Below are 64,153 nucleotides of genomic sequence, written 5' to 3' on the forward strand. Positions count from 1 at the left end.
GACCAGAGTTAAATAAAGTCATGTTATGGAACAATAGACAACCACCCAACCTCCATTGCTATAATCCCTATCTAAAGTATTGGATTGCTGTGAGTTTTCCAGGCTGTTTGGCCATGTTCCAGAAGCATTCTCTCCTCACATTTTGCCTGCATCTATGGAAGGCATCCTCAGAGGTTGTGAGGATTCTTGGTAGACCTCACAACCTCTGAGGATGCCATAGATGCAGGTAAAACGTCAGGAGAGAATGCTTCTGATATGATAGCCATGTATAAATATAATATCCAGTCCAACCCCATTCTGCCAAGAAGCAGGAATATTGCATTCAAATCACCCCTGACAGATGGCCATCCAGCCTCTGTTTAAAAGCTTCCAAAGAAGGAGCCTCCACCACACTCCGGGGCAGAGAGTTCCACTGCTGAATGGCTCTCACAGTCAGGAAGTTCTTCCTCATGTTCAGATGGAATTTCCTTTCTTGTAGTTCGAAGCCATTGTTCCGCGTCCTAGTCTCCAGGGAAGCAGAAAACAAGCATGGCTTGTACATGGCTATCATATCTCCTCTCAGCCTTCTCTTCTTCAGGCTAAACATGCCCAGCTCCTTAAGCCGCTCCTCATAGGGCTTGTTCTCCAGACCCTTGATCATTTTAGTCTCCCTCCTCTGGACACATTCCAGCTTGACAATATCTCTCTTGAATTGTGGTGCCCAGAATTGGACACAATATTCCAGGTGTGGTCTAACCAAGACAGAATAGAGCATGGGGAGCATGACTTCCTTAGATCTAGACACTATGCTCCTCTTGATGCAGGCCAAAATCCCATTGGCTTTTTTTGCCGCCACATCACATAGTTGGCTCATGTTTAACTTGTTGTCCACGAGGACTCCCAAGATCTTTTTCACACATACTGCTCTTGAGCCAGGCATTGTCCCCCATTCTGTCTCTTTGCATTTCATTTTTTCTGCCAAAGTGGAGTATCTTGCATTTGTCCCTGTTGAACTTCATTGATCATAATTGAGATTCATAATGATCTCAAGCAAGCCTGGGCAATGGCAGCAAGACCAGTGATGTCCCATAAGGCCCCTTCCAACTCTAGGATTCTAAAACTGAGTACAGAGAAACGTTTATCTAGGCCAAGCACAGGCCACATTCAGTCCTTTTCCAGGTGTTTTGGAGTTGGAAGTCCAAAACACCTAGAGGGAGGGCACAAGTTGACCCATGCCTGCTCTGGAGACATTGGAGCCATGGATTTGCTTAATTTGACACATGATAATTTGACACGCTGCGTAGCAAATAAAATCTTTTAATTGAAGAAAAATCATAACTCAGTAAAATAATAATCAGTATAAAAATGACGACATGCATATTACAATTCAATCGTTGAGTTTTCAGCAATTTGTGTAACTCGGAGTACATTCATTCTTTTCAAACAAGGAGCCTCTAGAAACAGCAACACACAGTAAGTGCAAATCGCTCCATCGACACCACTCATGGGACTGCGCCATCATTTCGGCAACCAGCACGTGTGGGTTGCAAACAGATGAGCAGGACTTTTTGGAGCTTGCCTACTTTGCAGAAATGGGGAGTTGGGGAAGAATTCCACAGACATGATTCCTTTCTCAAGGGAAACTTGCTATTGTGAATGCACCATGGATACCTGGACCAAGGCTGTATGCGTTGCATCTTTTAAAAAACACGGTAGGTGTGTTGCCGATCATGCTGTGATCTCTGTGTCTACGCAAAGGAGAGCATGGGTGGGCCTGAGTGAGAATTTTCTATAATATACCTGCATGTTTAATAGAGAGAACATATGTATAGCCAGGCCTACACATTCGCTGAGGTGAAGGATACACAATCCCCACAAAAGTGGAAAAATGGCAATTAAAATATTCGTGTTTTTTTTAAACCAAGAGAACAGCGCTTTAGGATCCTCCAGTATCAACTTCTGCGGGAAGTCAACCATATTGTCATGCTGGCTGATTGAAAAGAGTCCTACAGAAGACTGCATTAATCAAATCTGCAAAAGTTACAGCCAAAGTAGATTTGGTACTGAGGGAAAGGGAATAATAGCTTATAGGCATGATTCGTACTAATTGTCTTCGGGGATCGTGTCCTGCACTGCTCACAACAAGCCCTGTACCTCACCTGACTGTTTCAGTCCATATATTGCTGCAGTTCATGCATTCAGAGATGATAACCTTCTTTTCCCAATGCATGGCTTTGAAATAGAACCAATGACAGTATGGAGTCACTTGTCATCAGGGATGAAAATACCACCTCTGTTGCTGTAGGTGAGGAAAAGGACACACACAGGCTGTTTTTCTTCTTAAGTCTTCCAAAACGTACCAGGTGCTTCTCAAGTCTTTGCTGTTTGCTGTACATGAAGGATTTGATGCCTTCGTTGTTTCAGCATGGCTATGTTGGGGAAGCTGACGAGAGCGTGGACTCGTTGGAAGACGCAGCCAGGAAGGGCTGCAGCTGGGTCCGCATCCTTTGGATGCACTTGGACTTCAGGGTCAAGATTTCGTCCAGCTTCGTCACAAAGTCCTCAAAGTCCTAGCGGGAAAATAAGTGATTAGAAAAGATTTCAGTGTCTCATAAGCCAATAATTATCTTTGACAAGGAAAAAAAAATCAAGGGCTCACAAAAATTGGTTCACATGTCATTTATGAAGTTTGTTTAGGGTGGGCATGGGCAAACTTTGGTGCTCCAGGTGTTTTGGACTTCAACTCATAGAATCAGAATCAAAGAGTTGGAAGAGACCTCCTGGGCCATCCAGTCCAACCCCATTCTGCCAAGAAGCAGGAATATTGCATTCAAATCACCCCCGACAGATGGCCATCCAGCTTCTCTTTAAAAGCTTCCAAAGAAGGAGCCTCCACCACACTCCGGGGCAGAGAGTTCCACTGCTGAACGGTTCTCACACGAAGTTCTTCCTAATGTTCAGATGGAAGCTCCTTTCTTGTAGTTTGAAGCCATTGTTCCATGTCTTAGTCTCCAAGGAAGCAGAAAACAAGCTTGCTCCCTCCTCCCTGTGGCTTCCTCTCACATATTTATACATGGCTATCATATCTCCTCTCAGCCTTCTCTTCTTAAGGCTAAACATGCCCAGCTCCTTAAGCTGCTCCTCATAGGGCTTGTTCTCCAGACCCTTGATCATCTTAGTCACCCTCCTCTGGACACATTCCAGCTTAGAGTCAATATCTCTCTTGAATTGTGGTGCCCAGAATTGGACACAATATTCCAGGTAAAGTGGTCTAACCAAAGCGGAATAGAGCATGGGGAGCATGACTTCCCTAGATCTAGACACTATGCTCCTCTTGATGCAGGCCAAAATCCCATTGGCTTTTTTTTTGCCGCTACATCACATTGTTGGCTCATGTTTAACTTGTTTAACATTCTGTATCTTTGCATTTCGTTTTTCCTGCCTAAGTGGAGTATTTTGCATTTGTCCCCGTTGAACTTCATTTTGCTAGTTTTGGCCCATCTCTCTAATCTGTCAATATCGTTTTGAATCCTGCTCCTGTCCTCTGGAGTACTGGCTATCCCTCCCAATTTGGTGTGGTCTGCAAACTTGATGATCATGCCTTAAGCGGCTGAGGGGGGAAAGGAAGGGGCCTGAGGCTGTTAGGAATTGTGGGAGTTGAAATCCAAAGCACCTGGAGCACCAAAGTTTGCCCACACCTACTCTAGAGTATTTGTCTGAAGCCAGGTATTTTCCGACCTGCGCTCTGTTTATTCCCTGCCAGACCTTATGTATGTCTACTCATTATTAAAGGAGCTCCCCTTTTCCAACCAAGATGCATTTGTGCTTGGTGTGCAGCTCCTGCTGTCTAAATAATGACACTGCGAGAGATGATGCGCGGAGAAAAACCTGGCTTCGGGGAGCGTTGAAGAGCCTGCATGCTCACTCACCAGTTCTGGCATCTTACGGATCAGACTCTCTTCCCGAAAGCACAGGTTTGCCATCTCGTCCAGCTGTTTCCGATGGATCTGGAGCACAGATTGCCTACGAGGCACAATTAAAAATAAGAATAGCTCTGCTAACGAGCGTCCTCTGCTCCACTCAGTACAAACACTTTTGGGCAACGACCGCGATCGGATATCAGATTATTCTTGTCATCTGACTAGCTTCCCAGGAGCCTTCGGTGACCCCAGAAATGGCACAATTTGGGGCATTAGTATAGGGTGCTTGACATCTGAAGATCCAAGTCACTGCATTTACCTTCCTGCAGCATTCTTGTACTCATTTCCCTTTACTGCGGATGAGAGGCCAAGGCTTATAGAAAGTTGTAGGTTTTTTTTGGGCTATATTGCCATGTTCTAGAGGCATTCTCTCCTGACGTTTCACCTGCATCTATGGCAAGCATCCTCAGAGGTAGTGAGGTCTGTTGGAACTAGGAAAATGGGTTTATATATCTGTGGAAAGACCAGGGTGGGACAAAGAACACCTAGCTCCAGCAGACAAGTGTCCTTTGTCCCATCCTTGTCTTTCCACAGATATATAAACCCATTTTCCTAGTTCCAACAGACCTCACTACCTCTGAGGATGCTTGCCATAGATGCAGGTGAAACGTCAGGAGAAAATCCCTCTAGAACATGGCCGTATAGCCCGAAAAAACGTACAACAACCCAGTGATTCTGGCCATGAAAGCCTTCGAAAATACTTACAGAAAAGTGTTTGTCAAAAGCAAGTTTTAAGCTTCCTGCTTTACACCAAGCAAAGTGTCAATCCTTAAGGATGCATGTTAAAGAGGCCACATTTGTTCCTCCCCAAGACCATGGGAGGCTGGAAACCCATCCCTTTTTCTAAACATTTTTCAATTTCTTTGGTCTAAAATCGCCTCCTTGGAAGTTTGGGGAACGATGTCACCACATTGGGTTCTCCCAAGCCTTTTTTGGGTCCAGGAAAAGCTACAGGAACTTGATTAATTTGGTGCAGGAAGACAAAAAGATGTGACAAAGTTGGATCCTTATCTCCTTGGACAGAACTACTTAGAGTAGTGGCTCTTAATGTGTGGGTCCCCAGGTGTTTTGGCCTACAACTCCCAGATATCCCAGCCAGTTTACCAGCCGTTAGGATTTCTGAGAGTTGAAAGCCAAAACATCTGGGGACCCATAGGTTGAGAACCACTGACTTAGAGTGATAGCCATAAACCAGCCATGGGCAAACCAGCAATTTCCACAATTGTGGAAGTTGAAGTCCACCTGGAGAGCTGAAGTTTGCCCATACCTGCCATAGACCATTACTGAACTACTGGCTGCCAGCACCTGGAGTGACTCTAAGCGAGGGAAATAACCTTTGTTGACATTGGACAGGGGGGAAATATTGTCAGTCTGGCACATCAATAGTTGAAGTTGGAACTCTTTTGGAGATCAAGGTTTGAATCTCTGCTCAGCCATGAAAACCCATTGAGTGGTTTTGGGTAAGCCATGCTCTCACTCGGCCCCAGAACATGGCAAAGGCAAGCCCTCTCTGAATTTTTTTTCCAAAAAAACCCCAGCCATAAGTAAGAAACAACTTGAAGGTACACAACAACAGTAACTTTAAGAATTTGTTGTTTTAATGTACTGCTTATAACTGGTTGGTTTTTAATGTTTTGTTTATTTACCAACGATATGTGTGTATTTGACATCCAATTTGTGGAGCCTCCTTTGGCGCATGGGTTAAACCCATGTGCCGGCAGGACTAAAGACCAACAGGTTGCAGGTTCGAATCTGGGAAGAGTCTGGATGAGCTCCCTCTGTCAGCTCCGGCTACCAATGAAGGGACATGAGAGAAGCCTCCCACAAGGATGGTAACATCAGAACATTCAGGTTTCCCCTGGACAACCTCCTTGCAGACAACTAATTCTCTCACACCAGAAGTAACTTGCAGTTTCTCAAGTCGCTCCTGACACAAACACACAAAAAATCTCATTGTTGCCTTTGTAAGGCTGCCCTAAGTCCCCTTTGGGGTCGAGAAGGGCAGGATCTAAGTACGGTAAATAAATAAATACACTTTAGGCAAAATGCTGGGATGCTGACAGCTGCAAAACTGGCCCTTGAAACTGTGGTGTGTCTCACAGCTTCGTGTCACAAATTTTTCATTCAAAAGTCAGGGCACTTTCACCTGTGGGACCATGCCACGTGTTTCCCACCAGCTGCCAACCCCTGGAGGAACCCAGCTCTGCCTTGTAAACTGGGTGAGGACCAGAGGGAAACCAAGAACACTTACCTTCCCAACGCTTCTTTACTCTGGAGCGCCATTTCCTCGCTGCTGAACGTCAGCGTGAATGCCTCTTCTGAACAGTCCGGGTCCCCTTTCCTGAATGCCAAACTGGTCGGCAGTGGGATGCTTTCCTTAGAGGGCTTTTTGCTTCCTGCATGATCAGAGATGGACAAGGAGATGAAAGGCTCTCCCACTACGTCAGGATGTCTGACCTGTGCGCCTGGCTTGGAGCCATCCTCTTCCCTCAAGAGGAAAGAGGTCAAGGAGCCAGTCCTAGCTGCTTCAGTGTCGGCGTCATATTGTGGACTGGTCACATAGTCACCGAACTGGAGGTTACTAAGACGCAGAGGGTCCTCCTCGCCCTTCCTCTCTGAGCCTGGAGAGAGAAGATCTGCCAGACCGGTGGCTCCAGAGGGATATCTATGGAAAACGGAGCTCTCAAGTTCACTTAAGGCTGATTCCACTCCGAAGGCAGGAGATATCTTTGGTGGATGAAGGTGAGACCTGGTCAATGGAGAAAGCCCTGGATCAGCTGCTCTCCAGTGATCTGTTTCCTGCCTGATGGATGGAGGGGATGTTTGGTTTCCAAAGAACTGCCTGGGGTCTTCATTCCATCGCTTCCGGGGCTGGGAGGGCTGCCTTTCCCGCTCAGCCTCCTGTTCCTCGCACTGCTTCTTCCTTTGCCCCTGTAAGGACTGGCCTTCTCCTGGAGTATCCGTGTTGAGGAGGGACACAGTCAAGGGAGTCGTCTCTCCAGCAAAGCCGCCTGAATGATTCAGAGTCTCATCAAGGTCTGTTCCTTTATGGGGATACTTTTTTCTTCCTGTTTCTGAAACGGGAGCATGTTTACCTTGGAGAGATTCTTCTTTTGGGCCATCAGCGATGAGGCTTTCAGATGCCAGCAGGTGGGCAAATGGACTTTGCGCTGCATTTTCTACAACAGAGAAGCACTTGCTGGAACAGTTTAGAGGTAGACTTGAACATCTGGGTTTCTCTGGGCTGAGCAGAGTTTCTTTGCTTATGCTGTTACATACAACACTGTCATCCTGTGAACAGTAAGGCTTTTCTGGCATATCATTCTTCAGAGAGGAAGCGGGTGCCGCAGATGCCTCTGTTTTCCACTCTGACTGACTCTTACAGTCTTCCTTGCGGATGGCAGCCTCTTCCATCCCTGTCCAAGCTTCCCTCCTTTGATCCTCAAGCTCAGGCTGTTTGGAGAAGAGTTCTTGCCCAGCCTGGACTTCCTGGCCCTCGGCCTCGTGCTCTCGCCGGTGGAGGAAGAACGAGCCCTGGCTGCATTCCTGTCTAGATTGCCCCTCGGCCTTCCTGGTGCTCGGACCGGGGGAGAAGGAGTCCTCACTGAAGTCGCTGTCGTCCAGGTCTTCCAGCTGCATTGTCTCATCGCAGTCCGGAGGGGAGAGAGGGGTCGGGAGGGGGTCCTCCTCTCTCACCCGTACCTCTTGGGGCTTGTACTGGGCTAAGAACCTCTCCAGCGGCTGGTAGCTCAGCTTCTGCTGCAGGATGGGAGGCTGCTGGAACTGCTGGTGATAAAGGCGGAGGTGCTGCTCCCGGTCTCTCTGGTGCGGAGGGGGCCCCGTCCAGGCGGCCTTGCACTGCTCTGCAAAGAGCCTCCCTCCTTCCTCTGTGGAGGCCATCGAGGGTCGGTCGGTGTCACCAAGGGAAAAGTCCGCTCTGGACACCAGCTGCTTCTGCACAGGCTGCACTTTCAGGCACTTGACCCCTGCGCTCCTGGCCGCAAAGTCCTTCCCAAATGGGTTCTTTTCAAAAGGGAGAGAGGGATCCTCGGGCGCCTTCTTAGCCAGTGCTCCAGACCTTGGGCTACCGCAGCTATGCCAGTCCTGAGTGCCCAAATGCGCTTTGCGGGACTGTCCTTTGGGGACAGAAGAGAAAGGGAGCTGCACCGGTGACGCCTTGATCTTGGACAAAGTGGGGTGTTGGAGCCCCAGCTTTACTTTCTTTGGCGAGTTCTTCTCGCCGCCTTGTGCGCAAGGAGAGCTCTGGATGCGTTTGGGAGACACGTTTGCTGTTGCCCGGCGCCTGTTCACAACCGGGGTGCAGCACTTCATGCCCCTCTTCAGCTCCTTCACCCTGTAGGCAAAGAAACATGGACGCTGACTTGTATTGTGTTTATTTTAAAGATGTCTAGACTACGATATATAGCACAGGCTTCTCAAGGTGGCTTAGAATCATAGAATCCTAGTGGGAAGAGACCTCCTGGGCCATCCAGTCCAACACAATATGAATGGCTTCCCAAATTAGTAAGCTCAACAAATATCCCACTTATAGAGAAAGTAGAAAATAACAGAATTCAGCGTATAATTGTATGAACTTGTTATACTGTTCAAATTCACAGTCATCACAAACAATATTGTATGGGTTGGGTTGTTGTAGGTTTTTTCGGGCTATATGGCCATGTTCTAGAGGCATTCCCTCCTGACGTTTCGCCTGCATCTATGGCAAGCATCCTCAGAGGTAGTGAGGTCTGTTGGAAGTAGGAAAATGAGTTTATATATCTGTGGAATGACCAGGGTGAGACAAATGACTCTTGTCTGCTGGAGCTAGGTGTGAATGTTTCAACTGATCACCTTGATTAGCATTTGATGGCCTGGCTATTGTTTGGTGTGGCTTGTTAGTGCCTGGGGCAATCTTTTGCCTAGAGGTGATTAGATGTCCTTGTTTGTCTCCTCTCTGTTGTTTTGCTGTTGTAATTTTAGATTTTTTTTAAATACTGGTTCCAACAGACCTCATTACCTCTGAGGATGCTTGCCATAGATGCAGGCAAAATGTCAGAACTGTCTCTAGAACATGGCCATATAGCCCAAAAAAACCTACAACAACCCAGTGATTCCAGCCATGAAAGCCTTCGACAATACATTGTATGGGTTTTTGTACAATCACTCTGAAATTGTATCAAATACTGTTTGAATTCACAGTAATCATATTCAACTTGGCATAAGAAGACACAGCATTGACACCAATTCAGAGTGATTGTACAAAAACCCATATAATATTGTATCTATCAGAGTGATTGTACAAAAACACATAGAATATTGTATCTATATTATAGCCATTTCTCTTCAAAAGGCAACACTGACACTGAAATACAACACCGCCCGAGCTCTGCGAGTGCAGCTTTCTTCCGAATGAAGCAGGGAGTGTTTGAGGACCGGGACATCCGTAGGGATACCAAGGTGCTTGTTTAGAAAGCCATTGTCCTCCCAACCCTGCTATATGCACTTGAGAAGTGCATATAGTCCTAAAGAAGTGCACTTGGAAAATACCAGATGCAGGGCCTTTTCTATTTCTGCCCCTGGCCTTATGGAATTCCTTGCCGCCCTATATGAGAGCCATGCGTGACTTAGGGCCTTTTACTCTCGCACTTAAGACCTGGCTTTTTACTAGGGCATTCGATCTCTGTTAATTTTTAAATTCTGTATGTATGTATTTCATCTTTTACAATTTAGCTGTAAATCGTCTAGAGCATTCTCGGATGGAGAGCGATTAATAAGTTATTAAATATGATGATGATGATGATGATGATGATGATGATGATGATGATATGCCTGCGAAACGTGGACTATCAACATTCCATCAGTGCTGCCTCCGGAAAACCATGCAAATCTCTTGGAAAGACAGGCGAACAAATGTCAGTGTGCTGGAAGAAGCAAAGACCACCAGCATTGAAGCGATGCTCCTCCGCCATCAACTCCACTGGACCGGCCATGTTGTCCGGACGCCCGATCACCATCTCCCAAAGCAGTTGCTCTACTCTAAACTTAAGACCGAAAAACGGAATGTTGGCGGGCAGGAAAAAAGATTTAAAGATGGGCTCAAAGCCAACCTTAAAAACTCTGACATAGACACTGAGAACTGGGAAGACCTGGCCCTTGAGTGCTCCAGCTGGAGGCCAGCTGTGACCAGCAGTGCTGTAGAATTTGAAGAGGCACGAATGGAAGGCGAAAGAGAGAAATGTGCCAAGAGGAAGGTGCATCAAGCCAACCTCGACCAGGACCGCCTTCCACCTGGAAACCGATGCCCTCACTGCGGGAGAAGATGCAGATCAAGAATAGGGCTCCACAGTCACCTACGGACCCACCGCCAGGACACTGATCCTGGAAGACTATTCTACTCGGCCAACGAGGGATTGCCTAAGTAAGTAAGTATCCTACTCAGAAAAGGGATAAGCTAAGTAACTACATGGTATTCACTAGCCATGGACTGAAATACCTAATTGTGATTGTTACTTCCACCTACACCAGGCATGGGCAAAGTTGGGCCTTCTAGGTGTTTTGGATTTCAACTCCCACCATTCCTAACAGCCTCAGGCCCCTTCCTTTTCCCCCTCAGCCGCTTAAGCGGCTGAGGGGGAAAAGGAAGGGGCCTGAGGCTGTTAGGAATGGTGGGAGTTGAAGTCCAAAACACCTAGAAGGCCCAACTTTGCCCATGCCTGCCCTACACCATCCATCAGATTTGACAACGGAGGATTCTTCTGCATTGCCAATTAGACTCCCACTGGTATGCTTACCTTGGAGAAGTGACAATGGAAGAGTGTTCTGATCGCCATCGTTTGTGAAACCCCCAGGCTCTCTTTTTGCCGGAGTTTAATCAGAACGACGTGGCCAGAAACACACATACTACCAGCTATTTTAACCTGAAATCTAAGAATAGTTTCTCGCAAATTAAAACATAAATCTGAAGAGAAGTGTTTGAACTGAATGTGGTTCATGCTTCCGGGCAGCAGCCCAGCAGTCGGGGGACCTTCATTATTCCGGTTTCCGCAATTACAGCCGCGGCTTGGTGGGTTGAGCCATTTATCTGGTCTCCCTGCGTAAGAAGCCTAGCGAGGAAGTAGGTCAAGGAACAAAGATTCAGGCGGCAGGAGCCAAGAGGCCACCCAGCAAGGCCGAGGCAGAACGGGGAGCCCAGGCCTTGGAATCTGAAGGGCAGGGTGGCTCAAGGTGCCTCCTCGCTCTCTTAGCAGCAACACAAAGCCTGAGATTCATTGCTGTACTACTCGGAAAAAGGATCAGCTAAGTAACTACATGGTACCCACTAGCCATGGACTGAAATACCTAATTGTGATTGTTATTTCCACCTACACCAGCCATGGGTACACATTGACTTTCTTGCTCTGCAGGATCTTGGCATCCCATTTTAGAAACCTCTGGAGTTCAGCCAGTCTCCAGGCATTTTGGAGGAACAGAACACTATTTTGTCACCGAAGGCTTTCATGACAGGAATCACTGGATTGCTGTGAGTTTTCCGGGCTGTACAGCAATGTTCCAGAAGCATTCCCTCCTGACGTTTTGCCCACATCTATGGCACGCATCGTCAGAGGTTGAGGGATCTCTGATTACTGTGGCATTTCCCTTGTCTGCTGGGAGAATGATGATTTCTGGATCTGAGAGGTGATTAGCCATCAAATGCTAATTTGGGTGCTGCAGAAGGAAAGAATATCAACCTCCACCGTGCCCCAAAGGGACATTCATAGAATCATAGAATCAAAGAGTTGGAAGAGACCTCATGGGCCATCCAGTCCAACCCCATTCTGCCAAGAAGCAGGAATATTGCATTCAAATCACCCCTGACAAATGGCCATCCAGCCTCTGCTTAAAAGCTTCCAAAGAAGGAGCCTCCACCACACTCTGGGGCAGAGAGTTCCACTGCTGAACGGCTCTCACAGTCAGGAAGTTCTTCCTCGTGTTCAGACGGAATCTCCTCTCTTGTAGTTTGAAGCCATTGTTTCGCGTCCTAGTCTCCAAGGAAGCAGAAAACAAGCTTGCTCCCTCCTCCCTGTGGCTTCCTCTCACATATTTATACATGGCTATCATATCTCCTCTCAGCCTTCTCTTCTTCAGGCTAAACATGCCCAGTTCCCTAAGCCGCTCCTCATAGGGCTTGTTCTCCAGACCCTTGATCATTTTAGTCGCCCTCCTCTGGGCACATTCCAGCTTGTCAATATCTCTCTTGAATTGTGGTGCCCAGAATTGGAGACAATATTCCAGATGTGGTCTAACCAAAGCAGAATAGAGCATGGGGAGCATTACTTCCCTAGATCTAGATACATTCATAAGAGACAATGACGCATGCGTATGTCCCCAATGGTACCAGGCAAGTTGTTATTACAGCCATGTTGTCTCATTCAACCCCTTGTTGTACAACAGCTCCTGCTGGGCAACAGATGCCTAGTCACTTTATCTTGATGTACCACAATCTTTTCTTTGGCTCAGCCTCTCATCTCATTTCCGTGCAGTTCTGCCACTTACCTGTCTGCATACCGCAAGGTGTTTAAGGTGTGCTCCGTTGCAATGTGGCTGGGCGAGACGTTGGCAATCATACATGTCTTGGAGTTGCCAACAAAAGAGTCTTTTAAAACCTTGAAAGGAAAGGAAAAGCAGGTGGGATTTAGAGTGCTGAGCACAAAAATCGCATCAGTCCAAGTTTAACTAGAGTATTGCAATCAATCTCAGCAAAGAGAGGGCTGTATCAGAACCATAGTATACTCAGTAAGCCTGTGTATTCCTTAGTACAGTCTTGATTATTAGAGATGCAAAGGGATCCTGCAGCACCTAAGAGACTAACAGAGAGAACAAAGGGTTGTTGTAGGTTTTTTTCGGGCTATATGGCCATGTTCTGGAGGCATTGTCACCTGACGTTTCGCTTGCATCTATGGCAAGCATCCTCAGAGGTAGTGAGGTCTGTTGGAACTAGGAAAAAGGGTTTATATATCTGTGGAATGACCCGGGTGGGACAAAGGACTCTTGTCTGCTGAAGCTAGGTGCGAATGTTTCAACTGACCACCTTGATTAGCATTTGATGGCCTGGCTGTTGTTTGGTGTGGCTTGTTAGTGCCTGGGGCAATCTTTTGTCTAGAGGAGATTAGGTGTGCTTGTTTGTCTCCTCTCTGTTGTTTTGCTGTTGTAATTTTAGAGGTATTTTTAATACTGGTTCCAACAGACCTCACTACCTCTGAGGATGCTTGCCATAGATGCAGGTGAAACGTCAGGAGAGAATGCCTCTAGAACATGGCTATATAGCCCGAAAAAACCTACAACAACCCAGTGATTCTGGCCATTAAAGCCTTTGACAATACAGAGAGAACAAAGTTGGTAGCTTAAGCTTTTATTGACTTCCTCAGATGCAAATAAACTTAGTCGATGAAAGCTTCTGCAACCAGCTGTGTTCTCTAAAGTGCTAAAAAATCACTTTGTCTAGTGATATTCCAGATTAATACAGCTAGGCTAACGCTTTAACTTTGGGCCCTTCTGCACTGCCATATAATCCAAAATATCAAGGCAGGTAATCCACATTATCTGCTTTGAACTGGATTATCTGAATTTACATTGCCAGATAATCCAGTTCAAAGCAGATAATCTGGATTTTATACAGCTGAGTAGAAGGCTCCTTACACACCACTTCTAGTCTCAGTAAGATCTCTGGGATCTGGTTTCTATGTCCTCCTCCCACATGAAAACTGGTTTGATTACTTAGGAAATACATTTAACTACAAAGCTGTTTTCTCAATCAGGGATTCATTACAAACTTAGGAGCAGCCTGAACCATATCTTCCCGTTCTGTGAAGCCTGAGACATCAAGAGTGTCTCAAGATCTTCACAAAACTATAACTCTCAGAGCTCATGAGGGTTGGGGAAAGAGTCCAAGAAAGACCTCACAACCTCTGAGGATGCTTGCCATAGATGCAGGCGAAACGTCAGGAGAGAATGCCTCTAGAACAGGCATGGGGAACCTTCGGCCCTCCAGGTGTGGTGGACTTCAACTCCCACAATTCCTTGAGGCCAAGGTAAGCCTTTGGGGCGAATGCCGAGCCTCAAGGAATTGTGGGAGTTGAAGTCCACCACACCTGGAGGGCCGAAGGTTCCTGACCCCTGCTCTAGAACATGGCCATATAGCCCGAAAAAACCTACAACAACCCAGTGATTCCAGCCATGAAAGCTTTCGACAATACATAGTCCAAGAAAGAGTTTAAAACAATGAAAGTTAGGCATGTAGTAAAGTGTCACCCTGCAACTGAAACCCATTCGTTCTTGGGAGGTTAACCCCCTTATGTCTCAGAATTCTGGATAGACCATTGCACTTTTCCAAAACGGCTTTAAGGGATGATAAAACAGGCTTGGAGGTTTACCTGAGTCAGCTTGCTTTGCCTGAAGGGAGTGTGAGCGTGTTCCTGATCCAAGGCACGGATGCATTCTTTCAGCTAAAAAAAGGAAAACAGTGGCACCACACAGTGGTTGCAAAGAAACCAGCACAAAGCAGTCAGTCCAGAACAGCTGTTTTCTCAAAAGAGGACGCTTCTTTCTGTCTTGGAGGAACTTGGGGCATCTCCTGGGCCTTGGCTGCTACAATTCCACCCTGTTGGTCCATCTGGGCCTAATGGTCTGACTTTGCAGAAAGGAGCTTCCCGTGTTCCTAACTCCTTTTTAATTAGATCAATCGAGTGAGCTTTCTCAGGGCTTAAGAAGCCCATGGCTGCAGTCTGTGAAAAACCTCGCCCTATTTATGCAAAAAGAAGTTGCTATTACATGCCTCAATTAAAAAAAAAGCTACATCCCAAAATGACACACATGACCTATTGTTCAGCCTGACCACTGTGCCATCTCACCCACTTTTCTGAGGCTGGCAGTGGCTCTTTGGGGGGCTCTCATTGCCTGGTAGTTTCAAGGATGTGTTTAACGGACATCTGTGTTTTTACATACCATATAACACTGGGATTGTGGCGCAGCTGGCTGAGTGTCAGCTGCATTAAGATCACTCTGACCAAAAGGTCATGAGTTCGAAGCCAGCCCGGGTTGGAGTGGGTTTCCAACCTTTGTGTGTAGCCTGTTGTCGACCTTTGCAACCCGAAAGACAGTTGCATCTGTCAAGTAGGAAAATAAGGTACCACCTTAAAGTGTGGGGAGGCTAAATTAACTAATTTATGAGGCCATAAAAAAGACTCCAGCAAAAGCATGCGGAGAATGCGGAAGTACTTCATCAGTGTCGCAGATGGACCATGAAAGGGACAGCTCCCCTGGCTGCCAGAAAAAGTTAAATAGCCTCTGTGTATGTCTGTATATGTTGTATGTCAAATTGGCATTGAATGTTTGCCATATATGTGTACGCTGTAATCCGCCCTGAGTCCCCTGCGGGGTGAGAAGGGAGGAATATAAAAGCTGTAAATAAATAAATAAATAAATATACTCGAGTGAAAGCCTAGTTTTTCAGCCCTTTTTTAGGCTGAAAAAGCCTCCCTCGGCTTATATTCAAGTGAGGGTCCTGGCAGGAAGGCTTCCCGCCAAGAACCACACTTCTTCGCACAGCAACCCAGCTGGGTCGCTGTGCCAAGAGGGGAGAAGAGGAAGGCAGGTCTTCCTCTCTTCCTCGTGTACCTTTCTCTCCTCCCTTCTTGGCACAGTGACCCAGCTGGATTGCTGTGCCGAGAGGGGAGGAGAGGCTGCCCACCTTCCTCTTCTCAGTCCTTTCCACTTCCTCCCTTCCCACCTCAGTTTTTTCCTCACTTTTCCAGCAACCCTTTCCCACCCCAGTCTTCCTTTTCTAGTTTCCCCCTTCCTACCCCAGTCTTTACTATTCCCAGCCTGTCTCTCCCACATTTCCAGCTCCCTTGCCATCCCAGCCTTTCTCAGGTTCCAGCCTCTCTTTCCCATTTTAATCTTGCTCCCTTTCCCATGGCAGTTTCCCACTTTCCCGCCCCAGTCTTTCCCACTTCTCCACTTGCCCCCTCCCCACTCTAATGCTTCCACCTTTTCAGCCTCCCTTTTGCACCCCAGCCTTGCTCATTATGCTATCTTCCCTTCCCCATCCCAATCTTTTCCACCTGCCCCTCTTTCCTACTCCAATTTCCCCAGCTTTTCCCAATCCCCCCGTTCACACTCTAGACTAGGGTCTTTCCCACGTTTCCAGCCCCCCTTCCCATCCCAACCTTTCCCAGTCTCAACCCCCTTTTCATACCTCAATCATTCCCCCTTCCACAGTTACCCCCTTCCCACCCCAATCTGTCCTACTTTTCCAGCTACCCCCTTTCCACTGAACACCATTCGAAGATTTCTGGAAGGATCTAAGCCTGGAAATGTGACACCAGCATCCATTTCCGGTGCTGATCTATACTAAACCCAAACATTTCTCTGCACAGAGCGCTCTTCCCAGGGACAGTTATTTATTTACTTACTTACTTACTTACAGCTTTTATATTCTGCCCTTCTCCTCACCCCTCAGGGGACTCAGGGCGGATTACAGTGTACACATATATGGCAAACATTCAATGCCAATTTGACATACAACATATACAGACATACACAGAGGCTATTTAACTTTTTCTGGCCGCCAGGGGAGCTGTCTCTTCCATCGTCCATCTGCGACACTGATGAAGTACTTCCGCATTCCCCACATGCTTTCGCTGGAGTGTTTTGCTGGAGTCTTTTTTATGGCCGCATAAATTAGTTAATTTAGCCTCCCCACACAAGGTAGTACCTAATTTTCCTAATTGACAGATGCAACCTTTCGGGTTGCAAAGGTCGACAACAGGCTACACAATTGGTTGGAAGCCCACTCCAATCCAGGCTGGCTTCGAACTCATGACCTTTTGGTCAGAGTGATCTTAATGCAGCTGACACTCAGCCAGCTGCGCCACAATCCCGGTTCCACTAAGTAAAAAGTAATTTTCAAAAATCAGGCATGTAAGAAGCTTCCTATACACTGAACTATCAAATATAGTGTTGTCTAATCCACAATGGGCAAAACGAACAGCCCGCCTGAGGTTGCTGGATTACAACTCCCTGTGTATCTAGCCAGCAGAATCAATCGTGATGAATGTTGGGAATTGTAGTCCTGCAACATCTGGCAGACTAAAGATTGCCCAATACAATTTTACAACAGGATGAAAGTGTATCAGGTCCCTGTGAAGTCTTTTCTGGGGACACCAGGCATTGCAGATGGGATTTTTTCTTGCAGGAAAAGCACAATTTTCTAAAATAATCTCCAAGGGATATGATTTCTACTGACTTACAGCGAGGAGGCTTTGATTTATTTCTGCCCCTTCCATTTTTGTCTGTCTGTCAGAGTCTCTGGCATCAGCTGCCCTCTCGCTGCCAGCCAGATCAATGAAGGAGATCCTGGGAAAAGAGTATGAATCCATTTAATACATGCCCTTCTTTGAATTGGTCTGCATTTGACACTATTGCAATGACTGAGAATATGCAGAATATGTGAATTCTACACATTCATTACTGCAGTATATACCACAAAAAATAAAACTATATTTTAGGGGGTTTTTTTACACTATGGAGGATGAGGATTGACTGTATATATCTTTGTTAAAGAGGCTGAGAATAGAAAAAGGTCACTACGTATCACCACAATTTTTTCTCCGTGCAGCCTCCAAGAGGACCTGGATATATAGTTTTAGAACTGCTGTTTCCAGCTCACCTCCCAAATACTCTGCTTGCTGGATCTTTAATCTGGATCTGGATAATGGCGTGGGAACGCGAGGAATCTGAATTGACTCCAGTTGCCCCTGTGCTTCGTTCCTTCCCTCCTTTCAAAATCACCTGTGGGGGAAAAAGGAGTATAGCGTATTTTTATATACATACTCTAGTTCTCTTATGTCTGAGAAGTTTCAGATGATCGAAAATTCCAAAACAATCACTTTGCAAAATAATAGCCAGCAAGAGAATTATTTATTTATTTATTTAAAAGTTTTATATACTGACCTTCTCACCTCTCTTGAGGGACTCAGACCGGTTTCCAACCATAATATCGCATACAGTCAATAAAACATCATAATTCATATTACAATAAAACATTAAAACAACAATTACATTCAATAAATACACTGGTCAGTCGTCACACTAGAATCGTTGTTCATCATCCTCCATCCATATCTCATGGTGTTGGCTCACTCGTCGAATGCCTGTCTCCATAACCACGTCTTTACCTGTTTCCTGAATGTCAGGATAGAAGGGGCAGTTCTGATCTCCAGTGGGAGAGAGTTCCAGAGTCGAGGGGCCACCACCGAGAAGGCCCTGTCCCTTGTCCCCACCAGACGCGCTTGCGAGGCCGGTGGGACCTAGAGCAGGACCCCTCCAGATGATCTTAATGGTCTTGATGGTTCGTAGGGGAGAATACGTTCGGAGAGGTAAACAGGGCCGGAGTCGTTTAGGGCTTTATAGGTTAACACCAGCACTTTGAATTGTGCTCGGAAGCTAATTGGCAGCCAGTGGAGCTGGTGTAACAGCGGAGTGGTGTGCTCCCTGTACCCAGCACCCGTTAGTAGTCTGGCTGCCGAGCGTTGGACTAGCTGCAGCTTCCGGGCAGTCTTCAGAGGCAACCCCATGTAGAGAGCGTTGCAGTAGTCTAAACGGGATGTAACCAAAGCGTGGACCACCATGGCCAAGTCAGACTTCCCAAGGTAACAGTGGAATGGAAGGCAATGTTTGGATTGGTAGGTTTTCCTGGCAACGCCAAAAGCAGCCCACGACTGTTACCATAAACCCAAAAGGAGCATTTCAAGGCAGCCATTTGCTGACTCTCCATCACTGCCCTAAAGACTTTCCTTATGGTTCATTTAAACTCTTTCAAAACCTAGCTGTGTGGAATACACACATTAAATTTACAAAGCGAAATGTCTTTTGTGAAAGAGCAGAACGGTTTCTCGCTCCCATTTCCAAGTTCATGTTCCAATAATACCAACAGAGACAGAAAATAATAATCAGAGGCAAGCAGCTCTTTATTGTGTGAAATGCCAATTTGCTCATCTCTGTCTATGGTCAATAATAAAGGAAATACTGCCAAAGCAAACAGCAAATCTGAAATAACGCTTGACAATGAGATTTCATGGCCAATGGACCAAACAAGGAGTGCGATCTAAAGTAAGAACGATCAGGGTTAGCACTATTTTGGATCCACTGCAGTGAACAATCCCCTTTACAGCTCGGATCATGTTTACTCTTGCGAGCCCAGATTTTTGGACTTAAGGTGAACCAACTACCAAGAGTTTTTTCTTGGCATAATTTATTTGGAGGTTGTTTGCCCTTGGCTTCCTCTGGGGCGAAGAGAATATGAGGTTTTCCATGACGGAGCAGGGATTTGAACCCCAAAGATTTAGGATTTTTAGGAGATCTCAAGCTGAACATCACCCAAAAGTACAATGCAGCCGGTGGCATAATGGGTTTAAACCCTTGTGCTGGCAGGACTGCAGGACTCTGACCAAAAGGTCGGCAGTTGTAATCTGGGGAGCAGGGTGAGCTCCCATCTGTCAGCTCCAGCTTCCCATGAGGGGACATGAGAGAAGCCTCCCACAGGATGGTGAAACATCCAGGCATCCCCTGGCAACATCCTTGCAGAGGGCCAATTCTCTCACACCAGAAGGAACTTGCAGTTTCTCAAGTTGCTCCTGACACAAAAAAAAGAACCAGCTAAAAAAGCTAATGTGATTCTAGGCTGCATCAATAGGAGTACAATGTCTAGACTGAGTGGAGTCATAGTCCCTCTCTCTTCTGCTTTGGCCAGCCCTCCTCTGGGCAAAACAGTTCAAGAAGGTGGTCATCAAACTGGAACATGTCCAGAGAAAAGAGATCCCACCTAACCATTTGACAGTGGAATATGACTTTCTTTTCCTAACTATTCAGCATGAAAAGCATGGTCCAGGAAACAAGATGACTGAGTCAAAGTGATGGGAAGATGAGGCCATAGGTGACAGGGCTGCAAATAATGTGTGTCTGGGCATACCATAGACCCTAGAAAGTAAAAAGGGGGTATTGTCATCCACTGGAATTACCTCTAGAAGTAGGTTGACAGTACTGACTTGGATTTCACGCAGCCCAACTATCTGCACCACACGCTTGCTATCTTCCCGTGCAAAAAGCCTGCCAAAGAAGACGCACGTTAGTAAAGAAAGTGCTTTTTGAAAACCGGTTTGACAGCAAAACCATCCCACGATGTGTTCTGAGCAGAATGCAATTGATATCTAACATCTGAAATGTAAAGAACAAACAGCCAAAGACGAACCAGCTCAGTAAGAAAACAAGCAGACAATCAAACAAGACAACCAAAATCATATATAATGCATTTTATATTCCTAAAGTAGGAAAATGACTTGTAAGGGCTGATCTATTGCAGTTTTTACTGCTTTTACTAAAAAAATAATTTTTTTTCTGGGGGAAAAAATCTTAGCAAAACAGGGTTTTTTCCTGCATAATATGTATATATGGGTCCCATTTTAATTACATTATGTAACAAAATTTGAGATTTTTTTTGTTCCTGATTTGAAAACATTATCTCCTGCTTAATTATGCAGTCCTTACTTTGAAAGTAGTTGTTCTACTCCAGAAACTTTGTTTTTGTGGCTGCCACAAACTAGGTTGAATTGGTTAAGACTCTATGAGATATTATTAGAAAAACTGTATCATGATGTGCTCTATCAAGATGTTCCTCCCACAAAGACAAAGTTTGTGCGGTTTAATAAAAACTTATCCAGGTTTTTATGATAGAATCAATTAGGAAATGACATTTATAACCCAGGAACAAAAGTCGTTGTTATGAAAGGATTTTTGTTGTTGTTGGATGCTTTCAGGTTGTTTATGTTGTGACCCTTGTTACAGTAAGTCGTAACAGGATCAAGTATGTGTGTGTGTGTAAAAGAAAACCTTATGCTGTTAATTATTATGGGCAGCTGCTAATGTAGGTCAACTAGTAACCATACAGTTATACCCGGTGGGGTGTAACTGTATGGTTTTTAGAATACAGTTCAGCTTTTGCTCTGAGGAGCCTTTGCTCAGGTATTTTGCTCAATTTTCTACTGCTCTCTCATTTGGATGGAGATGAAGAAGCTTTATTCTGTATTGCTTACAAAGACTATGTAAGTTTGTTGCACTGTTTGTAACATTGCAAGTATTTGTTTTAACTCTGCTAATAAAAGTAAAGTTTTTCTGTTCTTTTTCCTCTTGCCTGGGTGCAATGTTATTGTGTCTTCTGCATTGGACTTGACTGAAATACGCTTAGCGCAACAACCCTATCATGGGTTTTTGAGGGTATGAGTGTCTGTGATTTGGCAAGAGCTGTTCAGAGGGAATTTGCCATGCCCTCCTTCTAAGGCTGAGAGAGTGTGACTCGCTCAGCGACCCAATGGGTTTCCATGGCAAAGCAGGACACTGAACCCTGGTCTCCACAATCATAGTCCAACGCTCAAACCACCACCCCATGCTAGAAATAGCATGTCCCTTCCCTTTAGTCAGTCACTCTGGAGCATGCTCTGACTTACAAGAAGCACTGTTTGAATATCAAGCAAAAATATCACATGAAAGCTGACTGGCACAACCTGGGGATCACAACCAGACCCAGTGAAGGCATTTGCCTTGCACTTTGCTACTCAGCTGCTGAGTACCCATGCTCAGCATGGAACACATCTCACCACATTAAAGCTGTGGCTCTTAATGAGGCATGCCACGTTATCACAGGATGTCTATGCCCCACAATGTCATTGGAGAAATTATACTGTTTAGTCGGTGTACCGCCTGACATCCGCTGGGAAGTAGAAGCCAATAATGACATCTCCGGCCCATCCCCCGTTCAGTTAACGGCCAGCATGCCAATGTTTTCAATCAAGAAATAGCTTTCTATGATCTACAGAGATACTCGCAGGAACACCTCAGCAAGCGAGAGTCCAAAAGTGGCAGGCTAAAACCCAGAACCTTAATAAGTGGCTGAGAACAAATGAGAGAATCCCCCCTGGGCACACAGAAGACTGGGAGACCTGGAAGGCGCCACGAGATGCACCACGAGATGCAGAGCCAACCTTAAAAAATGGGGCCACAACATGCAAGTGTGGAGAAGAGCAAACCCCAGCCACCTACTACAATACAGCCTGAATCCTGCCACATGCACGAAGGAGGACCCTCTCACGGCGACATCAGTGGCCAGCTACTGGTCAAAAGAGATTTAGTATAATGCCAAGTTTTTGACTTTGTTTGTGTTTTAAATACATTTTAACTGTACCCTCAATTCACTTCTGGCGCAATCTATATAAATAAAAATGCAATGTTCGTTTGCGGGATTAACATAAAAACCATTGGACGAATTGAACCCAGATTTGGACACAATACATCTATCAGGCCAATGAGTAACCATCACTCATAGAAAAACTGAAAAACACAGAGGAAGAGACTTAAAAAGCAAAAAAAACCCAAAAAATTCATTACAACGTATGTGCAAAACTACATATATACACAAGCACACATATACACAAATATATACACACACAAAACACGTATCAGGATAATGATTGTTTTGATCTGTATGTCTTGTATAATGTGTTTAACTGCCTTTTGATATGTTGTGATAACTTGTAGTATGTAAACCGCTTTGAGTCGCCATTCCGGCTGAGAAAAGCGGTATAGAAGTAAAGCAAATAAATAAATACACAGACTGGGTCACAGCAACACGTGGCAGGGGATGGCTAGTAAATAAAAATAAATAAATACTGAAAATGGGGAGATAACGTCAATTCTACTTGACACAAGTGGTTACTGACTGACCAGAAATTGGTTTTATCCTATTTCAGCATGTCACCCACTCCATTGTGAATCACAATTCATAGCTGTAACTTCCCAACGGCAGCCCGGCATTTCATTTCACACTTGAAATGCACACAGTAGTCAGTTAGGCAGGACTGATTATACTGACATCTAAATTATTATCTGCTGACTGCTCAGTTAACCACCCAGAGAAAGCCAGAGTGTCTCTGTGGAGTTCCTACAACATAATAAACCCAGTCCCTGTGCAAGAAAGCAGCTCCTTTGCTATGCAAACCCCATCACGTTTCGAAGGTCACCTTGGTAAAGGATGAAGAAAAGCTAACGTGATGGAGCCTTGCACATGCTGCCACCTGTCATGATTTGAGAGAAAGTGATAATACCTGGTTTGGTGTACTTTTTTTAAAAAAAAAATCTCTGTGCTGGCTAAAGGAATTACAAGAAAAATGGGATGTTTTTTTAAAAAAATTGTATTAAATGAGTAATGGCCAGAAATCTAGTTGTTGTACAACACCAACGGTTACACTTTGTCCAGGACTTGTTTGTTGAATATCCTGCCTTTCTCCCGAAGGAAGGTAGGCAAATCTGCTAATGCGATGCAGAATCTGCGGCAGATGCTCTGCTCATGTACCTGGATGCTCAGCAACAGGCATCTACTGTGGACATCTACTGTGGACATCTTGGAGAATGCATCATGCTTTCCACCAGCCAATAGTGACTAAAATGGGGAGGGGGAGGAAAATTGCCATAATTATATCTGATGGAACTTCACATTGAGTCCTCCTGACCAATGACTGGCCAGGACATGGGCAAACTTGAGCAAACTTGGGCAAACATGTGAACATGGGCAAACTTGGGCCCTCCAGGTGTTTTGGACCAACTCCCACAATTCCTAACAGTTGGCAAGCTGGCTGGGGTTTCTGGGAGTTGAAGTTTAAAACACCTGGGCTAAATATTAGTCACCTATTTAACTTGGGAACTCTGTCAGTGCCTTATTTTCTCCATGGCCACTGTCCCTGCAGCCTTTTTTTTCCTGTCATGGCCACCGATGACACCAGTTACCCAGCATTCACACCGAGAGCATTACAAGCTATGCTGACTAATACTTTTAAGGGAACAGAACAGACCAGGTTCCCTATAATAATAATAATAATAATAATAATAATAATTCTTTATTTGTACCCCGCTACCATCTCCTGAAGGACTCGGTGCGGCTTACAAGAGGCCGAGCCCAAATACAACAATAAAAACAGCAGCAACAATAACAACACAATAACTCAAAAAACAAAGCAATAACAATTAACAACACCCAATGACGCAATTAAAAACAATGGCCGGGCCAAATGTAATAATTAAAATTAAAAGTGCTGGGCATGACAAGGTGGGGTGTTTGGAAGGGATGGGCATGCAGATATCCTGGATCTCTGATAAAGTGCGTTGGGACATAATGCTAGGACATAATGCTCTCTGACATACACATGCACTCTGTAGATCAGGCATGGGCAAACTTGGGTCCTCCCTCCAGGGGTTTTGGACTTCAACTCCCACAATTCCTAACAGCCTCGGGTCCCTTCCTTTCCCCCATCAGCTGCTCAAGCTGGTAGGCTGTTAAAAATTATGGGAGTTGAAGCCCAAAATACCTGGAGGGAGGTCCCAAGTTGGCCCATGCCTGGCTCACAGGCTGTGAACATGAACATTAATAAATATTATATTACTAGCCATCCCCTGCCACGCGTTGCTGTGGCCCAGTCGTAATCTGGAAAATAAAGTAATGAGAAAGTGTTGGTTTCTAATATTTGTAATGTCTTTCTGCTTGTGTGTAAACAGTATTTCTTGCTGTTTCTTTGCCAATGTTGATGTGGAGAGTGTCTGGTTTGCCTACTCTGAAACATATTATTGTCCTTCTTTAGAGGTCCCTTTCAAATATGTGATACTATATCTGTGTGTGTGTGTGAAAAATATATATCTATCTATATCTATGGCTGGATGGCTCTTTGTCAGGGGTGCTTTGATTACGTTTTCTTGCCCTATTGAAGGGAATTGGACTGGATGGCCTTATTTTCTGTTGGTCATCAAGGTTCTGTGTGGGAGGTTTGCCCCAACGCTGTCATTGGTGGGGTTCAGAATGCTCTTTGATTGTAGGTGAACTATAAATCCCAGTAACTATAACTCCCAAATGTCAGGGTTTATTTCTCCCAAACTCCATCTGTGTTCATATATGGGCATATGGAATATTCGTGCCAAGTTTGGTGCAGATCCATCATTGTTTGAGTCCACAGTGCTCTCTGGATGTAGGTGAACTACAACTCTCAAACTCAAGGTCAATGCCAACCAAACCCTTCTAGTGTTTTCTGTAGGTCATGGGAGTCCTTTGTGCTAAGTTTGGCCCAATTTCATCATTGGTGGAGTTCAGAATGCTCTTTGATTGTAGGTGAACTGTAAATCCCAGCAACTACAACTCCCAAACGACAAAATCAATTTTTTTGAGCGAAGGACATACATTGGGTTGTTAGGTGTCTTGTGTCCAAATTTGATGTCAACTTGTCCAGTGGTTTTTGAGTTCTGTTAATCCCACAAAGGAACATGACATTTTTATTTATACAGATTGACAGAAAGCTGAGTCAGCACACCAACACTGCATAGTTGTTTTAAAATGCTGTTATCACTTTTTCATGTCAGCAGCTTTCTTTCTGTTCAACTCAATTCGATTTAGTCTTTGTTTCAAAAGCCACGTTCTCAGATTTGCATACCTTTTCCTTCCATTGAGCAGGTCATAAAGCTGCCCGCAGTAGATCTCGTAAAAGCTGATCCAGACATGAAGGTCTTTCCTGGTGGAGGACATCTCCAATTGCCTGAAGATATCTTTGGCTGCCAGAGCATAGAGCCCTGGGTTTTGGTGAGTGCCAATCATCGTGTAGGTCTTGCCAGCCCCCGTCTGCCCATAGGCAAAGCAAGTCGCATTGCCGCTGCAACGGAAAAGGGAAAAGCACCTTTAAAAATGTATTGTTGAAGGCTTTCGTGGCCAGAATCACTGGGTTGTTGTAGGTTTTTTTTGGGCTATATGGCCATGTTCTAGAGGCATTTTCTCCTGACATTTCACCTGCATCTATGGCAAGCATCCTCAGAGGTAGTGAGGTCTGTTGGAACTAGGAAAAAGGGTTTATATATCTGTGGAATGACCTGGGTGGGACAAAGGACTCTTGTCTGTTGGAGCTAGGTGTGAATGTTTCAACTGACCACCTTGATTAGCATTTGATGGCCTGGCAGTGCCTGGGGCAATCTTTTGTTGAGAGGTGATTAGATGTCCCTGGTTGTTTACTTTCTGTTGTTTTGCTGTTGTAATTTTAGTGTTTTTTTTATAACTGGTAGCCAGATTTTGTTCATTTTCATGGTTTCCTCCTTTCTGTTGAAATTGTCCACATGCTTGTGGATTTCAATGGCTTCTCTGTGTAGTCTGACATGGTGGTTGTGAGAGTGGTCCAGCATTTCTGTGTGCTCAAATAATATGCTGTGTCCAGGTTGGTTCATTCACACCTAGCTACTCTGCCCAGTGTGGAACACATCTCACCACACTAAAACAGTAGATGTGGCTCTTAATGAGACATGCCGCATTATCACGGGGTGTCTGCGCCCTACACCTCTGGAGAAATTACACTGCTTAGCCGGTATTGCACCACCCGACATCCGCCGGGAAGTAGCAGCCAATAGTGAAAGGACCAAGGCAGAGACATCTCCAGCTCATCCCCCGCTTGGTTATCAGCCAGCACGTCAACGACTTAAATCTAGAAATAGTTTTCTAAGATTTACAGAGACACTCACTGGAACACCTCAGCAAGTGGGAGTCCAAAAGTGGCAGGCTCAAACCCAGAACCTCAATCCATGGCTGATACCAAATGAGAGACTCCCCCCTGGGCACACTGAAGACTGGGCGACTTGGAAGGCTCTGAACAGACTGCGCTCTGGCACCACGAGATGCAGAGCCAATCTTAAGAAATGGGGCTACAAAGTGGAATCCATGACATGCGAGTGTGGAGAAGAGCAAACCACTGACCACCTGCTGCAATGCAACCTGAGCCCTGCCACATGCACAAGGGAGGACCTCCTTGCAGCAACATCAGATGCACTCCCAAGTGGCCAGTTACTGGTCAAAGGACATTTAATCAACTCGCAAATTTTGTATTTTGTCTGTTTGTTTGTTTTGTTAGAAATGTAATACAATTAACTTGTTGCCCCGACATGACAAATAATACCTAGCTCCAACAGACAAGAGTCCTTTGTCCCATCCTGGTCATTCCACAGATATATAAACCCCTTTTCCTAGTTCTAACAGACCTCATTACCTCTGAGGATGCTTGCCATAGATGCAGGTGAAACGTCAGGAGAAAATGCCTCTTGAACATGGCCGTATAGCCCGAAAAAACTTCCAACAACCTTTAAAAATCTTCCCCCATTAACATATAGATGATTAGGATAAAACAGGCATTTAATATGCAAATACAATGACATGTTTTAAAACATAACCAACCTGCAGAGGAAAATGTGGTAATGGTTTGAGAAAAGTTCACAAGGAAGAAAGGTGAGCAGAGTGAAGAAGTGCATGAACAGTGCAAATGTTTAAAGAGTTTTGCAGCCAATGCATCATGCGATGATGCCCTACCCGTTGAAAATGTGCTGGATGAGGGGGTGAGCGGTCTTCAGGTACACATCCTGATTGGAACAGGTCTCCCCAAAGACTTCATCAAAGTAAAACGCATGCTGAAAAAAGGAAAAGGCATAGTTGGGAAGAGAGGGATTTCACTCTTTTTCACTCTTCGGCATACAACCTTCCCCAGGGGCAGCAAACCAATAGATTTCAGCATATAAAGGCCAAGGAGAGCACTCATTCATTTCACGTACTTCTTGTGTCAGAAGCAAATTGAGAATGTCACTAGAAATAAAGCATGGGATGGAGTTAAAATTAAGATGTGGAGTTCATCTCAAACACCCTTAAATGGACAATGATGTTAAGGATCTGTGCAGCATGAAGTTATAGCGTGAAATTTGGCGTAAGCCAGGTTTGCTCAATTTCAAATCAGTTTCTAGAAAGTTTGTATGCTTTTGTGGCATTTTGGTTGGCCGAAATGTATGGGTATTTGTCATACCATTACATCATGGGGCAGTGCAGCTATTGTTGTTTCTTTATCTATAGAACAAGAAGTTTATGCATGGACCCTGGATTTAAATTTGAGGATTTCCTTGAAACGATGGATCATTGTGCCATGTATTGTCGAAGGCTTCCATGGCTGGAATCACTGGGTTGTAGGTTTTTTTGCCCTATATGGCCATGTTCTAGAAGCATCTCTCCTGATGTTTCGCCTGCATCTATGGCAAGCATCCTCTGAGGATGCTTGCCATAGATGCTGGCAAAACGTCAGGAGAGAATGCTTCTAGAACATGGCCATATAGCCCGAAAAACCTACAACAACCCGATCATTGTACTGATTTATTCTTGCAACTGGTCCGGAATCACAAAACGTACTTCTTTTCATGTCAGAAGCAAATTTACTGTCAGAAATACTAAAAATTAACTAGATATTTTAAATTACAAAAATGTGAAGTCAAGCACTGGATGCAATTACTCAGCAAAAGCTGCAGTTCTATATAAGCAGGTGTGCCTGTAGCTTAGTAGGCCTCTGTGTTAGTTTGCCCCAGTGGGAGAAAGGTCTCAGTCTGTGAGAAGGCCTCAGAGTGGGTTAGTAGGACGCAAGTTAGTAGGCTGGTGTGAGAAGCTTCAGTGAGAGAAGCCCCTTGTGGTTTCCATGTTTTGGGGAAGGGGGAAAGTGTTCAGAAGCTGTAGTACACACTAGCTGTTAAATTTTGTGGGGTCGGATGGTGAAAATGCATGATGATTATGTCAGTGAAACTGTACTGGCTCCCTGAGAAGATTTAAATATGTTGTTTTTAACTCCCTCTTTTTTCTGAATTTATGGCCATATTCCCTCAAATATCCACTAACCACTTTGGAAGAAGTTCCTTTTGCTCTGCATCTTCTACAAGGCCTAAACAAACAAACAAAACCCCAAATCTCACCCAAAAACAAAACCCAAAATAGCCACGACCCATTAGTCACATCCAAAAGGAAGCTTCCACTTTTAAAACTCTTCAATATTGCAAGATAGCATAGAATATTCAACAGTGTTGGCCCTTTGCTAAATATTCTGGATAAGGGTTTGATTTAAGTCTTCTGTCTTTTGTAGGTTCAGGTTTATATATTCTTTCACGTAACCTGAACATGCAAGTGGTTATTTTGAAGCTAGTCAAATTAAGTACAGATTTAAAAAGGTAGGACTTTTTAAATATGTGAGAGGAAGCCACAGGGAGGAGGGAGCAAGCTTGTTTACTGCTTCCCTGGAGACTAGGACGCAATGGAACAATGGCTTCAAACTACAAGAGAGGGGATTCCATCTGAACATGAGGAAGAACTTCCTGACTGTGAGAGCCGTTCAGCAGTGGAACTCTCTGCCCCGGAGTGTGGTGGAGGCTCCTTCTTTGGAAGCTTTTAAACAGAGGCTGGATGGCCATCTGTCAGGGGCGATTTAAATGCAATATTCCTGCTTCTTGGCAGAATGGGGTTGGACTGGATGGCCCATGAGGTCTCTTCCAACTCTTTGATTCTATGATTCTATGACTTTCATTTCTGTAGTGGAACAAGATTTTTAAAATCCCTGTTTTATGAACAATAGATTATTTTGATCCTTTCACTTGAAAAGATTTCATACAATATGAAGAAAAAATGCCACCTGCAAAATGTACTGTGTGAGGTCCACTGCCTCCTTTTTCTCATGGAGCAGAAGAGTGTCCTTGTCTTCCACTGTGATGATGTTTACTTCTCCGCGCCGCTCCTCTCTCAAGCCGAGGGGACGCTTTCGCACACAAACACGGATCTTGTCCGTTTCAGTCCATGGAGTCTCTTTCTCAGAAGAAATAGATCTGCAGAACAAGGGATGTCAATGCGCAGTTAGAAAACTAACCGTTACCACACAAATTAAACCATACAAAGCAAGCGCATGTACAATTATCTTTCATTTCAGATTTTGAAATACAGTATTTGTTAAATTTGACCCATTTGCTACATACATGTGGGAGAGAATTATAACACTAATGTTCTTTGTATGCAATGGATTTCAAAGAAATGGTTGTTACCTGATACAAGAATGTGGCACTCCGTAATTATAACCCGAAACGTGAGCTACTCTTTGAACAAAGGGGGCTTCGATCTCCCCCAAAAGAGGGGCAATATCACTTGATGAGCTGATAACTGGAACGCCCACTTTGTATTCTGTCCACATCAAAGACTCTTTCCTGGGCCTTTTGTACTCAGCTTGATGACTGCTCAACACAGCAGACAAATCCTCTTTATCTTCGCTCCCAAAGCAACTAGATAATGCACACGGTCCAGCTTCAAGATCTTTCCTTCCATCTCCTTCATCTGACAGGACATCGAAGTGGAGTTGTCTCCGTGGGCCAGACCTAGACACTTGTGGCTGGAGGCGGACAGCACCGGCCTGGAGACCCGCCTGCTTTCTCCCTGCGGTTGCTTCTTCCGCCTGCAGCATTCTGATGATTCGAATGAGCTGGAAGAGACGCTTACGGTCCTTCATGTTGTGTACCCCCAGTTTGGCATAATCTTTCATGGAGACCTTGGCAAGTTCATCGATCCTCTGAAAACCAAGGGCAGTAAAATGGGGGTAATATTTTTCAAGTTCTGCCTCACACAGGCATTCGTACAAACATGAGGCCATCTTCAACGCAAAGTCTGATAAATAAATAAGACAAGAGGGGGGAAAAGACGTTAAAAAGCAGATTTTTCGCAATGGATATACTCCATCAAGCACAGCTGCCACTGAACTTCCTTCTCATAATGCTAACAGGCTTACTCATTGAAGGTATTCTAGGAGCAGCGCTTGAGAGACCAAGCCCCATGCAGGATAATTCCTACTATGCAGTCCCCACCCACTCTACTCAAAGCTATGCCTGTAAATAGCTCAAATAGCTCCAGAATTCTAGGATAATATTCCAAGTGGTTTGGATTCTTCATTACTATCCCATACAATAATATATTAAATGCTGAAAATTACACACCATAGCATGACTCCGGTCATAATCCTATACAGTGGGAAAAAACATCAATGAGTAAGGAAGATACTATTAAGCTCCCTACCTCCTGACTTTCAAAAAAAGGTGAAAACCTGGCTTTTTGAGCAGGCTTTCCCAAATACGGCATAGCTAAACAGAATTATGGAACTACTTGATAACGCAATGGAATAACGATTTGACATGGAGACACTCACAATAATATTTTAAGGCTTTGTATGGTTTTTATTTTTTTTTTATATCATATGCTATTGTTTTTAACAGATTTTCTTGATTGTTTTTATTTGTTATAATTGTTGATGCATCAAATTGTTGCCAATTTGTGAACCGCTCCGAGTTGCCTCTGGGCTGAGAGGGGCATATAAATATAGCAAATAAATAAATAAATACACTTTAATATACTTGTTCTTGTACAGAACCAGTGACTAAAAGAAGTTCAGGTTCAAATCCCCACTCAACCATACCTTTGAGGCGGTTTTTCCTTCTCAGTCTTATCCTAGAAGAACAAGAGCTTTCCAATCATTCTCAGAGAGCAAAAGGTGGAAGGAATTTGAAGCTGAAGCTTTCTGGGTGGCTTATTACATCCCTCTGACTTCACAGGTTATAATACTCTCTCTCTCTTTGTTGCAACTATTTCTACATATTTTTGCTTAATTTGGAGCACACTTTATGCATCCCATACAGTAGAAACAGATCAATGTGTCGCAAGAATTTTGTTTCATTTTCTTTTCCTTCATAGGCTAACATGGGCAACCCTGCTGGCAACTGCATTACACTGGTTATTTCTGAAAATTGAACACACTTGCAATTTCTCGCTCTGTTTCGACTCATATTTCTATTGTGCTGATTTGCTTCTTTTTATTGTCAGATTTTTAAAGCTCTGAAGTTGTTATTTTAAAATTTTATCAGCATGGTTTTCTGATTACTGTTTGCGTTAGGATACACGCAAGTCTTAATAAATACATTAAGGCTGTAGTCATATTGATTTAATGTATTGTTGAAGCTTTCATGGCTGGAAAAACTGGGTTGTTGTAGGTTTTCTCGGGCTATATGGCCATGTTCTAGAGGCAATTCAAGGTGCAGGTGCTTACCTACAAAGCCCTAAACAGTTTGGGACCTTCTTACCTGCGTGACCGCATTTCCGTATACGAACCCACACGATCTCTTCGTTCATCTGGAGAAGCCTTGCTCATGATCCCACATGCATCGCAAGCGCAATTGGTGGGAACGAAGGACAGGGACTTCTCGGTGGTGGCCCCACGACTCTGAACACCCTCCCCAAGGACATCAGGCATGCCCCAATACTGGCCGTCTTTAGAAGGAGTTTGAAAACATGGATGTTCCAGTGTGCTTTCCCAGGTTAAGGTATCCCAAGCAATATGTCCCAAATGTACTTTACAAGAGAGTTAGAATTGTCTGCACACCCACTTATCCCTGAAATATCCATCTTATTTCACCTGGACATGCCCAGCATTTTCAAAATTTTAACAATTACGTTTGGCTCTGCCACAGGTTTTTAAATGTATTGTGATTTTTGTTATTGTTTTGTTTTGCTATGAGTTATTTATTGTTGTATTGTTGTTGTTGTGTTTTTGTTTCTGATGTATTTGGGCTCGGCCTCTTGTAAGCCGCACCGAGTCCTGCGGGAGATGGTAGCGGGATATAAATAAAGGTTTATTATTATTATTATTATTATTATTATTATTATTGTTATTGTTATTATTCTCTCCTGACATTTCGCCTGCATCTATGGCTAGCATCCTCACAAGACCTTATAACCTCTGAAGATGCTTGCCATAGATGCAGGCGAAATGTCAGGAGAGAATGCCTTTAGAATGCCTTTAGAATGGCCATATAGCCATTGTTTTCATCTAATTATTGAAAAAGTTACACAATGAAGACCCTTCCACACAGTCCTATATCCCAGAATATCAAGGCAGAAAATCCCACAATATTAGCTTTAAACTGGGTTATCTGAGTCTGTGTGGAAGGGCCCTGAGTCTCCCAGGAACTCGGTAGCTCACTGGCATTGCTGGTCCAATATTGTTTTATTTGGACTCTGCTGGTATAAAAGAATACCGAGAAAAAGATAAGAGAACTATGTAGCCAATGGCTATGCCAGTGTTTGCAGAGCTGCGCATCCCATCACTTTGTTGATGCCATAAATATATATGCTTTCAAAACCATGCTTGTAGATCACCCATGAAAAAGAAATCAGTTCCCACAACCCGCAAGCCATCTGTTAAACCAATATTCTTAAAGATGGGAGAACAGGTACCATTTCACGCATTTCACTGAAAAGAAGAAGTTGGTCTTTGTTTATCCAGCCAAGAAGAGCCTGTAGTTTCATTGCTTAAATTGTCATACGCAAAAATTGTGCATGTCCATCAACCAAGAGAGACTAAATTACATGCAAAAAAATCACAGCAAACATCAAAACAATGCAGAGAGTCTGTACTTGAAATGCACTCACTTACTGGTATCTTCCCACCTTCTCCCACTTGTAAAGCCTATGGAGCAAATGGCTCAAGCTTCAGACACACAGCTAGCTAGAGAAAGCAACAAGCCTAAATTTAGATCTGCCTCTTTCAGGCCAGTCACAGCCCCCCAAATCCCTCTTTAGCCACGATCAGAGGCTGTGAAATAGATAGGTTGAACCAATTGCAATTCCTATCGGCTGTTAGGAATTGTGGGAGTCGAACTCCAAAACCTTCTCACAGCGACACCAGAGGCACTCCAAGTGGCCAGCTTCTGGTCAAAAGACATTTAGCATAATGCCAAGTTCTTTTTGTGTTTTTAAATGCATTTTAATTATACCCTCAACATGCTTCTGACATCTATATAAATAAAAATGTAATGTTCGTTTGTGGGATTAACAGAACTCAAAAACCACTGGACGAATTGACACCAAATTTGGATGCAAGACACCTAACAACTCAATGTATGTCCTTCACTCAAAAATTGTAGTTGGGAGTTGTAGTTGCTGGGATTTATAGTTCACCTACAATCAAAGAGCATTCTGAACCCCACCAACAATGGAACTGAACCAAACTTGGCACACAGTTCTCCCATGACCAACAGAAAATATTGGAAGAGTTTGGTGGGCACTGTGCTTTGGTTTTGTAGTTGTAGTTCACCTACATCCACAGATGGCTGTGGACTCAAACAATGATGGATCTGGACCAAACTCTACAAGAATACTCAATATGCCCAAATGTGAACACTGGTGGAGTTTGGGAGAAATAGAATCTTTACATTTGGGAGTTGTAGTTGCTGGGATTTATAGTTCACCTACAGTCAAAGAGCATTCTGAACCCCACTGATAGAACTGGATCAAACCTCCTACACAGAACCCCCATGTGGGCCACAGCAACGCGTGGCAGTGGACGGCTAGTAGTAAATAAATAAATAACTCCCAGACACCTGGCGGGAGGGCTGAAGTTTGCCCATGACTACTTTAAGATATAGGACATGAGGGACCAGCAGGATCTCCCCCTCCCTCTTCATGAGGACCCCAATATTGTTCTTTATCAACAGAAGCATAGTGTCCATATGAAGGGAAGCAGTAGCACCATTACATTCTGCTTTGGTCCGATCTCATCTGAAAAGAGATATTAACATGCCGTAATGTGTTCAGGAAAAGATAACCAAAATCAACAAAATGTTTTAGCGCATGGAAGAAAACACTGAGGCAGGGATGTAATAGCGATCTCTAAATCTCTGAAGGACAATCATACAAAAGATGAAGCGAGCTTGCTCTCCTCAGCTCTAGAGCATGAAGCAGTGGATTCAAATTAGAAGAAGAGATTCCATCTAAACATTAGAAAGATCCTTATTGTGAAGGCTGCTCAGCAGTGGAATAGATTGCCTTGGTAGATGGTGGAGACGCCTTTGGAGGTCTTCAAATAGAAAAAAGGCATCTTTCAGGAGTGATGTCGTTGTGTATTCCTGCATGGCAGGAGATTGTACTCAATGATCCTTGAGGTCCCTTCTATTTCTATGATTTTATGAACTTCTCCTCCCAAATACAACAAGGGAAGTACAGCAGGAAGTTTCTCCCTCCAAGATCCATATTCCTGCTTCTTTTTCCACCTGCTGGTACACACAAGAGGCACTAACAATGTGCTCATATCAATATTTGTTAAAGCCACATAATTTGATTATATATTCATGAGACAATATCAAAAGTTATACAAAAAAGAGACACAATGTTCAAAGCTGTAACCATTCCATACTTTGACTAAAAGGTATCAGTTCCTCCAAACATACAGTCCTGCAGCAAAGCAGGCTTCCCAATAAATGGGTTCATAAGTTATGATGGCGCAATGGGTGGGGATCTGGGAGGAATTTGTCGCCCAGATTTAAACTTTGGCTTGAACAGCAGCTGTTGTATTTGCATGTGCATGCATGAACTAAGAGATCACATAGTAGAACAAGAAAGTCAAACTGAATGGCTGGCTGGCTGGTCCTATTTGACCAAACACATGAAAACACTTCCTTCACTGACTGAGAGAACTGGGTTCAATTTGCAACTTCATACTGCAAACCTATGTATTAGAGTCATACATATTTTCAGTGAGGATACAAGAAGAAACTCAGCAGCCATGTTTAGGAAGAAGAAGAAGAAGAAAGCCAAGACAATGACAGCAGAGGAATCAATCCTGTATACACCTGATGGGGTCAAAACTCATTTGATTTATCTGTCTTGAATTTCCCACCTTTCAGATGACCCTAGATTCTAATATTACGTTTTCACTATCCACGTTCATCAAACTAGGCATAGTTTTATAACTTTCTATGTCCTCGAGCTCACAAGATGTGATACAGGACAAAAGTGGGTGAAGAAGAAAAGCATGTCTCCAAATCACAAGTTTACAACTGATCTTCTAATGTGCAGATGACTATCACTTGATGCTCACAGGGAATTACTCTGGTTTTCTTGCAGCCTACTATACTGTTTACAGTTAATGAAGGAATGTGCCTGCTGATTCAAATCGTCAAGTTTTTCAGTTACATGCTCAATTCAACACATACTAATTTAGTCTTTTCATTCAGCATAAGTGCTGTAAATTGTAAAGGCAGGTGGAAAACACTTGTTTTAAAAAAGCAGAAAATTTTATTGTGGTTCATGCTCACGCTGTATTTAGAATTTTGCAGATAAACATTTGCCTTTACTACCTTCAACTCAAAAAATGTAGTCAATTTATCCCCTTTCTGGCCAATTTAATCCATTTCCCTTGTAAATCCTTATCCATTTTCCAATCACTCTTTCCCTATAACTTTAGCTGATGATCTCACTGAACAACCCTCCGCACCACAACTGATGCAACAACTGCTTTGAGACAACAGCTGTTGCAGGGTATGAAAACGTCTCATTTTCATGGTGCATGCATAAAATAAATTTGTTATTCTGGGTGGGTGATTATTTTAAAGTTGTGCATGATTCTTTCCAGTAAGCAATGCCACCAGAAATGCAAATCTGTTTCTATATAAAGGAAATGTGTTGTTATATACATAGGTACAACTTCATTCCTTGTGTTTTGGTTGCTGTGTTAGTGGCTTCTGTTACATGGCAACCAGTTTCTGCCTTTCAAGTTAAAGCAGAGGGGGGTGGTTAGACTTCACCAAGAGCTTCCTGCTTCAGCTTGAGCTGAGAGAGGGACATTCCAAAGCCCTAAAATGTCCTCTGAGCTATGGCATTGGGAATTATGCCTATGGCAGGTCCAGAAAGTGAACAACCAAGAAAGTATGGAGGACATGTTGCACTTCATTGATTGCTGCATTTCATTTTCTTTGCCTACAGTGAAAAGCAGGATGCAACACCAAGACTGTATGGTAAAGCACACAATTCACTACCAAGACCCTAAAAAGGTTTTCCGACCATTCCAACTGCCACAGCCCTGGCCCAGGAAAGGAGATGCAAGCACAGCTCCATGTCCCACAAGCAAATGAAAGGCCATCCACCCTTCATACCAACTGCCCCTGTTGTGGGCTCAGAAAGAACAGGCAGCACAGCTCCATCATGCTAGGCCCAGGAGGAGAAGAACCCCCCCCCCCCCAATTCCAACTGCCATAGCCCAAGCCTCAGAAGAAAAGGAAGATCAGGCATGGGTCCATAATGCTTAAGGCCTCCATCCATCCTAACCGCCACAGTCTTGGTCCCAGAGGGAGAGAAGCAGCATCAGCATCTGCTAGACTTAATTCCCTCCTCCACTTCCATCCTCTTTCTGTGTGCATCCTGCTTTCAGACCACTTATGGGATGAAACATTGCTGCTTGGAAGTTTCAGTGAGACTCTTTCCTAATATCTTGTAGAGTCTAAAGGAGGTGAAAATTCTTCAACACAGAGAATTAGCCCCTTTGGCATGCTGAAAGCCCATCGCTGCAGTAAATCCAGTTGGAAGCTGAATAACAGAATAACAGTACTCTTCTCAAGAGATTCAAAAAGCATTTTGCTCTGCCTTGCAAGAAAGTTTAGTCAAGGTGGAAAAGCTCAGAATCTAATTTGCACCCCAAAGACATAAAAACATTACATGAAAGTAGTAAAGGAACAGGACCGCCAATTCGTTCATTGCAATCTCCCTTCTCATTTCAAGGAAAGTGGAGAACCAAAAGCCAAGGATCCTCTCAAGGTATAAAGAAAAAGAGAGATTCTGGTACTCTCACTGGTATTCCACACCAAACCAGATAGAAATATGAAAAATAATTCTGAAGCCCTCTTCATTTCCAACTGTACGAAAACTGTATACTCAGAGAGAAGCTAATTTCACCGCAGCATGGTCTTGTCTGGAAAATACATTGTCTACAAACATTGTAACATCCCCATCAGTGTAATTAGTTTGTTTGCATCTATTCTAAAATGTTGACACCTGCACAATAGCTCAAGTGTTAAATGTCTGTGTAGCAAAGATTCTGCACGTGAAACAAGCTAGGCAAATGCAATGAAATGAGCACTTACTTATTACATTTTTATTCTCTCTTTCCTCCCAGGAGCTTGGAATGGCATCCACATTTCCTACCACCCATGTCAGCTTCAGAAAAATCTTGTGAGTAAAGTAAGATAAAATGCCTGGATGAAAGTCAGCCAATAGTCTTAGGAACTTGAGAGCTGAAAGGGACCAAAAGGGTCAATCTAGTCCAAATCCCTGCTTCATGGTGGATTGCAATCTTCAGGAGCATCTCTCTACTTCTAGCCCGCCACTGTAGTGACTCCACCGGTCCTCAGGTATCACTCTATGATGGAAAGTAAAAGGCCCAGTAAGACTATAGGAAAACAGTGAGGTAATCTCTTCCCAAGTAATCATTGTAATCCCCACAGTAATCTCTGTTTAGAGGAGTCCAGCCCAACAGCATAACATAACAATAGTAAAATAAAACATAAGGAAGTCAGTGCGTAGACCTGAGCTGGGATTTATGTCTGTGCCAATCCAATTAGTAGTGCAGAACTACCCACTTTAAGAAAAATAAAAAGCTTATGTGCTTTGCAGCAGCAAAACCTCACCTTAGAATCTAGGGTGACAAGCTTCATTTTAGACCTTAAGATATGGGCCAAACCGCAACCCAGTGTCTGCACCTAATCCAATAAAGGCAACAAACAACTTGGATCTGGAAATTCACAATTTAAATCCATGAAATAGCCTGGGAAACATCCTGTTAGTGACTTACACATTCATAGGTCTGGCCTACATGTATGTCACCTGTTTTGGGTGGGAGGAAGAGGCAATTCTCTTCACCTATCAAGTCCTAAGAGGGAAACACCGCCAATGCTTTATAACAAGGAGGGAGGGGGTAATTCAGATATGGAAGAATTGGTGGCTCTTGTTCTCCAAGGAAAAGGAGGACACTTTCACTGTAGCCCCTTCTCCATAGCTGAGATCAGATACTTCCTCCTCTGAATGATCTCCTTCCTCCCACATCTCTCAATCACTGTAACAGCAGGATTTTCAGAGCTGCTGGGATGGAGGAATCACCCAAAAATGAGCAGGCGGTGCATTGTACTCTACCTGCTCAGTGCTCTCTCCCAGCCTAATGTCTTTCCTGGAGCTGCAGTAGAAATGTTCAGAGGCAGCAGGAATGAATACCCCGCAACTTGCAGAAGCTCTAACCAGCCTAGTTGACCATGAAGACTTCTGAGAACTACAGCCCAAGGACAACAGGAGGATCACGATTCCCTAACACAGTTCAGGTTTGCCTTTATTGATGGCCATGCATCACTGAATTCTAGCATCTTCCGTGGTACCAATCACCTTACTTTGTCTGCTACTGGTGGGGCCAGTGTATCCCTCCAGGTCACAATTCTTCACAGCCTGGTGACATCCCATCTAGATTACTGCACTGCACAAGATTTCTCTTTGGAAGGTAATTTGGCATAGCTGCTCTTGGTTCAAAATTCACCGGATTATTGAGTGGAACTAGGTGAAAGGAAGACAGCAGTGATGGCTCCTAGCCAAATCCAAATTCCTGGCATTAAAGTTTAATGACTGGCTTTTTCTTATATAAAGATCTCTTCTAGTGAAATAGAAGAGTGAAATAGACTAAAGAGCAGATCTTCCATTATAAGGCATTATAAGGCCAATGCCACCTCACACTTTTAACTGGATTATTTAAAGGGATTTCGAAGTGAGAACTGAGTGCATTATCTTTTTTGACAAAGCTCCTAAGGAAGAACTTAACTCCTAAAGTGCCCTAAAATACATGTGAACCACTGAGAGTGCAAATGCATTGCTCCTATTGTCAGTATTATCACATATTTATATATTGCCAAAAATGGCCTAGCACTTGATGAGTTCAACTACCCAAAACATACACAAGCCACTCTAAACACCTTTGCAGAAGCATACAAAAAACTTGGCCTTCCACTGAACACCAAGAAAACCAAAGTGCTATTTCACCAAAAGGCACCAGCCAATCCGTTTGCAATGCCAGAAATACAACTTTATGGTGTAACGTTAGAAAACTTTGACCATTTCCGCTACCTTGGCAGCCACCTCTCCAGAAAAGTCAACATCAACGCTGAAATACAACACTGTCTGCTTTGCTTTGCAAATGCAGAATTTTCTCAAATGAAGCAGAGAGTGTTTGAGGATCGAGACATCTATTGGGAGAACAAGATACTTGTTTATAAAGCTATGGTCCTACCAACCCTGTTATCATAAAATCATAGAATAATAGAGTTGGACAAGACCTGGTGGGCCATCCAGTCCAACTCCATTCTGCCAAGAAGCAGGAAAATTGCATCCAGCCTCTGTTTAAAGTCTCCAAAGGAGCCTCCACCACGCTCCGGGGCAGAGAGTTCCACTGCTAAACAGTTCTCACAGTCAGGAAGTTCTTCATAATGTTCAGATGGAATCTCCTTTCTTGTAGTTTGAAGTCCTAGTCTCCAGGGCAGCAGAAAACAAGTTCGCTCCCTCCTCCCTATGACTTCTTCTCAGCCTTCTCTTCTTCCGGCTAAACATGCCCAGCTCTTTAAGCTATACATTATATTTATACATTTATTATACTATTTCCCTTTGTATTTTTAAGATTATTTTTACGATATATATATTAATTATACATTACATTATGCTATTTCCTTCTGTATATTTATAATGTCTTTTACTCTCTCTCTCTCTCTCTCTCTCTCTCTCTATATATATATACACACTAGATACTAGAGACAAAGTGGAAGTCCTTTGGCCACATCATGAGGAGACAGCAAAGCCTAGAGAAGACAATTATGCTGGGGAAAGTGAAAGGTAAAAGGAAGAGGGGCCGACCAAGGGCAAGATGGATGGATGGCATCCTTGAAGTGACTGGACTGACCTTGAAGGAGCTGGGGATGGTGACTGCCGACAGGGAGCTCTGGCGTGGGCTGGTCCATGAGGTCACGAAGAGTCGGAAACGACTGAACGAATGAACAACAACAACAACAACAACAACACACACACACATATATATAACGCATTATATTATTCTATTTCTGTGTATGTGCATATCACAGAGTAATAGAATAATAGAATCAAAGAGTTGGAAGAGACCTCATGGGCCATCCAGTCCAACCCCATTCTGCCAAGAAGCAGGAATATTGCATTCAAATCACCCTTGACAGATGGCCATCCAGCCTCTGTTTCAAAGCTTCCAAAGGAGGAGCCTCCACCACACTCTGGGGCAGAGAGTTCCACTGCTGAACGGCTCTCACAGTCAGGAAGTTCTTCCTCATGTTCAGATGGAATCTCCTCTCTTGTAGTTTGAAGCCATTGTTCCCTTGCGTCCTAGTCTCCAGGGAAGTAGAAAACAAGCTTGCTCCCTCCTCCCTGTGGCTTCCTCTCACATATTTATACATGGCTATCACATCTCCTCTCAGCCTTCTCTTCTTCAGGCTAAACATGCCCAGCTTCTTAAGCCGCTCCTCATAGGGCTTGTTCTCCAGACCTTTTATCATTTTAGTCGCCCTCCTCTGGACACACTCCAGCTTGTCAATATCTCTCTTGAATTGTGGTGCCCAGAATTGGACACAATATTCCAGGTAAAGTGGTCTAACCAAAGCATATGTAAATATTATATACACACACACACACACATATACACACATATACACACAAAGAGAGGGGAGGTATAATAAAACAAAAACTCAGTAATATAATTATAAACCAAATGATCTAGGTAAAATTGGAAGAAAAGCAATTATATATATAAATCCAGATCAATTTAGTATTACCTCTCACTCATTTCCTTCATAAACGGCTTGTCACCTTGGCGACAGGAAAGCAGAGGCCTAGTCTTGTCAACAAAAAAGAAACAGGCTCGAAATAACTTGTGAATACAAAGATACGTGAAGGAAGGCCGCAAACAAGCAAGACTGAGGCGAACTCGAGAGGCGCCGCCTAGGCCGCGCGTTTCCAAGGCAACGCCGCCAAGCGTGGCGTTCAAAGCCTCGCGCCCGCACGCCGCGCCGGCGACGTCCACAAAACCACCCAATGGGAATCCAGGAAGCGAAAGGGGCGGGGCTACGTCTGGCCAATCAAGAAAGCGGACGTAAAGTCTCAGTCCCCGCCCCTTTATTCGCTTCTTCCGTCCCTCAAGTTTAGCTAGACTTGTCATCCTCCGTCCAATAAGGAAAGAACCTCACCTTTTCCCTCTGATTGGTGGATCCGCCTGTCAATCGTAGTTTGAAATCTAATCAAAGCTCCGTTTTTATTACACCGCTCCGCCCTCGCTGCTCGGTCATGTCAAAGGCAGGCAACTGTTGCTAGGGCAACCACATAGCTCCCCCCAATTGGTGAATCTGCCTGTCAATCTTAGTTTGAAATCGAATCAAAGCTCTGTATTTACTACACCGCTCCGCCCTCGCTGCTCGGTCACGTCAAAGGCGGGCAATTGTTGCTAGGGCAACCACGTAGCTCCCCCAATTGGTGGATCTGACTGTCAATCTTAGTTTGAACTCTAATCAAAGCTCTGTTTTTAATACACCGCTCCTCCCTCGCTGCCCTGTCACGTAAAGGCGGGCAGCTGTTGCTAGGGTAACCGTCTTGCCTCATTCTGATTGGATGCAACGATTGCAGGGCTGGTTGACACGGAGATTGACAAGCGTGTGGACCAATCAGGAAGCTCCATTGCAGTCAGGCTCTGTGCAGGTCTTTCCTTTTAGTCTCTAAAGGAGGAAACAGCCTGATTGGGTGAGTTAAGTCATTTTCTTAAAATCCCACATTTAGTGTGCAATAAATGAAATATTATTTAGTGTATTTATTTCTATATTAAATATTATTGGATTTCATAGGTTAAACTTGCAGTTTAAAATCAAACTATCAAAATATTGTTATGATTAATATAATAACAAATATTATATAATAATAAATATTATTATGATTTCCACCAGAGTGGAAATTACTAGTCAGACAGATGGCAAGCTATTTAACCTCAGCAGACTGGAAGCCAAAACCAAGGTCATAACATCTGTTATAGAATTCCAATATGCTGATGATAACGTAGTCAGTGCGCATTCAGAAGAAGACCTACACATTTGGAGGGAAGGACAGAGTTGACCCATGTCTGGTGTAAATGCATGTTTAGTATCTCTTCTGGAGCTTCTTCCGTTTGTTCAGAACAGGGCCAGCATGAGCGTCAGAGCGTGCGGTTTGATCATCTTCAGGAAACTTCGGGAGCTCTCCTCTGCTTCCGCCATTGAATTCCTCCTCCTTCAGACCTCCTATGGAAGCCACCACTGGACTCCTCCAAAAGGTAAATGTTTATGCCTCTTAACCAAAGTACTTCCTAATAATAATAATAAGTACCCCCAAGACCCATTCCTCGCGGGAATGGGTCTTGGGGGTACTGCTTTGCAGTGGCTCCAGTCCTTCCTCGAGGGCCGCTCCCAGAAGGTGTCACTAGGGGACTCCTGCTCGACTCCTCGGCCATTGTACTGTGGCGTCCCACAGGGTTCTGTGCTGTCCCCTATGTTGTTTAACATCTACATGAAGCCGTTGGGAGAGATCATCCGGAGTTTTGAGGTATGATGACATCTGCATGCAGATGATGTCCAACTCTGTCACTCCTTTCCACCTGCTACTAAGGAGGCTGTTGAAGTCCTGAACCGGTGCTTGGCCGCTGTGACGGACTGGATGAGGGACAACAGATTGAAACTAAATCCAGACAAGACAGAGGTCCTCCTGGTCAGTCGCAAGGCCGAACAGGGCATAGGGTGACAGCCTGTGCTGGACAGGGTCACACTCCCCTTGAAGGCGCAGGTTCGCAGCTTGGGAGTGATCCTGGAGTCATCGCTGAGCCTAGAGCCCCAGGTCTCGGCATAGTCAGGGGAGCTTTTGCACAATTAAAACTTGTGCGCCAGCTGCGCCTGTACCTTGGGAAGTCTGACTTGGCCACAGTGGTCCACGCTTTGGTTACATCCCGTATAAAATACTGCAATGCTCTCTACGTGGGGTTGTCTCTGAAGACTGCTACAGCTAGTCCAACGCTCGGCAGCCAGACTACTAATGGGTGCTGGGTACAGGGAGCACACCACTCCGCTGCTACACCAGCTCCACTGGCTGGCAATTAGCTTCCGAGCACAATTCAAAGTGCTGGTGTTAACCTATAAAGCCCTAAACGACTCCGGCCCTGTTTACCTCTCCGAACATATTCTCCCCTATGAACCATCAAGATTATTAAGATTGTCTGGAGAGGCCCTGCTCTCGGTCCCACCGGCCTCGCAAGCGCATCTGGTGGGGACGAGGGACAGGGCCTTCTCGGTGGTGGCCCCTTGACTCTGGAACTCTCTCCCACGGAGATCACAACTGCCCCTTCTATCCTGACATTAAGGAAACAGGTGAAGACGTGGTTATGGAGAGAGGCATTCGATGAGTGAGCCAACACCCTGAGATATGGATGGAAGATGATGTACAATCAATTTTAGTATGACCACTGACCATTGTAGTTATTGAATATATTTGCTGTTTTAATGTGTTATTGTAATATGAATTATGTTGTTTTACTAACTGTATATGATTTTATGGTTGGAAACCGGTCTGAGTCTCTCAAAAGAGGTGAGAAGGTCGGTATACAAAACTTTTAAATAAAATAATAAATAAATAAATAAAATGTAATGTTCGTTTGTGGGATTAACGGAACTCAAAAACCACTGGACAAATTGACACCAAATTTGGGCACATGACACCTAACAACCCAATGTATGTCCTTCACTCCAAAAAAATTAATTTTGTCATTTGGGAGTTGTAGTTGCTGGGATTTATAGTTCACCTACAATCAAAGAGCATTCTGAACTCCAGCAATGATGGAATTGAACCAAATGTGGTACACAAGACTCCCATGCCCAATAGAAAACACTAGAAGGGTTTAGTGGACATTGACCTTAAGTTTGGGAGTTATAGTTCACCTACATCCAGAGAGCACTGTGGACTCAAACAAGGATGAATCTAGACCAGACTTGGCACGAATATTCCATATGCCCTAATGTGAACACAGATGGAGTTTGGGGAGAATAGACCTTGACACTTGGGAGTTGAAGTTACTGAGATTTATAGTTCACCTACAATCAAAGAGCATTCTGAACCTCACCAATGACAGAATTGGGGCAAACTTCCCACACAGAACCCCCATGACCACAGAAAATAAGGCCATCCAGTCCAACTCCCTTCACCAGGGCAAGAAAACGTAATCATAGCCCTCCTGACTAAGAGTCATCTAGCCATAGATATAGATAGAGATATATGATTCGCACTCAGAGAGATATAGTATCGTAGATTTGAAAGGGACTCCTAAAGAAGGACAATTATATGTTGCATGTTCCAGAGTGGGCAAACCAGACACTCTCTATATCAACACTGACAAAGAAACAACAAGAAATACTGTTTACCCACAAGCAGAAAGAAATTACATATATTAGAAACCAACACTTTCTAATTACTTTATTTTCCAGATCAACAGACTGGGCCACAGCAACGACTGGCAGGGGACAGCTAGTCTATATAAATAAAAATGTAATGTTCGTTTGTGGGATTAACAGAACTCAAAAACCACTGGACGAATTGACACCAAATTTGGACAGAATGTGCCTAACAACCCAATGAGTGACCATCACTCAAAAAAAAATGATTTTATCTATATTGTTTACCCACAAGCAGAAAGACATTACATATATTAGAAATCAACACCTTCTAATTACTTTCCAGATTATCAAACTGGGCCACAGCAACGCGTGGCAGGAGACGGCTAGTACTACTACTACTAGTAGTAGTAGTAGTAATAATAAGAAGAAGAAGAAGGAGAAGAAGAAGATCCTAGAGTTGGAAGGGACCCAACTTGCCTCTGTTTATATATTGTTTGTATTTATTAATTGTACTAGCTGTCCCCTGCCACACGTTACTGTGGCCCAGTCTGTTGATCTGGAAAATAAAGTAATGAGAAACTGTTGGTTTCTAATATATGTAATTCCTTTCTGCTTGTGGGTAAACAGTATTTCTTGCTGTTTCTTTGTCAGTCTTGGTGTGGAGAGTGTCTGGTTTGCCCACCCTGGAACATGAAACATATCATTGTCCTTCTTCAGGGGTCCCTTTCAAATCTATGATACTATATATGTGTGTGTGAATCATATCTATCTATATCGATGGCTGGATGGCTCTTTGTCAGGAGGGCTTTGATTATGTTTTCTTGCTCTGGTGAAGGGAGTTGGACTGGGTGGCCTTGAATATTTTCTGTTGGTCATGTGGGTTCTGTGTGGGAAGTTTGGCCCAATTCTGTCCTTGGTGGGGTTCAGAATGCTCTTTGATTGTAGGTGAACTATAAATCACAGCGACTAGAACTCTTAAATGTCAAGGTCTATTTTCCCCAATCTCCATCAGTGTTCACATTTGGGCATATGGAGTATTCATGCCAAGTTTGGTCCAGATCCAGCATTGTTTGAGTCCACAGTACTCTCTGGATGTAGGTGAACTACAACTCCAAAACAAAAAGACACTGTCCACCAAATCCTTCCAGTATTTTCTGTTGGTCGTGGGGGTTCTGTGTGGTAAGTTTGGTTCAATTCCATCAATGATGGAGTTCAGAGTGCTCTTTGATTGTAGGTGAACTATAAATCACAGCAACTTCAACTCCCAAATGACAAAATCATAATTTTTTGAGTGATGGTCACTCCTTGTGTTGTGAGACGTTTTGTTGCCAAATTTGGTGTGATTTCGTTCATTGGTTCTTTTGTTTTTAAGGTACTCATTATGCACAGAGCATTTTTATATATATAGATAATAATAGGATCCTAGAGTTGGAAGGGACTCATAGAGGTCATCCAGCCCAACCCCCTTCTTTCTTTCTGCCTTCCTGCAGAAAAAGCACAATAACCTTGCCTCTGTTTATATATTGTCTGTCTTTATTAATTGTATAATGACATTGAATGTTCGTCATATATGTATTCTCTAATCCGCTCTGAGTCCCCTCAAGGACATACAGCAGAATATAAATAAAGATTTCATTATTATTATTATTATTATTATTATTATTATTATTATTATTATTTCTGACTTCTCACCTCTATCCATCAGGCCACGTTGATCCTGGGGAAGATGACCTGCAAACAGCCCTCCGGGAGACAAAGGAAGAGGCTGGGCTGGACGCCTCCCAATTCACCATCCTGGACGGGTTTAGGAAAGAGCTGAACTATACTGCCAATGGGAAACCCAAGACCGTCGTCTACTGGCTGGCTGAGATGAAGGACAGCAACGCAGAAATCAAGCTCTCTTCGGAGCACATAGCTTTCCGTTGGCTGAGCCTCGGCGAGGCTTGCAAGCTGGCAGAGTTCCTGGACATGCAAAGCACATTGAAGGAGGCGCATCAGTTCCTCTGCTCCAAAGTATGACATTGTCAGAAGAATGGTTAGTGTGCTACATCCATAAAAATAAAACATGGGCTACTAGTAAAATACAAGTCTCTTCTTTTACTAGAGCAGTTGAAGCATTACTTCCCTACATCTAGACACTATGCACCTGCATCAATAGGAGCAGAGTGTCTAGATCTAGGGAAATCATGCTCCCCATGCTCTATTCCGCTTTGGTTAGACCACATCTGGAATACTGTGTCCAGTTCTGGGCACCACAATTCAAGAGAGATGTTGACAAGCTGGAATGTGTCCAGAGGAGGGCGACTAAAATGATCAAGGGTCTGGAGAACAAGCCCTATGAGGAGCGGCTTGAGGAGCTGGGCATGTTTAGCCTGAAGAAGAGAAGGCTGAGAGGAGATATGATGAGGCCCATGTATAAATATGTGAGAGGAAGCCACAGGGAGGAGGAAGCAAGCTTGTTTTCTGCTTCCCTGGAGACTAGGACGCAATGGAACAATGGCTTCAAATTACAAGAAAGGAGATTCCACCTGAACATGAGGAAGAACTTCCTGACTGTGAGAGCCGTTCAGCAGTGGAACTCTCTGCCCCGGAGTGTGGTGGAATCTCCTTCTTTGGAAGCTTTTAAACAGAGGCTGGATGGCCATTTGTCAGGGGTGATTTGAATGCAACATTCCTGCTTCTTGGCAGGGGGTTGGACTAGATGGCCCAGGAGGTCTCTTCCAACTCTTTGATTCTATGATTCTATGAAGTCCAAAACACCTGGAGGGAGGGCCCAAGTTTGCCAATTCCTGTGCCAGAGTGATCACATATTGTTACGTAAGACTGGAGCATGTTTTGACCAATGTCATCGTGTTTCCATGACCTTTCTCACGTTGCTTTTTCTCTCCGTCAACCGTGTGGTGTTGCTTTTACATGCAATATATATGGTGCATTATTTATTTGTTGGTGGCCAAAATACATTTGCAGGCTTAAAAACACAGGCATATTTACAATTTCTAGTTCTCAACAGAACTTTAGAATCAAAACGTTGGAAGAGACTTCATGGGCCATTGAGTCCAACCCCATTCTGCCAAGAAGCAGCAAAATTGCATGCATTTGTTTATTTATTTATGACATTTATATGCCGCCCTTCTCACCCCAAAGGGGACTTAGAGCGGCTTACAAGATATATATATATATATATTCATACAATATATTATATTATTAGCATAGTACAATATCACTATATTGTATTATACCATTATATTGTAATATTATTAGTAATATTACATGTAATATAAAATATATAATTTTTTTGTCATGTCAGGAGTGACTTGAGAAACTGCAAGTCGCTTCTGGTGTGAGAGAATTGGCTGTCTACAAGGACGTTGCCCAGGGAACGCCCGGATGATTTGATGTTTTTCTCATCCTTGTGGGAGGCTTCTCTCATGTCCCCATATGAGGAGCTGGAGCTGATAGAGGGAGCTCATCTGCTCTCCCCGGATTCGAACCTGTGACTTGTCGGTCTTCAGTCCTGCCGGCACAGGGGTTTAACTCACTGCACCACCGGGGGCTCCATATATAATTATAATATCATATTATTATTAGTAGTAGTAGTAGTAGTAGTAGTAGTAGTATCATGTTGTATTACATTCAAAGCACCCCTGACAGATGGCTATTCAGCCTCTACTTAAAAGCCTCTAAAGAAGGAGCCTCCACCACAGTCCGGGGCTGAGAGTTCCATTGGTGAACAGCTCTCGCAGTTAGGAAGTTGTTCCTCATGTTCAAGTGGAATCTCCTTTCCTGTAGTTTGAAGTCAGGAAAGGAGATTCCACCTGAACATGAGGAAGAACTTCCTAATTCTGAGAGCTGTTCAGCAGTGGAACTCTCTGCCCTGGACTGTGGGGCAAAGATTTCCAACATACTGAATCTAGAGAGAAAAACTTGTTTAGAATTTTAAACTGTAGGCTCAGAAAATAGGTTAGATTTCAGTGTTGATCAAAGCTTAGCGGAGTGTAAACAATGGGCCACAGTTGCCCTTTGATGTCACTTTTGCAGCCTTTTCTTCCAGCCTTTTTCGTTATTACACTATCCAGAAAAGACTCCACGATGTGTGAGAAAACATTAAAATACCCCACTTTGCAAACGGTCCAGAACCTCCAAATACTTTCATATTCCTCTTGCAAAACCGCAAATCATTCCTTGCCATCCTTTTGTGCAGGTGACAATAGCGATATTTGGGTTGTTGTCGATGCAAGAGTGTGTCCTCTTAGTAAGCCGGGACTCTGATCTCATTCATCATTTAGGAAAGCCGGTGCTATATATGTTCCAGAGGGATGGGGTCATCAATAGTCATCATCGGCCACCTTGCAAAGTAACATGGTTTCTTTTTTTATGCCTCATATCGAAAAATCCTCCAGTTAGTATTGCCAAAGGAAGTTCTAGGCCCGTGATGGCGAACCTATGACATGCGTGTCAGTACTGACACGCGTAGCCATTTCTACTGACACGCGCCCACCAGATATTATTTGTTTATTTATTTTATGGCATTTTAAAAAATAAATAGGAAAGAAATTATTATTTTGCAATGTTACCTAAATATTAAGGAGTTTCATATTTAAACTGGATGATAAATATTATTACTTTGCTATATTATTCAAATATTAAAATGCATTAAATTAAATGTCAAATGTAAAAATATTTAATTATTAATATTTAGGTAACATTGCAAAATAATATTGGTTTATTTAATTATTAAGTAAACGAACATTATTTTGCATTGTTTCCTAAATATTAAGGAGTTACATATTTAAATTAAATGATAAATAATACTTTGCTATATTACTCAAATATTTCAGAATGCCTTAAATGAAATGGTAAATTGAATTTTAATTTGACATTTAATTTAATGCATTTTAATGTAATGCATTTTAAATATTTTTAATATATGCCTTAATTAATATATATATATATATATATATATATATGCCTTAAATGAAATGGTAAATTAAATATCAAAATATTATTTTGCAATGTTACTTTATTATTATTGCATTATTATTATTATTATTATTATTATTAGAAATACATTAAATAGCATATTAAATGCTAGAAATACATTTAAATTAAATTAAAAATAAATAATATTTTGTTGGGTATTTAAAATTATATTTTTAAACACTCCAAAAAGGATATTATTTACATAAAGAGAGGTAGAACAACATGATAGTGGGAATTACAAGGATATGTTTTTTGTTATTTAAACTAAATATTGTGAAATTATGGTTTTTTTTCTTGAAGTGACACACCACCTGAATTATGCTCAGTTTTTTGGTGAATTTTGACACACCACGCTCAAAAGGTTGCCCATCACTGTTCTAGGCCAAGAAAAATATATTTCTAGCTCTGGGCTATTGTCTAGAAAGGGTTCAGGGGCAGAAGTAATAGGGTCTAATAATCTCCCATTAAAGAGTTAAGGTCAACAACAATAATAATAATAATAATAATAATAATAATTTTATTTTTATACCCCGCCAACCATCTCCCCAAGGGGATTCGGGGTGGCTTACAAGGGACAAGCCCAAAAAATTACAGATAAAAACACAATTAAAAACATCAGATAACATATAAAAACAATCACAATCGTAAACACCATCAAAACAATAAAGGTCAATTTCCAGCCTGTGGCACTTTCCACCCAGCAAGGTGACTTGATCAAATAAACTTGTTGCAATGATCTACTGCTTTCGGCATTTAATTGAATCAAAAACTCTGAAGGTTTTTTGGGGAGGTCATTAATAATAGATGGACACGGCAGAGTGCCCTAACACATGGCATTGACAAAGAAGTGAAATAGCAAGGAGAAAGCAGGTGACAACATTGTTACTGCTGATCCAAAACCAAACCCAGCTCTTTGATCTGGAAAGCCTTGATGCATTATACCATGGACAGGAACATGGTATCACCCACATGAGTGGGTGAAGAGAAACTGCTTCAAGTATCAGTCCGAGCCTTGAAGAAAGCATCCAGAGTACTAAGACTAGTGAGCAAAAGAGATTCAGAATCATGGAGTGACTGTGTCATTCAAACTCAATTCCAGAGAAGATTCACCACTCCACCGATTCCTAGAAGTGGAAAGGACCTTCAGGGCCATCCAGTCCAACCACATTTTGCCATGTCAAGCAAAACCCTCCTGGCAGATGACTGTCCAGTCTGTTTCAAAGGAGTCTCCATTGGATACCCAGACAGCAGATGATTCCACCACTGAATGACTCTAACCAGCAAGAAGGTCTTGCTAATGTTTAGGTGGGATCTCCTTTTCTACCATTGATTGCTCCATGACATGTGACCTTGAAGCTGGCACAGATGGCCTCTGTCAGGGCCTCCTTAGGTCCATCCCTCCCAGGCCAGCACTCACCTGTCTCAAGTACTTGAAAGACACCACAGTTTTAACTACCCACAACCCCCCAGACCGAGGACCAGCTCAGCTTTCCATGGAAGAAATTGCTTTCAGAAGTCTATCTTCCGGTCTCTGTGGAGAACTCATGGCCTGGAGTTTGGACTAGATGGCCTTTATGGCCTCTTCCAATGCTTTGAGTTCATTAATTCCGTTAATGTGTGTTTCCTCCTGTATGAGGTTGCCTGGTGAAAAAGGACAAGGAACACTTGTTGAAATTCCCTCTTCTGAAAATATCTAAACTTAGTTTGGGAGCGTTGCTTTTGAATTACCCACTATGGCTCCTACTAAGCCAGCATTGTTATCAAAACACTCATTCCTACAGAACCCATTCTAATGTTTTTAAGTGGTTTCATCTACCACAAGAACCACAGGTTTGGGGCCCGGAGTGTCGGTTTCCCAAATAAGACCCAGATGGGATGAAGGGAAAGGTCAGCAAAGCCTGTTCTCCAAAGACCGACGTCAGCGCCATTGGTGTCGTGAAGATATTCCAGCCAATGAAGACCCAGATCCCGGCTGGACCGACTTTGTGACCAATCCAGGGAGGGAACAGGGACTTTGAATGGCTACTGGAGAGAATGAAATGTCAAGTACTGTACTTTATATCCCATCCTTTGGAGTGCAGACTTTGTATCAGACATCCTTTTGAAAGGGTCTTTGAGTGAAATTCGCAAATACTAAGCAAGGGGCTTTGAATGAAATTAACACCGCCTCTCCTTCTCCCATCATCGGAGGTCACAACGAACAGCCCAACGTGACTTACTCTATATACCGGGTCCTAGAGACAGGCACTTGGAAAGCACCAGGCGCAGATGGGCCTTCTCTCTTTCTGCCCCTGCCTTGTGGAATTCCTTGCCGCCCTACGTGAGAGCCATGCGTGACTGAGGACCTTTTACTCTAGCACTTAAGACCTGGCTTCTTTTGACTAGAGCATTCGATCTCTGATAATTTTTAATTCCTGTATGTATGTATTTTATCTTTTACAACTTAGCTGTAAATTGCCTAGAGCATTCTCAGATGGAGGGCGATTAATAAGTAATTAAATATGATGATGATGATGATGATGATGATGATGATGAAAGCCAATGAATCCATCCTGAGTGCAATTAATACAGGTAAATACATTTCAGAGAAATATCATCACAAAAGGACACCCACACTCGTCAAGAGTTTTAATGTTATCTTTAATGTTACAGGAATCTCTTTGTAATTATAAACTAAATCAAACTAAAATTTGGAAGTAAAACTTGAAAGGTTACATGCCAGTTCTTTTGGTCTTCAGGCTCTTCCACCAGTTGCTCCTCTTGTGAGCACAGTTTGCTTTCTTCTTCCCGTCATTCGCAGCACTGATGGAGGCTTTCTCTTCCTTGGAGTCCACACTGAGTGCGAATTGAGGGCGGTACTCAGGTTTTTCAGGTATGGTTCCCTCCACACGTGCAAACTCACGAAACTTTCTCCATATTTTCAGCCGTTCCTCTAAGTTCAGTTTCTTTTCCAAAGCTGTAGCAATAACAGCGACTTGCTCGTGAATGGGACCCGTGATCAATATCGATTCACGGCCCATAGGTGTACTCTTTCCTTATGGCCTCTTCCAATGCTTTGAGTTCATTAATTCCATTAATGTGTGTTTCCTCCTGTATGAGGTTGCCTGGTGAAAAAGAACAAGGAACACTTGTTGAAATCCCCTCTTCTGAGTTTCTACAAAGGTTTTTAAAAATATCTAAACTTAGTTTGGGAGCGTTGCTTTTGAATAACCCACTATGGCTCCTACTAAGCCAGCATTGTTATCAAAACACTCGCTCCTACAGAATCCATTCTAATTTTTTAAAGTGGTTTCATCTACCACAAGAACCACAGGTTTGGGGCCCGGAGTGTCAGTTTCCAAAAGGACCAAATAAGACACAGATGGGATGGAGGGAAATGTCAGCAAAGTCTGTTCTCCAAAGTCTGACGTAAGCGCAACTGATGTCATGAAGATTCTCCAGCCAATGAAGACCCAGATCCTGGCTGGACCGACTTTGTGACCAATCCAGGGAGGGAACAGGGACTTTGAATGGCTACTGGAGAGAATGAAATGTCAAGTACTGCACTTTATGTCCCATCCTTTGGAGTGCGGATTTTGTATCAGACATCCTTTCACGCCTGAAAGCAATAAACCTCTGTTCCTGTGGCCTTCAAACCTGGCTTGCGTGTTGATCTGGGCTTCAAGGTAGTGGAGTACACCAGGCACTGGACTCTCAGCCTCTTCTCCTTTGGCCGGGAACTGAGTCTCAACCTCAACCCCTCGGCCTATTTCTAGAATACCCATTTTTATAACCTGAAGATAAATAGAGTCAGTTTCAGTGCTGGGAAGAGAAAGAGATGTATACAATAAATGATTTATTTTTATCAGGAAAACCCACTCAAGTTGAACAATTAATGAATAAAGCCAATTAATCCATCTTGAGTTCAATTAATACAAGTAAATACATTTCAGATAAATACAATCAGAAAAGGACACCCACACTCCTCAAGAGTTTTAATGTTATTTAATGTTATATGAATAAATATGTAATTTTAAACTAAATCAAACTAAATGGCAAGTTTCAAAAGTATGCTGGACAATCCAGGAAGTAAAATTTGGAATGTTAAATGCCAGATCTTTTGGTCTTCGGGCGTGAATTTTTCAGGCTCTTTCACCAGTTGCTCATCTTCTCAGCACAGTTTGGTTTCTTCTTACCTGGTTTGCAGCACTGATTGAGGCTTTCTGGTTCTTGGTGTCCAAACTGTTTGTGAGTTGCGGGCGGTACTCAGGTTTTCGGGGTTCTGTGCTCTTCCGATGTGTAAATTCACGGTACTTTCCCCATATAATCAGCCTTCCCTCCAAGTTTAGTTTCTTATGTAGGGCTGCAGCAATGACAACCACTTGGTTATGAATGGGACCCATGATAAATATGGATTCACGTTCCACAGATGTGCTTTTTGCGGTTTGTTTTTCTGCAAGGAGGTCTGGCTTGCTTTGCTCCCCGCAAAACAAAGGGGGTCCCTCCTCCTTTTCGTCAATAGCTCCGGGTACTCTTTCGCTCTGTGTCTTGGCTTCAGTGTTTTCTATCTCGTTTCTGTCGAATTCATCTGTTTGGTTTTAAAAAAAAGATTTTAACAATAATTAAAATAGATGAATTTAAACACAAAAAGGAAGAAAATAGAAAAAAAAAAGCCAAAACAAAAAACAAAAAGGAAAAACAAGAAAACAACAAAATGGAAAGAGAAGATCCAGAGAGAAAACATGAAATCCCACGTTTAGGCATGTAACGAGTTTATACCTCTCTTGACCCTTCTCTCTATAGAATTAAGCTCACAATAATCAAAACAAAAGCTTTGAACCCCCCCCCCCCCAATCGCATTATGCACACACATACACACACTCCCAATCTACTACAGTTTTCATTTCTCTGCTTGATTCAGATATTCTCCTTCTAGAGAAAGGATGCTACCGTTCTATTAACTGACTGGTGGTGCTACATGCCAAGAAAAATCATTTCCAAGACATGAGGCTGGTAGCATGGATAACGGAGGAGTTAAAAACAGTGCCTAGAAAGGCCAGACTTGAATGACACCTCCAGACTTGAATGACACCTCCAGTCAAGTGAGACGGATGTAATATCTGGGATGTCAACATATAGATAAGCACACACAGCAAAGAGACAAAAGCCCTGGCCAGGTGTTTGATCACTCTCTTCTTCCGCCAGGACCACCTGACTGTGAGTATCTGTAAAAAAAAATGAAACAAGAAGAATCAGTGATCCATCGAGGGCTCTTGGCAGAGGTGCAGAGTTCCAGTGTGCTTGATTTAAGAAGCTCAGAGGCAGGGGAAGAGCAAAGAGGTGTCACTGCTTCAAAATTGCATGTCTCAGGATCTGAAGGCTGCCATTAGTAGGGGGCAGGGAGAACCCAAGCTGCCTTTTTGGGGACCCCTGACATGTTCCTCATCAGGGGAGATTCTACCATCCTCCTCCTCCCATCCCTGCCTCCCTCTTGAGAGCCACCATCTCCAACCACATAGTTTTCAATATGGGCTGGAGCTGAGGCCTCCTGAGAACTATCCCGAGTTTCCAGGGCCCTAAAAAGAGGCCTCCTTACCTCCCTTCTTTGATGCGGTGCCCTGCACTGAGAGCCAAATACCTTCTAGGGAGGAAAGAGAATACGGCCGTCTGGAAGGCTTTGACAGCAGAGAAGAGGAAGATGTTCTCCAGTTAACCTTATCCTGGACTTCCTCTTGCTGCTTCCACTACCAGGTTTGTTCTACACATGATGCTAAAGAAGGGGCAGAGTCTTTTCTCTCAGGAAAGGTCATCATTTTTCTTCTGGAAGGGTTCTCCAATGCGCTGCCCTGCGCTGAGAGCCAAAGACCTTCTACGGAGGAAAGAGAATACGGCCGTCTGGAAGGCTTTGACGGCAGAGAAGAGGAAGCTGTTGTCCACTCAACCTTATCCTGGACTTCCTCTTGCTGCTCCTACTGCCAGGTTTGTTCTACACATGATGGTAAAGGAGGGACAGAGTCTTTTCTTTCAGGAAAGGTTATCATTGTTCTTCTGGAAGGGTTCTCCGATGCGCTGCCCTGCACTGAGAGCCAAAGACTTTCTAGGGAAGAAAGGGAATACGGCCGTCTGGAAGGCTTTGGCGGCAGAGAAGAGGAAGCTGTTCTCCACTCAACCTTATCCTGGACTTCCTCTTGCTGCTTCCACTGCCAGGTTTGTTCTACACATGATGCTAAAGAAGGGGCAGAGTCTTTTCTCTCAGGAAAGGTCATCATTGTTCTTCTGGAAGGGTTCTCCGATGCGCTGCCCTGCACTGAGAGCCAAAGACTTTCTAGGGAGGAAAGAGAATACGGCCGTCTGGCAGGCTTTGACGGCAGAGAAGAGGAAGCTGTTCTCCACTCAACCTTATCCTGGACTTCCTCTTGCTGCTTCCACTGCCAGGTTTGTTCTACACATGATGCTAAAGAAGGGGCAGAGTGTTTTCTCTCAGGAAAGGTCATCATTGTTCTTCTGGAAGGGTTCTCCGATGCGCTGCCCTGCGCTGAGAGCCAAAGACCTTCTAGGGAGGAAAGAGAATACGGCCGTCTGGCAGGCTTTGACGGCAGAGAAGAGGAAGCTGTTCTCCAGTCAACCTTATCCTGGACTTCCTCTTGCTGCTTCCACTGTCAGGTTTGTTCTACGCATGATGGTAAGTAAGGGGCAGAGTATTTCTTGGAAACAAACAAATGGTATGAAGAGATTGATACTGTGCTCCCAGCTCCTGCTAGATTTTTATTTTTTACATCCAGGGAGCTGGGTTGGCTCTCAGATGGACTGTCGTCATAGTTCTGGGATCGGGATGAAATCTGGGACTGCCTTTGGCAGGTCCTCTTGGGATGGAAATTCAAGATAGATTTCTCCCGGGGTTTGCTTGGTTTGGAGCCTTTTTTCTCATCCTCCCAGCTGACTCTTGTCCCTCGGCTTCCTCTTTCAGAGTGAGAAGAGAAGCAAGGCTCCTCGGCATCCAGCCAAGCAGGCTCTCTTCTGTCCTGACCTATTTCATCAAACACATCTGTCTGGTAGATGCTCTGTTCTCCTGGACTGGAGCTCCATTCCTTTTCTGTAACTGGGTGTTGTTTATCATCCACCATTGCTGCAATCCTTGTGATTCTCCTTTCCGATCTCTTGGAAAAGTAAGATTGATGCTGTGCTCCCAGCTCTTGCTAGAGTTTTATTTTTTACATCCAGGGAGCTGGTTTGGCTGTCAGAGGAACTGTAGTCATAGCTCTGGGATCGGGATGAAATCCGAGACTGCCCTTGGCAGGTCCTCCTGGGATGGAAACTCAAGACAGTGTTCTCCTGGGGTTCGCTTGGTTTGGAGCCTTTTTTCTCGTCTTCCCAGCTTACTCTTGATCCTCGGCTTCCTCTTTCAGAGCCAGAAGAGAAGCAGGGCTCTTCAGCATTCCGCCAAGCAGGCTCTCTTCTGTCCTGGCCTATTTCATCAAACGCATCTGTCTGGTGGATGCTCTGTTCTCCTGGACTGGAGCTCCATTCCTTTTCTGCATCTATTGGAAATGAAGTCTCTGACACTGCAGAACCATGTTCATAATCAGTATCAGCACTGGCACAAGCTAGTTCTCCATCATCTTCTTGAGTCCGTGCTGTTTTTGGAGGCCTAAATGCCTTCAGGGACTTCTGAGCCCGTTCTGGGAGACCCCACTTGTGCTCCGCAATCTTACGGCTCAGGTGAGAATTTAGGCGTGTTTGTGCTTCAGCGCAAATGAAAGGGAGGCTTGAGGTCAAGATCTTCACATCTCCTCTCTCCTGGGAGTGCGCCTTGGCCACATTCTGTCCTATGTGTTCTTTCTTCTTGAGAAGAAATGGGGAGAACATACGCAAGGATTGTATCACCTTGGAGGGAAGACCCCATGCATGTTGGATTCTCTTGTGCACAACGTGGAATTCCAGACAGTTCCAGGCTTCTTCCGTGAGGAAAGAGGGCTTCTCCTCAGGACAAGAGAAGATTACCCCTCCATGGCTGGATTGAGCAGTTGCTCGTGGACTCCTTTGCCGGACAGTCTCTTTTCATCATCATCATCATCATCATCATCATCATCATCATCATTATCACTTTATTTCTTAATTAGTCACTCTCCACCAAGGTGCTCCGAGCGACTTAATATTTAAAACAGTTTATACACAATATAAAACATTCAATATAATGGCTTTGCAGTGGCTCCTATCCTGGACTGGTCAAGGGGCCGAGGGAGCTGGGATCGAGCAGTGCCCCCTTCATCTCGGGAGAATGAGGCAGGAAGCAGAAAGGCCTTCAGGGAGTCCTGCACCCGTGAAGGAAGGTTCCACCTGTGTGATGCGGTCCGGCTCCTCACATGAGACTCCAGGGTCCTTGTCATCTCATGATCGAAGGGCATACTCTCAGATGCACTTGTCCTCCATGTTACTTCGCCCCGAGGGGATGGGGTGGCATGGCCCGGTCTCAGAAAAGGACTTCCTGCTTCTGAGGGAGGTGGAGCTAATGCACGAAGGGATTTTTGAACAGTGGCTGGTAAACTTCACTGATGTTGCAGCTTCTTACGCTGGACCCTCTTGACCCTCTGAGGAATTGGAGTCCTTCCTGGGGGAGAAAGAGGGCAGAAGGCTTTGGCAGATTCGAGGATCCTCTGGGGTAGACCCCACTGGTGCTACAGCTTCATTTTCTGGAGATGGACCTCCAGGTGGTGGGAGACCCTCTTTGGAAGGTGCTGGATCCTCTTCTTCCTCACATGCTGTTCTAAAACCTCCTTGGAGGTCCTCTGTAGGAAGGGTATTTCTGTTCCTTCAAATTCAAGGAGGACTCCTCTTGTCCGGAGTGGAGCAGAGGGCATCCTGGGTGCCTCCATCCCAGCAATGGCCTTGACATACTTTGTCCCCAGTCCCCAGAGGGAAGCCAGGCGTCTGCCCCGTACATTCAATTCAATCCGGCCCATTTCCTGTAGGCCGAACAAGCGGGAGGGGATACTGGGTTCCGATCCCTTCTCTGCTTCCTCAATGCCGTCTTCTTGCGTCTTCTGCTGACCCGGATGGATTCTGTGCTGCTATACTCTGAGCTGCTGAAGGAGAACTCGGAGAAACTTGAACAAGATTCCGTGTTGGAAACAGAAGACCTTTCATGGGTGGTTGTAGAAAAAGTGATTTGGTCATCGGAACAGTTGCCGAACCCTTCGCAGCACTTTTGACCTCGAGTCTTCTTATGTTCCCTCTCCGGAAAGCAGTGACCGCTCAATGGTGGCAGGGTGGATGAGGCCCTGTGTCTTCTCCCTGCAAAGGCACGAGGAAGGATGACAAAATGGAGAGAGATGCAACCCAGGAATCACACTAGGAAGCATTTGCCTTTCTATTATTTTCCCACAAGTGAAAATCTCATTCCTGTATATGACAAAAGCAGTGCCTCCTCTCTGACACCAGCTCTTCCTCTTTCTCTCTTGGTCCTCCAGCACGACCCTATAATTAATCAACGCCTGGCATAAGCAGACCATGGAGTCATGTTGGAGGGCTTGTTTATTGGTTAATCTGTCCTTCCGATGAATCTCTGGCTCCTCCACAACAACATTGGCGACACGGCTGTGCTAGAGGACCTAAGAGAATCCCAAAGAGGAGATATTAATCAAATCTCCAAGAGTTAAAGCTGATGGTGCTTTCTGGGGGAAAGCAATTTTTCCCCAAATAATAAATTACTCCCCGAAAAAAAATCCCCTAAAATTTTTTTGTGGCGGCAAAAAAAGCCAATGGGATTTTGTCCTGCATCAAGAGGAGCAGAGTGTCTAGATCCAGGGAAGTCATGCTCCCCATGCTCTATTCTGCCTTGGTTAGACCACACCTGGAATATTGTGTCCAATTCTGGGCACCACAACTGAAGAGAGATGTTGACAAGCTGGAAAGTGTCCAGAGGAGGGTGACTAAAATGATCAAGGGTCTGGAGAACAAGCCCTATGAGGAGCGGCTTAAAGAGCTGGGAATGTTTAGCCTGAAGAAGAGAAGGCTGAAAGGAGACATGATGAGGGCCATGTATAAATATGTGAGGGGAATATGTCATAGGGAAGAGGGAGCAAGCTTGTTTTCTGCTGTTGCATCCCAGATCAAGAAACAAGACCATAAGATTAAATCCACCACACTGGACTGTAGGAAAAACAATCCTTGTTTATTGATGAAAAATTGGTTACAAAAGAAAGGTAAATGCAAAGTCAAAAAGCCACAATAGAAACACAGCAGTCAGTAGAATCTCTGAACTTGAGCAAAATTGACAGATTAGAGAGATGGGCCAAAACTAACAAAATGAAGTTCAACAGTGACAAATGCAAGATACTCCACTTTGGCAGAAAAAATGAAATGCAAAGATACAGAATGGGTGACGCCTGGCTTGAGAGCAGTACGTGTGAAAAAGATCTTGGAGTCCTCGTGGACAACAAGTTAAACATGAGCCAACAATGTGATGTGGCAGCAAAAAAAGCCAATGGGATTTTGGTCTGCATCAATAGGAGCATAGTGTCTAGATCTAAGGAAGTAATGCTACCCCTCTATTCTGCTTTGGTTAGACCACACCTGGAATATTGTGTCCAATTCTGGGCACCACAATTCAAGAGAGATATTGACAAGCTGGAATGTGTCCAGAGGAGGGCGACTAAAATGATCAAGGGTCTGGAGAACAAGCCCTATGAGGAGCGGCTTAGGGAACTGGGCATGTTTAGCCTGAAGAAGAGAAGGCTGAGAGGAGATATGATGATAGTCATGTATAAATATGTGAGAGGAAGCCACAGGGAGGAGGAGGGAGCAAGCTTGTTTTCTGCTTCCTTGGAGACTAGGACGCGGAACAATGGCTTCAAACTACAAGAGAGGAGATTCCATCTGAACATTAGGAAGAACTTCCTGACTGTGAGAGCCGTTCAGCAGTGGAACTCTCTGCCCCGGAGTGTGGTGGAGGCTCCTTCTTTGGAAGCTTTTAAGCAGAGGCTGGATGGCCATTTGTCAGGGGTGATTTGAATGCAATATTCCTGCTTCTTGGCAGGGGGTTGGACTGGATGGCCCATGAGGTCTCTTCCAACTCTTTGATTCTATGATTCTATGAAAATTCCAAAAGCCACAATACAAGAACCAGGAACCTGTTAGGCTCTCACTAACCATGAACTTGAAAACTAGAAGCCTCTGGGATTACCGGCCATGGAACACAGGAATTCTGCCAAGGCACAGCCACAGTCCCAAATGTTGCTTGATCTAAAGAGACACCCGGCAGGAGGCCCCTTAAACCAAAGAAGATATTCTTTGAAACGCCCCTTGACTTTGAAGCCTGGGCCTGTCTCTCCTGTAAACGATTTGACCTTCGTAGAAACTCTGAAACATTTCTGTCTCTAACTATCTGTTCTCTTCGGTCCTCATTAAAAAACCCAGGTGGAGAGATATCACGGCTAGCTTCCAAAACATTTTCCTCCAGCTGTTCAGCTTCACTTTCCTCGCCGCTGACCTCAGCATCAACAACAGATTCCACACTGTCAAGGAGAGCTTGATCAGTTGGAAAAACTATCAGAGAATCCAGTTCACACAGATCAGGATCAGGCTGAACCCCAATATCTGCTGCCCTGGAGACTAGAACACGGAACAATGGCTTAAAACTTCAAGAAAGGAGATTCCATCTGAACATTAGGAAGAACTTCCTGACTGTGAGAGCCGTTCAGCAGTGGAACTCTCTGCCCCAGAGCGTGGTGGAGGCTCCTTCTTTGGAATCTTTTAAACAGAGGCTGGGTGGCCATCTGTCAGGCCCTTTTGGGCAGCAGCCACGGGTCAGAAGAAACCTCAGGACTTCATCAAGGTCTGACCCTCTGAGCAGTGATGGTTCACAAGGCATCACCAGACTTCATAAAGGTCTCCAGGTCCCCTCTGGGCATCAGTCTAAGGATGCCAGATGTTTGTTATGCCCAGTTTCCCTTACCCACACTCCAAAATTTGTTTCTAAAACTTGGCAAGATAAATAAAAACAAAAGAATGAATAATAAATGTTGGAAATATAAGAGAAAAGAAGGTACATATGGTGGACTCGTCATTACAACCATGTATATTAGGTCAACTGTTAAAGAAACAATCCAAATAATTTTTTTGCAACAGAATATACTTGTTGCAACTCAGAGTAGGCTTCACCTTGCTTCTAAACACCACCACACAAGAGCTGTAGTTTTACAGTTTATTGAGGAAAAAATCCAAGTCAAAATAAAGAATAAGCATTGCAAAGTTCCAGAGATTAAGGTTGAATGAAGAATACAGTTCCAAAGATCTTCAGGTAAAAGCAGGAGACATAATCCTATTAGCAAAGTTCAAACCAGAGTCCCAGGTACAAGCAATGAAACATTTGCCCCAAGAATCACAATGCAGGAAATCCCAAGCGTACTGCTTTCCAGGCTAAGGTTATTGCATGAAGCTTTCAGGCTAATAAGCTACGTTGAACTGACACTTTCACAGAGTTTCCAGGAGGCCTAAATATCTTTCTAACATCAAAACATTAGGCTCTCAGCATCATAAAAGCATTGCGATGACCTCGCACCGAGCTAGCCTCCCATCTGCTTGCCAGACGCGAACTCCGCCTGACCCGGAGTTCAAGGTGAGCTTCTCGGGTCAAATCCTTATCTACACTTTCGATATCATCGTGGGAAGGCCCATGCTCGCTATTCCCTTCGTTAAAATTCCTTTCTGGTGAAAACAGCTGTGTTGACACTGCACTATCTGTGAGAGCCTCGGAAGCAGGCTCAGAGAATTGAGGCACAGATAAAGAGCCAGGAAGCTGAATCCCATCATCCTCATCATCAGAAACCAGCTCAGCCACAACAATACCATTGTCACCAGAAGGCATCATCAGACTTCATAATGGATTCAGGTCCCCTCTGGGCATCGGTCTTTCTAAAATTTGTCTTAGAAACAATTTTTGTTTGGACTGGCAAATGATACCATCAATAAGAAAAATATGGTTTTCTTTCAATATAGCACAGGTCATAGGCAAACACCTCCAGATGTTTTGGACTTCAACTCCCACAATTCCTGGCCTCAGGTCCCTTCCTTTTCGCCCTCAGCTTCTATTCTGTGATGTTTCCCATTCTCCCCTACTCCCCCCCTTTTTTTAATAGTTTGAGTTAATGTTTTCTGATTTTTTAAAAAACAAAATTAAAACTGATTTGCATTGAAATCAGCTATCAGCTACAATCATGAGGTTTCTTGAGATACTGAACTGTTCTGTCGCGCGCTGGGCTGTAACAGCTGTCTTTTCTATAGGATGTATACTTTAAGCCCAGCGGGAAGCCAGGGGTGCCTCAGAGAGAGGTTCTCAGGGATTTTTCTGAAGTGATGGTCTTTAGAGTCTTTAATGATACAAGAAAGTCTTTATTATGGAACAAACAACAAATCTTCAAAGGTTCAAACAACACTTCAAGGCTTTTTTAGTCTAATCCTCGATGGACTGGCACCTGACTTTAATTAACTGTACTTTCTCTGTAAGAAAACCCCCTTTTAACCTCTCCTAGGCTGTCTATTATCTATGCCTTATCGGTGTGGGTCCTACTACCGATTCCAAATGCGTCTGGGTATCGAGTAGACCTACCAGCTGAGGCTTGAAGATATTTCAGCTGGAGTTCAGTGGATCTGTAATGCTGTCCTCCCTCTGAGAATTCTTTGAAACTTTAGGGCTGTTTTTTCTCTGATTGCTGTGAGGATAAGAAGCTGTGAGAGGCTGTCAGCCAGAGCTTTGGGACCTTTTCCCTGGAATTTCTGCTTCTGTATCCGCGGATGTTATTGAGAAAGGAAGCTTTTCTACGGGACGAGCTGGTCTACGTCCTATAGCAGTAATGGGCAACCTTTTGAGCTTGGTGTGTCAAAATTTGCCAAAAACCTGAGCATAACTTGGGTGGAGTGTCACTTTGAGAAAAAAAACATAATTTTGCAATATTTATAGTTTAAATAAGAAAAATATA

At 43.9% G+C, this 64,153-nt stretch overlaps 2 protein-coding genes across 3 annotated transcripts; one reads left to right on the forward strand and one right to left on the reverse strand.

Annotated features, from left to right (window-relative positions):
- Positions 1-2,405: 2,405 nt before the first annotated feature.
- Positions 2,406-37,911, reverse strand: KIF24 (kinesin family member 24). 2 transcript variants are annotated; one of them, XM_060761170.2, is made up of 13 exons: positions 37,857-37,911; positions 29,949-30,561; positions 29,546-29,735; positions 27,424-27,521; positions 25,517-25,732; positions 20,015-20,102; positions 17,665-17,786; positions 17,246-17,351; positions 14,369-14,440; positions 12,492-12,601; positions 6,211-8,313; positions 3,909-4,002; positions 2,406-2,549 (listed from the first exon to the last, which is right to left on the reverse strand). In XM_060761170.2, exons 2-13 carry the CDS (start codon positions 30,545-30,547, stop codon positions 2,409-2,411), a joined length of 3,939 nt encoding a protein of 1,312 aa, XP_060617153.2. In that variant the 5' UTR covers positions 30,548-30,561; positions 37,857-37,911; the 3' UTR covers positions 2,406-2,408. The 2 variants fall into 2 exon arrangements, with proteins under 2 accessions (XP_060617153.2, XP_067320786.1); XM_067464685.1 differs by lacking the exon at positions 37,857-37,911 and adding an exon at positions 33,377-33,515.
- Positions 37,912-42,489: 4,578 nt separating this feature from the next.
- NUDT2 (nudix hydrolase 2) lies at positions 42,490-47,305 on the forward strand. The gene is made up of 3 exons (XM_060761169.2): positions 42,490-42,552; positions 42,984-43,114; positions 46,924-47,305. Exons 2-3 carry the CDS (start codon positions 42,991-42,993, stop codon positions 47,235-47,237), a joined length of 438 nt encoding a protein of 145 aa, XP_060617152.2. The 5' UTR covers positions 42,490-42,552; positions 42,984-42,990; the 3' UTR covers positions 47,238-47,305.
- Positions 47,306-64,153: the final 16,848 nt, after the last annotated feature.

This window comes from Anolis sagrei, chromosome 2, assembly GCF_037176765.1.
Source record: "Anolis sagrei isolate rAnoSag1 chromosome 2, rAnoSag1.mat, whole genome shotgun sequence".
In the NCBI taxonomy this organism is placed as follows: Eukaryota; Metazoa; Chordata; class Lepidosauria; order Squamata; family Dactyloidae; genus Anolis; species Anolis sagrei.

Excerpts from the sequence above, each read along its gene's own strand:
- KIF24 (XM_060761170.2), bottom strand. The coding sequence starts at position 30,547 with ATGGCCTCATGTTTGTACGAATGCCTGTGTGAGGCAGAACTTGAAAAA. Across the intron at positions 17,787-20,014 it reads CTGTCAACCTACTTCTAGAG|GTGATTTTGAAAGGAGGGAA; the intron begins GTAATTCCAGTG and ends TTTCCCCCACAG. Across the intron at positions 4,003-6,210 it reads AGTAAAGAAGCGTTGGGAAG|GCAATCTGTGCTCCAGATCC; the intron begins GTAAGTGTTCTT and ends TGTGCCTCGTAG.
- NUDT2 (XM_060761169.2), top strand. The coding sequence starts at position 42,991 with ATGAGCGTCAGAGCGTGCGGTTTGATCATCTTCAGGAAACTTCGGGAG. Across the intron at positions 43,115-46,923 it reads CCACTGGACTCCTCCAAAAG|GCCACGTTGATCCTGGGGAA; the intron begins GTAAATGTTTAT and ends TCTATCCATCAG.